Below are 58,732 nucleotides of genomic sequence, written 5' to 3'. Positions count from 1 at the left end.
CATCCTCCTAACTTTCTATTCATCATTCCAGTCACCTATTTCTTTTCTTCTTGCACCTTCTTGTCCATTCCATTTCAAATAAAATTTAATCTACCATTCAACTAAGAAATTATTCAATTAGAAATCATAATAATCATATCACAGTGAAGAGTTAAATTTGGAAGAATTGAGTGCATAGGTTGTGGATGTGTGTCAACATCAACAAGAAGGATGGAAAGAAGATTTTGTAATCTTAAATCTTAATTCAAACTCTTTTCTTGAAGGTAACAATTCCATTAACCTACTTTTGTTTGTTCTTGAAAATTAGGGTTCATACAACCAGTTGAATTGAGAATTTTAGGAAAATGATTATTTTGCCATTAGAGCTTTTCCATTGACGAATTTAGGATTCTTGAATTTATAAGAATTTGGGGTTTTCTTAAAAATGGGTTATTTGTTTAAAGTCAAGCTAGGGTTCATGAAAATGGATAAATTTGTGGATTTTAATTGAGTTGGCTATATTGTAATGCTTTTCTAAAACTCTTGCTTGTAATGGAGCAAAGTAAGAAAATGAAGATTTTGAGTAGTAATATAGTATGACCATATAGAAGTGATTATGATAAGATGCAAATAATGATTTTTGAGTAATATGTGTATGGTCATATTGATGAGATAATGAAATGGTGATTTTCGTATTAAAAATGAGTTATGGCCATGATGTTGTGAAGTAAAATGAGATTTTGAAAGAAGCCAACTTTAGAGAATGATGAGAATGTGAATTATGTAAGAATAAGGTTGGGCATTGAGATGCTAGAAAAGATTGTAATGTATGGCTTGTTAACCATGTGTATGAAGTAATTGAGCTTGATGACCTTATATGTGTAAATTGTGAATTATTGCTAGGTGGAAAGCAACATGATTGTTAGATGGTCATCATGGATTTGGTTGTCGCGAAGGAGGTGAGTACTCTTGCATACGATTATATGTACGTTGGGTCGATTACCATATGATGGTGGATTCCGTGTGTGGTAATCGATTTGGCGTTAGGGCTTAAATTGAGGTCGGGGCCTAAGAACCCCATAGTTGAATTGAGATGAGGCCTAAGAACCTCTTGAGATAAGGCCTAAGAACCTCTTGAATATATTGTTAGCGTATATGGATATATGTTGTTAGCGCAAAGGTGAGTATGCAAGTGATGGTATGACGATGCCATTGGCTACATGTGATAGTTCTTTGTGTGTTTTTGCCCTCCTTCGTGTGTATAAGTGTATGCAATGGTATTCACTAAGCTTTGCTTACTTTTTATTTGTTTACCCTTTTTATAGGTTGTCTTGGAAGTGGAAACAAGATTAGTTCTTGAAGAGTATGGATGATTTGAATTGTGAAATCTTGACTTTTGCGGTAATAATGGTTTGAAGCTAAAACCCTTAGTAGCCCCCTTTGAACTCAATGGCTCTTGGTACAAAGTTTATGTTTTGGAAATGTTTATATGTAAGAATTTCAGTAATATGATGTGTCTTGGGTCATTTGAAACTTGATGTAAACTTTGACTTTGGTTATTTGGCAAAACGAGTAAATGACCCTTTCGTTGTAAATTGTACATTTGATCAAATGAAAGTTTTTGGAATGTTGAGTCATGTGTATTTAACTTATTTTGAAGTTTGTCAAATTGGTTTAAGGTGTGGAAATGATTGGTAAAATTTTGCAAGTCATTTGATGTGTCAAAATTGAGTGTGTTTCTGTCAGACCCAAATATGCGGCGCATATTTTGGTCTATGCGGCGCATTTTTGGAAGTCTGAAGTTTGGGTGCCCTACTGTGACAAAAATGTGGTGCATGTTTTTGTACATGCGGCGCATATTTCATGTCTGATGAAAAATACGGCGCATGTATAAAAACATGCGGCGCATCTTTAAAAAAAATAAAATAAAAACTCTAGGTTTTTCTTAAATCGAGTCGTGTCGTTTCAAAAAGACCAAATCTTCAACAAAAAAAAAACAAAAACAAAAAAAGTGAGTTATTACCTAGATCTTGATTATGCACCACACATACATCCAATCCAAAACAGATCTCGAATATTCCCCATTTTATTGATCAACAACAAGCCTAACTTTCTTTTCTTCCCTTTCATCTTCATCGTCACCGGAAGTATTGACGGCGGTTGTGGTGGTTGATTTAGGATTTCGGCGAATGGATCTAAGATGGTTGTTGTGTTTTCTTTTTTTGGTTCTTAAGATCTATATTTGGTGGTTGGCCTTTTTTTTATTGGTTCTAGCTGCCGCCCTTGGTGGTGATGCTCCGGTGCTTCGTCGAATCTGGATTTTTGCAAAATCATAAACATGATTTTTGCTCCGCTGGTGGGAGAATGAACAAATGTTCCTTGGTTTATAAAAGGGGCTTTATGGTGGGATAAACCAAAAATGATCTAGATTTTGCTATTGACCTCTTTTAATGGTCAGATCAATTCGCTTCATCTTCTCTTTCTTTTCATAAACCCGAGTATAAGCTTCTTTTTTGTAGATATGTTAGTAGTTGAGTTATTAGTTAAAACATCAAGCAAATATATATTTCCGTTTCGCCTTCGAATTTTTTTTTGTTGTTGTTGAAGACCTGGGTTTTTTGTGTAGAGAGAGAACCACACATGAAGAAATGTACATGAGAGAAAAGCAGATATGAAGATAATTGTCAACCATGTACAAATTTTATAAGTTTGTGGGTAATATGTATCAATAAAAAACTATAATGGCCAACCATGTACAAACAGAAAAGTATGTTAGGTATCCCGTGATTAATCCCTAAAAAAACCAAGGCCTTTTAAAACAATTTTCTTTTATTAATATTAAGATATTTACCAATATATATATAACAAGGTCCTAAATTCATTCCTAAACAAATAAGAACCCTTAGATGAATTCCAACTTTAATTTAGAACCATTAGATCAAATTTAATAATTTCATCTTTTATTAATGACAATATTAATACTTATACTTTATATGGTTTGTCAAAGTATATCCTTCTTAATTATTATAATATACTATAAATATAAACAATATATAATAAATAATCTACTAATATATATATAACAAGGTCCTAAATTTATTCCTAAATAAATAGAAACCCTTGGATGAATTTCAACTCTAATTTAGAACCATTAGATCAAATTTAATTATTTCAACTTTTTAAAATGATAATATTAATACTTTCCCTTTACATGATTATAAAAAAAACCCCTTTAAATCATAATCCGTAAATAAATATAATTCCATATGTGGAGGCGTACAGGAACTTTCCATCCATTTATTAACATGTATACCATAAATAATAACTATTAATAATAATAAATATATTTCATAACCTCGCAAACATCTACAACATCTTCCACATTTACTAGTAGCCTCCAATGCCAATTTATGAAAAACAAAAACTATTAGAATAACTAGACATCCTGTGCATTACAATTTACATGCACGACAAAAAAAAATAAAAAATCATAACTAACAATTGAACATAGACTTGAATGCGGGCAATTAATTCTAACATGTCAATTGTTACCATTAGACAGAAAACACATCGTTAAACAATACACCGTTAATCTTAAAACATAAACTTTGATGACGAAATATAAACTTGCGATGTTCTTGGCAGATAAATATAAGAAGCTGAAAAATTTGATTGTGAAAAATTAAAATAGACTAAATTTGTATCACATGAATTGTTTAAAGGTTTAATGATAAAAATAAAAAGTCTTAAAAGGATTTAGTGGTTAAAGTGTGAAAACTAAAATATTACCACCCTAGATAAAGGGAAAAATATAAAACTCAAGAAGTTAAAGTAACGTTTACATAACATGTTAATTTAAACACTAAAAAAAAACCAAAACTCTACTAAGCAAGCAGGGAGGCAGCTGAGCCAGCTGTCTGCCAGCTAACTTCACTATTCACGCGGAAAAAAGTTTTATTAAACATAGGTAAAAGTAAAAAAGTTTTAAAAGGATTTAGTGGTTAAAGTGTGAAGGACTAAAATATTATTATCCAGAATAAAGGGGAAAATAAAAAAAAACTTAAGAAGTTAAAGTAATATCTACACAATACGTTGACTTAAACACTAATTGGAAAAAAAAAATAACAAACTAAACAGGCAGGTAGGCAGCTGAGCTAGCTGCCAGCTAACTTCACTGTTCACGCGAAAAACTTTAAATAGGTTGTAATATAAGACTATAAGACTACCATTAAAATAAAGATAACTCCATATTATATCAACATGTTAAAGATCAGTGAATACAAAATAAGTTATTTCGGTTTTAAAAATTTATCATCAATCTACACAGATGTATGTCTAGAAAACACGACAACGATAGTGGTAACGACGAAGATGTAGTCACCGCGGCAATGGTTGTGAGGTGGTGCAGTGGTGAATGTAAAATTATTGATGTAAGATGAGTTAATATGTTTATTTAATGGGTTGGAAGATCTATGTTGTAAGTTATTTCATTAATGGTATTATAGATATATAGACCAAGAAGATATTTACATTAGTGGAAAAAAAAGAGTAATATGGTCATTTCAAAATCTTAATTATTTAAAGGGGCATGAATAGTTTGTTTTATATAGTAGTATAAAAGTACAGATAAAAAAGAAATAAAATATAATAGCTGCAATAAAACTAACAAATCTAACAATATTTTCTTGAGAACTATATTAATTGTAAAAGTTAGATGAGTTCTAACTTTTAATCACAACCTCAGATCAAAATAATTATGTTATTTCTATATTTATTATTGAAGAAACACAACATTAGTCCATATATTTTGTATAATTTAACGAATTCATGATATATCTATAATCGATGTACGAATATAGTATTTGAGTGATTCCAATTTTGATTGTTAATTATTAGTTTTATTTTAATAATAAGGTTTTCTTTTATTCAATATGTAATTATTAGTAATAAACCTTGTGTATTCAATTAACTAATTAAAGATTATTTTTTAAATAATTAATCAGTATTCGACATCAGGATACCCCTCATTATTTAATAGTGAAACTTTACACGTATACTGGATTATGAGATGAAAACCATAAGCCGATTATATAAGAGTTTTGTAGGTAGTCACGTACAACATTATTACACGCATAAAGTTGTATCAATACGTAATGAATATTAAGAAATCATTTTTATTTATTAAAAAACTTATGATCTGTTTGATGGTGACAGGAGTATCAAAACTGCTCAATTTGGAGAATGTAAATATGAAAATACAACTTCCACTACTCTTTGCAACCATCTTTTTTTCGAATCGAGTGGTTTTCACAATCCTACAACCATCAAACACATGATACGTTCCTCTCTTGGAAACCATATTTAACATATATCAAACTTGAAGCACTTTCAATGACTCATTTAAATATTTCTTGTATTATTCCTCATGAGAATTTTTACATTACATAAAGTAAACTTTTTAAAAAATGCATTTCAAATAATAAATTTATTAGTGTAATTATGATGATGTAATTTATATGAAAAAGTACATTATGCAAAGTTAGCTTGTTTGAAAAGTACATAAAGGGTCTGTTTTACAGGGGTTATTTTTTTGAGTTTATAAAAGAAACTTTTTAAAAATAATAGTTCTGTTTAAATATGTATTTGAGATAAAAAAAAAATTAGCCCCAAAACTTCCTAATGGCTTTGAAAGATTTTTAAAATAAAGGCTCGAGTAAAAAGAATTGAAATAAAAATCTCATCTCCCAGCCTTATTTTTAAGTTCTAGCTCTAATCTTCCAGCCACAATTCTAGCTTGAAGAGTGCCAAAATATTTGTTGAGAAAAAAAAATTACATAATACAAAATGAATATTTTTTTATCCACCTACCTATCAATGGGAGATAACATGTCGTGTTTGACAAAAATTACATAATTCTAGCTTGAATATTTTTTTCGTGTTGTCTGAAGATAACATATCCAATTAATCATCTTAAATTTCACATATCCACCAACCTATCAATGGGAGATAACATGTTGTGTTTGACAATATTCAAATGAAAGGAATGATAAGGGAAGCATGCATGAATTTGGTCAGGTTTGATGGATTCCCCGCGTCGTTATCATGATTCAAGGATTCTCTCTAAACTTCCCAACTGTTTTCACGTTTTCTAAGTTTTTTCACACACCCTCCAAGTGTTTGATAAAAGGCCGCAACCAATTTTTTCACTTCTATTTTTAATTAAACTGATTAATTCCTAGTCTAATCTTTCTCAATGGGCGATGAAGAATGGCATGAGGTTAGAAAGAGGAAATCAAAACAGACACTTCCCATGAGGGATCACACTCAGAATTCGACCATCACGTACTATGTAGCAAATATTCCGGAAGAAGCGATGACAAGAGACTTATGGAGAACCTTCAAAACTCATGGCAGATTGGTGGATGCCTTCATTCCGAAAAAAAGGGATATCTACAAAGGCAGATATGGTTTCATCCGCTTTTTGAATGTCAAGAACATACGGGAATTGGAGAAAAGTTTGGATGGCACAAAGATGGGGAATGTAATATTATCGGTCAATCTTGCTTTATTTGATCGATCTCACAAGCTGCTCAACTATCAAACAAACGTGGAAAATTGAAGACCACTGCAATATACAACCACTCACCATAGTGCATGGAGAAAACAAGGTGTCACCTTCAGTGAAGTGGTTGCTGGTAAGAAAGCAGAAGGCCCGAAAGAGATAAAGTTGAATACTGCTGTGGATAGTTTTCCAGAATGGGGCGAGTTGGCCATCGTAGGTGAAATTGAATCTCTTAGGCTACTAAACAATTTCAGAAGAGAATTATCAGACATGTTGAAAGATACTGGCTTACTCGGAGTCACTTTTAGTTACTTGGGGGGTATGAAAGTCTTAATCAGATTCATGTCATCACATGATGCAACATCGTTTCTAGATAATTGGAAGCACAAGTGGCTGCATTGCTTCTCATCACTTGGCAGATGGAGTCAAGAAGTTGGCAAGTTTAACAGAATAGCATGGCTAAGGGTGGTGGGGATTCCCATCCACATCTGGAAAAAGGAGATCTTCGCAGAGATAGTTCAACCGTATGGTAAAATCATACACTAAGAAACCCCGGACACCAATCCTAGTAATCTCTTCTATAATAGAATTGGGGTATTGGTGGAAACAGGGAGGAGAATCAATGACGAAACCACGGTCGTTTATCATGATATTAAGTTTAAAATATGGATTGTAGAAGATGATCATGACTGGCTTCCAGTTTGGTTACTTGAGTCGGTGGTAATGCCAGAGATGTCTTTGACGGGTATGGACGATACCTCACCAATCGGTAACACTGTAGGTCAGGAGAAGAGTCCACGGAAGAATGTGTCTACAGTAAACGAAGACTTTTTGTTCCCCAACAACTCTCCCCTACGTGCGGATCATTTATCAAATGTAGGATCCACTAATTTGGATGACGAAATTGAAGATGGGGAATTCCGACCACAGTCCAGACAGGGAAAGGGGAACGACCCATAACAGACGACACATTGATGCATGAGGAGATTGCTGATGAGGAAAGGTTGTTGGGGGATGCATATCCCTCTTCGGAGGGCAACATTAATAACACTCCTAAAGACGATATTCTGGTTGCAAACGATCAGACTGAGGATTTTGGGCCTGTTCTAACAGCAGACTCTTGCCCATTGCTTCAATCTGGTCCAAATTCTATTGGACAAAGGAAAAGGGGGAGATGTCTACACAGCCCACCATCTGCTGGATCCACCCAAGGGCCTTCAACTAAAGCTTTTATTGCTCCCACTCCATCCTCATCATTCCCTAATCTTAATATCCCATTATCTTCAGCATCTTCTGAGTTGGCCTCGGCTCAAGTAATTTTGCAGCAAGCTGTATGTGATATACATCAATCAGATATTAATCAAGAGATTGAGGACACAATGCAGTACGGATCCAGGCTTAAGATTAACTTAGAAGGTTTTGTTAATCATGTGGGGTCCCTTGTTGTTGGCGATGGCGATCCCTCCATTCCCCAATGAATTATTTATCCATAAATATTAGGGGGGTCCGGGTGTCGGGAAAACCTGGTTGGATCAGAAGTATTAAGACAAGCCATAATGTTCACTTTTTGGCCATACAGGAGACGAAATTGGATTTAAATTCATGGTTTGATTACTCTTCTCTTTGGGGCAGAACAATTTTTCATTTTGAAAAGGTTCCTTCTTTAGGTATGTCGGGTGGCCTCCTTAGCCTTTGGGATCCTACTGTGTTTCACAGGGCTGGTATGCTCAACTCCCACCACTATTTAATTATTATTGGAGATTTGTTACCACTGGGGGTTCGGATCAATGTGGTTAACGTGCACGCTCCTAACGACCCAGCTAGGCGGTAAGATTTATGGGCACAATTGAGTGACATAAAGTCTTCCTTACCTGAGTTATGGGTTCTTTTGGGAGACTTTAATGATGTGAGAAGTAGAACTGAAAGGATGAATTCAGAATTTGTGCTTACAAATTCCAATCATTTTAACAATTTTTTGTTGTCGGCGGATTTACATGAATATAACATGGGGGGGTCACAAATACACATATATGTCTGATAATGGTGTGAAAATGAGTAAGTTGGACAGATTTTTGGTCTGCTCGGAATTTATTAATAGGTGGCCGACAGCTGCTGTGACAGCCCTATCTAGACACCTATCTGATCACTGCCCCATTCTTCTATGCACGGCTCCAGTTGATTTTGGCCATATCCCATTTAGACTTTTCAATACCTGGCTTGAGTTACCTGGTTTTTTGGAATTCGTCCTCAAGGAATGTAACTAGTTCAAGTTTCGTGGTCCTGCTGATTTGGCAATATGCACGAAGCTTAGATTCCTTAAAAATAAAATTAAAAATTGGGTAGGTGTGGAGAAACGGAAGATGGACTGGATGTACGCGGATAAGCTTAAGGAAATGGCGTCCCTCGAGATCCTAGCAGAATCTAAGGCCCTCTCCCAAGCTGATCGTATCAAGGGTATCAAGGCCTGGGATGCCCAACAGAAATCTCGAGTCAGGTGGGCTACTGAAGGTGACGAGAATTCTAGATATTTTCATAAGGTGATTAATGCTAACACTTCCAATAACCGTATCAATGGTCTCTTGGTGGATGGTATTTGGACTATGGATCCGACATCTATTAAGAATGAGGCAGTACGTTACTTCTCAAATAAGTTTAAAGAGCCTATGATGACCAGACCCACGTTTAGCTGTACAAACCTAGCTCGCCTCTCTGACTCAGACGCCAATCTATTGGTTGCTCCTTTTACCATGGAAGAAATTAAACAAGCCGTTTGGGATTGTGGCAGTGATCGGGCCCCTGGGCCTGATGGGTTTAATTTTAAATTTCTTAAAAGGGCTTGGACGGGTCTACAAGATAGTTTTATGGCTTTATTTTCAGATTTCTTTACCCGTGCAAAGGTGAATCAAGGTTGTGCTGCTTCTTTTATTTCTTTGATCCCGAAAGTCAGGGACCCCTTTTCATTTGGTGAATTCATACCCATAACCTTAATTGGTTGTGTCAACAAGGTTTTGTCAAAAGTATTGGCTAACAGATTAAAAGGCGTAATTGGAGGCCTTATCTCCCCCGAGCAATCAGCGTATCTTGTTGGTCGTAATATTGTGGATGGGCCTTTAATGTTAAACGAGTTGTTAGGTTGGATGAAGAAAAAGAAAGCTAAAGGGTTATTCTTTAAGGTTGACCTAGAGAAAGCTTATGACACACTAAATTGGAATTTTCTCAACTCCATGTTGCTCCAAATGAATTTTCCTCATAAATGGCGACAGTGGGTTATGGCATTGGTTACATCAGCAAGGGCCTCTGTTCTTATTAATGGCTCACCTACTGTTGAATTTCCTTGTTATCGGGGACTCAGGCGAGGAGATCCATTATCGCGATTCCTATTTGTTATCGCTATGGAGGCCTTGTCATGCTTCATGAATCAAGCATGTAGGGTGGGGTTATTCTCAAGGCTGTCTTGTACTCCATCAGACCTTATTCTTTCACATCTGATTTACGCAGATGATGTAATATTCTTGGGTGAATGGTCTATGTTCGATGCAAAAAGCCTCAAACGGTTGTTGAGGTGCTTTTATTTGGTCTCGGGATTACGTGTGAACATGGCGAAGTGCAGTATTTTTGGAGTTGGGGTGCAAGGAAGTGAGGTCCAATCCATGACCGAGTTCTTGGGCTGTAAGGTTGGCACATTCCCTTTCGAGTTCCTCGGCCTTCAAGTGGGCGCTAATACGAATCTCTGCAAAAATTGGAAGCGAGTGGTTGACGTCTTTCAGAATAGGTTATCCACTTGGAAAGCTAAACACTTATCATATGGTGGTCGTATTACATTGCTAAAATCGGTTTTGAACTCAATTCCCACATACTATTTCTCTTTATATCGTGCCCCGGAGGCGGTCATTGAGTCATTGGATCGCATTAGGCGGGTTTTCTTTTGGGGTGGATCTGATGAAAAATCTAAAATAAATTGGGTTGCTTGGAATAAAGTTATTGCCCCGGTTGAATATGGCGGGGTTGGTCTGGGATCTTTAAGAGATGCAAATTTAGCTATGCTTGCAAAGTGGTGGTGGAGGTTCAAAGTTGATATCTCGGGTCTCTAGAGGCAAGTGGTCTGGGCAATCCATAATAGCTCTAGAAACTGGAATTTTATCCCTGTTAAGATGTCAATTGCTAGTCTGTGGAAGCATGTTTTTAAGGCGGTAATAGGTCTGGTTGATTATGGCCTAGACTTTTCAAGGCTACTGAAGGCGCGGGCTGGGAACGGGTCATCGATCAGGTTCTGGTTAGATTGCTGGTGCGGTGACCAGCCTTTGGCTGTTGCGTTTCCGGCCTTGTTTAATCTTGAAGTCTATAAAGGATGTGTGATTTCCAATCGGGTCGTGTAGAGTTCAATGGGCTACACTTGGGCTTGGTTATGGAAGAGAACGCCAGCGTCTATGGAAGAGTGCAACCAACTTCACCAACTCACAACCATGTTTTTTCCTCCCCGCCTCTCGGATGGTCCTGATAAATGGGAATGGACCCTTAATGGGTCAAAGGTTTTCTTAGTGTCTGATATTAAATCACACTTGGCCAACCACAGGTTCTCACATTCTGGGTATGTGTTCAAATGGAATAATTGGGTTCCCCGCAAGGTTAGTATTCTATCATGGAGGGCTGCTCTTGATCGCATTCCTGTACGTATTGCATTAACTAGAAGAAACATTACTGTGGCCTCAATCTTGTGTCCAATATGTGGTTTTGGGGAGGAATCGGTGGATCATATATTCATTGACTGTGGATTTGCCCAATCTATTTGGGCGGCTATATCCCAATGGTGTAATATTCCCCCAATATTTGTGTTTAGTTTCAAAGATTTGTTAGACATCCATGTCTACATGAGGGGCTCGGTTTCACTTAAAAAGGCATTTTATGGGGTTGTTCTAGTAGCTATTTGGTGTATTTGGAGAGCGCGTAACGACGTAGTATTTAATGGAGTGGAATGTTCTTTACAAAGGTGTGTTGGAGAGATTAAAACCAAAAGCTTTTTGTGGATCAAGAACCACTCAAAGGGGAGATTGTCTTGGAACTCTTGGGCATCTTTCAATCCGGATAATATTGGATGATAGTTTGGTTTGTATCGGGTGTTTGTACTTTCTTTACACTGCAATAATTCTTCTCTTTTTTTCCTTTTAGTTAGGGGCTGTAAACTATTGGGGATGTATGTCAGCACTTTGTTGACTTTGGTGAATAAATGAATTTTGATTGATCTTTAAAAAAAAAATGATAACCATTTCTTTACTAGAATGAGTGGTAACGAGAGTTTTTTTGGTGGGTCCTCACAATGTTTCTCCTCTTTGTTTGCAGTTCGTGTTCAAATCTTGGCGTATTCTGATTGAGCTAATTTTACTGAGTACCTTGGTTTGGAGGGTCATTAATTGGGCAGTTTGGGATAGTTGTTACATAATAAGAAGCCAATGTAAGTATGTGATTAGACCAAATGTAATTGAAAACCCACCATGAAGAAAATAGTTTTATTTTGTGGTCGAAATTAAAAAAAACCTACAAGAACCATCCATGATCCATCAACCTAAAAGCCTTTATTTCGTTACTTATTCTACCTTTTAAACCCAATGGGCTAAACTGAAGAAAACCAAAGGCCCAATAAACGAAAACCCTACAAACCTACCTAACCCTAATATATAAAACTCCTTACAACCTCATTTTTACACACACAAACCCATCGCCTCACTCTCCTCTCTCTCACAAAAAAACACACAAAAAAAAAAACTAGGGTTTCTCTCTTTCCAACCATGGCAACTCCACCAGCCGCCAAGACCAACATGGTCCAATGTTTCGGTCGGAAGAAATCCGCCGTGGCCGTCACTCACTGCAAAGCCGGCCGTGGACTAATCAAAGTGAACGGCGCACCAATCGAGCATCTCCAACCAGAAATCCTCAGGACAAAAGCTTATGAACCCATCTTGCTAATTGGTCGGTCAAAGTTTGCAGGCGTTGACATGAGAATCAGGGTCAAAGGTGGTGGTCATACCTCTCAGATTTATGCAATCAGACAAAGCATTTCAAAGGCTTTGGTGGCGTATTATCAGAAATATGTTGATGAAGAACAGAAAAAAGAGATTAAGGATATTTTGGTTAGGTATGACAGGACATTGCTTGTTGCTGATCCTAGAAGATGTGAGCCTAAGAAGTTTGGTGGTCGTGGTGCACGTGCCAGGTTCCAGAAATCTTACCGTTGAAGAATATCATCATCAAGAAATTATGAGAATCTTCTGGGTCTTTATGGGTTTGTTTTGTTTTCTCATGATTTAATGTTTTTATTTTAATGTTGGAATTTGGATTTTTGTTTTAGTGTTGGAGACTATTATTATGGCTATGTTATGTTTTAAGGATGTTTATGGATGTATGGAGCATCAGTTTTTATGGTTTTTGATTGTGTTTTTTGGATTATTTATTTGTGACTGATGATTATTATGTGTTTAACTGTTTAATTAAAGTTAGGATATAAGGTTAAGATTTTTATAACAAATATAAGGTTTGAACTACAGATTATGATTGTTTGTTTTAAAAATGCTGGACAAAATGTTTGTTTATAATAATATAGAATTTAAATGGTGCTTATTATTGTATGCCTAGTAAATTGTGTTAATGTTAATTAGTTTTTGTATAGTTATGATGGATGTGTTACTTTCTATGGTGGTGCAAATATAATACAATATTTGTGTTTTTAGATTTATGCTATGTATGTTATGCTTTTAAGGATGTTTATGGATGTATGGAGCATCTGTTTTTATGGTTTTTTGATTGTGTGTTTTGGATTGTTTAAATGTGTGTTTAGGTAAGTTTAGGTTATAATATAAGATTTATTTCACAAATATAAGGTTTTTGACTAACTGGTTGTTTAGAAATGGCTGAGTTATCTTAATATATTTGTTTTGATGCTTATAAGTCTATGCTTAGTATATTGTGTTAATGTTGATGATTTTCTTAGTTTTACTATAGTTATGTTAGATTTGTTAGTTTTTACAGTGGTACAAATTTGGGGTTTAAGGTTTTAGGTAAAATGATTTTCAACTGAGTGTTAAGAGAACTGTATCATTGTCAATAAGCAAATGTTTTGGAGTACTGTGTTATGCTTTAAACAATTGTTAGCTATATTTGTATTGTGTTTAGGTAAAGTCGGTATTTTGAAACATATTATAATGGTAGAAGTGTCTGCAGAGTTAAGAATGTGATTTTAGTTCATAATTGTTGCTTGCTGGATAAACCTTGTTTGATTTTACATGGAGTGTAGTTATGATATATATTTACAAAGGACTTGGATGGGTTGTCAAGTTTGATTATTTGGTTATTAAGATGGGTTTCTTATTGATACAAGGGTCTGTAAATGATAATTGTTTAGCCGAACTTTTAAGTGTAGTTTACCTTTTAAGTGGTCAATGTTTGTTAAATATCAAGTTATTGTGCACAACTGTTTTGGTTGATCTGCAATGTGTTGAAAGTTTTGATCTTACCAGGAGAATGTCCTACAGTTGAAGGACTAATGTGTCAGGACTCAGGAATATCGATTTATGTAGTAGGAAGGGGGTATTTTGTATTGGTTTAAAATTGATTTTACGCCTAGTTCAATTTTTGATGCAGTAGACGGAATCATTGAAGGTGATTTGTTATTTTTTCCCCTCCTGATTTGGCTATTGGATTTATTTCAAAGGCCAATAGGGTTAGAAGACTCCTGAAGGTTTTTGCTATATGTTTCTTGAAAGTTTTGACTCATGTGTGTAGTATATTAAAACGGCTTTGTTTCTTTTCTGTGTCTTGACGTATCAGATAAAGATCTTTTGAGGTCGTAGGGAGTTTTTTTTTTATAAAATCTGCACATCCTTTTGTTTTGAATAGCATTTCCAAATACTTGTGGTAGTTTTGTTTCATCTTTGGTGCTTGGAATTATTTGCTTAGTATTTTGAGTTGATGATTTGTTCACTCGTAGCGTTGTGCCTCATACCCTCATGTCTAAGGTCTTCTTTGGTTTATTTTGTTGTGATTTCAGTGCTTTTTCAAAGTTCACTTTGCAGTTATAGTATGTTCGCATAACCTGGCAACATGATAGGGCCTCTTTTGGTCGGTTTCTCTATTATATATAGTGCCAGGCTGATGAGGGTTGGTTTAGTGTGCACTAACAGCAGCAGCCCTTTTTGGTTAATCTACGGTGTACGTCTTTCTTGTTTTTAGTCGTTGCTGCTTTTGCTGATTTTGTTCACATACCTGATCTTACAACTACCATAGCTTTCTAGTTGTCCATGAAAGTTATCGTATTGTCTTGATATACATAGTGTCAGGGTTTTCGCTTACAAAGTTGTCGTATGTATTCGGCAGGAGGTAATGTAACAAGGGTTAATGGAAGTGGGTTTGTAAAGGTTCAGGTTAGGACAATCTTATGAATCTGTAGACTAATTGAAATAATCTATTCAACCTAAACTGGTGGATGAACTCTTAGGACTGTTTCTGTCATGTAACCTGGTTAAACCGTGAATATTTTCTAAATAAGTAGATGTGTCCAAATTACTACAGTTTTAAGCTACAAGTTTTTTATGATATATACAACTTAGCAAGATGCCTGTGTCAAATCAAAGATTGGTTATGTATAAGCAATAAACAATTGAGAAGAAAAGATCTGGTAACCATTGTTGACAGGCAGTTTTTATAAACACACAAGAAAGTTTGTTAGACTAGATGAATTTATGGATTAAGGTTTTAGCTATACTAATTGGTATCTTATGATGTTGTTTAAGGTCATAGGCCGTCTGCGACACAAATACGTGAATATGTGACTTCCATAAATTTATGTGAAAGAATATGTGACTTCCATTAATGTATGTGAAAGAAGTAACGCGTTAGGAAGTTGTGAGCATTTGAATAGAGGTACTAGGTCTGGGCCATTGTCGCACCCAGATCTGGTTTTTATTTGGCCGGTTCGACACATATTTTTGCAGTCTAACTCAAAGGTTCGGCGATTACAACTGGGTTTTCTTAGGCAGTCTTGTGTTTTCCTTATTTTTTTTTACATATATTAAGCGTCCTGCATTGCTATTCTGTAATGAGATGGACCACCATCAAACCGAAATCTCTCTCTCTCTATAGAACTATAGGCGTGATTCATTCGAAAAAACCCAATTATTAAATCTAATTGTGGTGGGCTAAATTTACAAATCCTGTCAATGCTGATTCAAAGTAAAAAATCATTTTCCTTCAAGTTATCTCATGGACCAAAATTAAATTTCAAAATTTAAATCCACGAATCAAAGCAAACATATATAATCCTCAAAATCCTAACAACAAACGGTTTCAAATTTCTAATTTCAAATCCTGTCATGTCACTTGTTCCAAGCATCTTTCCTGGTCTAAAAAGCCGAGTTTTTACCCATTTTTCAGACATTTTGAATCCTTTCAAAGATGACTTCCCATTTCCAATACCATCCAATGTCTCAAAACGTCTGCATCGGTGAACACAGGCGTGGATTAGAATGAAAAAACCCGAATCACATGTGCTCAAAAGCAATATCTACGTGGTTTATAAGAAGTGGAGGAGGAAGCTGAAGACAAGATATTGCAGAGTAGTCTCAAACATAAGAACGACATGTGGTATAGAGATGAAAGAAGTAGTGGAAAGTTTACAGAGGTTTAGGCTGCCTGAAAATGAGAAAATGGATCAGGTTAAGGTTTCAATGGAGATTGAAGTGCTTACAGTTATTCAATATATACTAATTTGTTTTATTTTGTTAATCTCTGAACATTTAAATAGAAACTTTGGTACATGGTTTTACGAAATTATTTAACAAAGTTTTTGGACATGAAAATTATACAAGATTGTTTCATGACTTCATGGAAGCCAGATTTGATGGAAGCCATAGACCTAAAGTCCACACATTCCTTCAAAATAGACTTTGCGAAAACCACCTACGCCCAGCTACGTCTGAGCCACAAGTAGTCATCCCCGTGTCTTGATACATTCATGGGTTTGGTCCCTATGCCTGTCTGAGCTCTCCATATATGTCTCAACTCATGCCCTTATATAGTGGTCATGTCCTCATGTTATGTGATTCTTATGTTTAGTAAAAGTACAAACCACTGAATATGAATTCAGATTCTATTACTTTCAGAAAACCTATTTTATTCGAAGATTAGATTAGCTATAACAAAGTTTACAAACAAAAGTCACCAGGCTTACCAACTAGACAAAGAAATACCACTCACAAAACCATCCTACGTTCTATGGAGCAATCGCAAGCACCTTCTTCTTGCTGCTTCCTCTTTTCTTCCTAAACAGAAGCTTCTTTAACAGCTCGGTGCCTTTACCCCGCTTCTTACTAGGTACAATAGCCAACGCCCCCGGTGCAACACGAGACTTGCAGCTGCCAACACGAACAACAACAGGTAGGGGCACCTTTGTTTCCGTGGCAGTTATGATCTCTTTAGTCTTTGGAGAGCCTAGCTGATCCTCCATGTCACCAATGTCCTCTGCCACCATACGGTCACGTAAAGATGAATGCTCACTTGACTTTTTATCGGTTGTCAGCTCTGCTGATTCTGGGGGCGGTGTTAGTGCTTTCAATTGACGGCCAATGCTGAAGATTGTTTCTTGACACTCGGCCAGTTTTGCAGAAGCTGCTGATAATTCAGATTCCTGAAAAAGGGTTTGAACTTATTTGTCTTGATATATATCATCTCTTATACGTAAGGAAAGGAAGAACATCAGTATTTACATGGACAATTCTGCTAAACTGGTGTCATAAGTTATATTTAACAAACGGTTGAAATGAATAAGTTTTTAAAAAAATGCGTCCAATGTGGCTCAAAGCATATTTATAATGATATAAGACTTTCTAAATCATTTTATTCATATAATGTGATCTTTGTGATCTTATTACTAGTTTTTAGCAAAACTCATTATGACTCACAAGCTGACCAGTTTGACAACATTTTCTATCTATAGTTTTAGCCTAAATGTATACTGCAATTGCCCATTTTCAATGTTAAATATAGTTGTTAAGAGATAAAAAGTTGCCTACCGTTTGGAGCAACTTCACCTCTTTCCCGACATCTACATTTGTCACATCTTTATCAGAAACACTGCACATTACATATTCCAAAAGTCAGGTTCGGTAATGGAAATTTGTTAAAATTTGGTAAATCGGAAAGCAAAGAGCAGGTACCTTGCAAGTTGGAGTTGTAAATCGAGACAGGTTGCTTCTAGTTCTTCACAGCAATGACTTCTATCTTCCAGTTCCACTTTGAGAGCTGATACCTTCTGATTCGCTTCATTTATCTGAACTTGAGCAACAGAAAGTTTATGATCAAGTTCCTCATTGATCAACTTCTGGTTCTCAAGTTGGTCCTCTATCGTTATCTTTGACTCTTTTAAGCCTTCCAGTTCGGTTTTCAAGCTCCCGATACTTTTCTCAGTTTCAGGAGATTTCCATGTGATATAGCCACTAACAGGATCAGAATTATGTTGACACTTTAAAGCTATTTTGATTTCATCCAACACTTCATCGAACTTTCGTTTTGAGACATGGGTTTGCTCCAAAATCGTCTTTAAAACACTCTGCAACCAATTAGAGTCTTCATTTGATGGACTGTTGACATCTTCTTGTGCCACCGGAACTATTTCTTTGCCTATCGAATCAAGATTAGTCGCGTCAGCACAAACTATTGCTAGTTTCTCCATTTCAACAAAATCATCCATTAGACTCATATCTGAATCTCCAATTATTGAGCGTCCACTCACACCATTAACGTGCGTGATTTCATCATGTTTGATTTGAACAAATTCCTCTTGCAATAGACGAATTTCATCGTCTTTCTTATGCATATTTTCTTTGAGAATCTTGTTTTCTTCTTCCACTTCACATAAACGATTTATCATGAAAACCATTCGTTTATCATTTGACCCCGCCATCTGCTTTTTCACCATCAACCGAAGTTTCTTACATTCAGCTTCTAATTTCACAGCTCGTTTCATACTTTCTTGGTGCTGCCTATTTGCCACATCAGCACATCGAGTTCTTATCTCAAGTTCTCTTTCAAGAACATGAAATTCGTATTTCAAAATATTGTTTTCCTTTTCAGCAGAATCCAACCTTGAAATCAACTCATTGAACTCCATTGTCGCTTGTGACATCTGATGACTTACATCTTCGATTAGTTCCTCTTTTATCAAAAGTGCCTTAGCGAGTTGAGCATTTTCAACCGTCAAAACCGAGAGCTTTTTCGTGTTTTCCGTGAATTTCTCCTCTAGTCTCTTATGGGCCTTTTTGGCTTCCTCCACAGCTTCACTTACCCGTTGATCTTGTTCTTCTTTTAAAGAGCTCAGTTGCTGGCGATAATCCTTCAATGCGGAATTTAAGTGAATCACTCTCTCATTAGCCTCTAACTTCTGCTGCACTGCTGCGTCTAGTTCTTGAGTTTTCAGAGCCATTTCTTCGACAACCTTATCCCGATCTGTGAAAACAAAAACATTCATGGGTAACAAAACATTTTAAACAAAAAAATCTCACATAACGTTCAAATTAGAGAATAATGATCACCTTCAAGGGTTTTTTCTGCCGTTTTTGTTTGTTCTGCTATGAGGTTATCTTTGGCATTGCACTCGTGTAGGAGAGAAGCGACCTTTTCATGGAGGCTTTTCACAGTCCTCTCCAAAGCTGCTTCTTTATCATACTGAAGCCGCTGTGTTAAATAAATTAAACATTTTCAGTAAAAACTAAAAAGTATTATGTTCAATTCGCTTTTTTATTTCCGCCATTATATACCTGCTTTTGGCTAAATATAATCATATTTCTCGCAAAAATGCAGAAAGAACATCACATTTGTTAAGAATGAGTTTTAAATAAAATGTATCTACCTGCATTTCCATATTTTGTCCAAATTGTTTAGTCTGGTAAGCAAATAGACAGTTCATTTCAACAAAAAGTTATCATTGATTAATACGACAAATATTGTATGACTCGTTAACTTCCCAAATTATCACATTCAACTACACATTGGAGACAAGCATAGCTTGTGAAATAAGGGAAATACAATAATGGACTTTTTTGGACTAAAAGTGCCAAAAGAAAGTACCATTCTCTAAAATTGACAAAACATAATCATTTGCAAGAGTAAGTTGGTTGTATAATGGTTCTTTTACTTTTACATTTCATACTGAAACTACTCATTGTTGCAAACTAGAACGTGTTTACTTTTTATGATCAAGTTCTTGAACTTTTATATGACTAAATATTGAGAATAATTGTTATAGAAGCAAATGTGTTTTGGAATAATTAAGGCTATTGGTAAAAATATAAATGACTAAAACAATAATAGTAGTTGTTACAGTTTTACTTTTATTAGAATTCAACCATAGCAATAATTTTCAGTCAATACAAATAATGTGCAACTATCAATGCTACAACTACAAATAGATACAATAATTCCTTCTTCTTCCTCATCTATTATTTGGATGCACATAAGTCTTTTGTTTTAATAATTGAAGAGGTCCAATTGGGCACAAAATATATTTGTAAACTTGATAGTTCTTTTTTTTGGGGGGATATTACAATTGTCCACAATGGGACTAAAACCATGACATTTTAGTTGATGAGTTACTTGCATCGCCACTCGGACAAAGGGCCTCCCCGCCCATTGGTCTTGTCAGCTTGATCATGTGAAAAACAAGTTGCTCTTTATGGTATTCAACTAATGCTAGTAAAAATGTTGCAATAAGCTAAAAGTAAAAGGAGCACTTAGAATATATACCTCTGTTGCTTCGTGTTCGGCTTCATTGTTTGCATCAAGAGATTTTTGGGAAGATTTTTTCTTCCATGGCCATGGTTTTTGGTCCATGATTTTCTTTAGCTCTGATCACAATAATCCAACACACATTAACTAAATACAAAGAAAAAGTGAAAAAATAAACAAAGCAATCAAGAATTGCTCCACTAAAGTTAAAGGTGCATCTTTACTAAAAACATATGGCAATTTATTAAAAGTGTGGTTTATTCTTTACTCTAATCCCTTAAAATTACCACTGTAGTAATATATAAAACATACAAGTGACCTCACTTAAGGCATATCAACTTTAATATAATACTTATACTATATATTTATACTATATTATATATATATACACACACACAACTACACATTGCCTATAATTGTCAACATAGAATCACTTCTTCTTTTAAAGTTTTATATAATTTAAACCCCTTAATTAAATATTAAAAATCATGTCGACTTACAGGCGGCTTGCAACATTACATCATCTCATCAAGTATTGTTAAAACTTTAAGTTATAAAAAAGTAGCCAAGTTTTGGAGAACATTTTTTGTAAAATGCAAATATATATATTTATATATATGGTGTGTATGTGTGACTGTGTGAGCGAAGGCAAATACACCCATAAAGTAACAACCATGCCCAATATCACTTTTCAAAGTAACAACCGTGCCCAATATCGCTTTTCACGGTATACAGACCGTGAAATGTAAATAGTCTTACCCAACCCAAAGGTAGAGAGACAGACTATTCCAGAAGGACCTCGGTCCTACATGGGTGCGGATCGAACCCGAGAGGGACAAGAGATATTTTATTTGATCCAAATGTAAATTAATTAATTATAATATAATTCGACACACTACTTTTGCATGAGGTCTTTCAGTCTACCATTGCATTGCACTGCACAAAGGTAAGACTCTAGCTACATTCCACCTCGCCCATATCTCGCTCATAAAACTAGCACTGATCACATTTATACAAACACATTTATATTATAAATAGAACGAAACTCACAACCTTTAATTGTCCGGATAGCTTGAAATATATACATTATTAAAAGGTAAATATATAAATCATTATCCATAAAAGAAGAATTAAAGTTACAATGCACTTCACTGCACATAATTAAAGACTCCTTAATTTTTATATCAAAAAAAGTATATTTTCAGACCAAAAACATTACCATAAACATAACCATATGTATGTGTACTTGCTAATAACCTTGGACACCAAAAAAACAAATAAATGTACTAAACAAAAATAGAAGTGAAAGGCTACCTAGCTTACCCTTTATGCTCAGATAATTTTTGTGACTTCAGAATTTCACCCAAAAATTAACAACCATATATGGTACGTATATATAGAAGAAGTTGAAATATTGGTCAAAGAATTGAAATTTCAACAAAAAGGTGAGGGTGTATAGTATGTATATATGCAGAAAAGGAAATGTGATGATTTTGGTTACAAACTGAGATTAGTAAAATGAGACAAACACAACCACCGACAGACGACACACATATATGTATTGATTTTTATTATAGTAAGACTAGTTGTTGTGTAGTGGAGGGGAGTGGGTGATGAAAGTGGTGGATTAATGAGTGTGGTTATAACCAAAGGTGACATAAAAACAGAAAAAAAGGAAAAGAAAAAGCTTAGAGAAACAAAAGTCATCAAATAGTACAGTAAGTGTGACAGAGTACGGTGACTCTGCACATCAAAGTTGTTGGGCACACTTGTTTTAGAGGGGCTCTTATATAGAATGAAAGAAAGAAAAGTGCTGTTTTTTTAGGAGTTTTGAGTTGCACAGTTTATATTTTTAGTGAGTATGACAAAATTTTTAATTTGTTCACATTTCTCACTCATTAAAGTGTGGACAAATGCATAACCGTCTCTGAGAATTTATAAACGCAGGACGAGCCAGAAAAAAGGCCTCCAAGTTGGATGAAATTAAACGAAACGATTTATGTTATATAAACTATTTTTATAAAATCACGAAAAAAGTTATAATATATTTAAAAACATAACAAACGTACTTTTCAAATTATATGACATATGAAAATAAAATAAGAAATAAGATTAAAAAGGATATTTAATAAAATTCATATGCCATTATTTTATAGTGTTAGGAAGATTATTAAGATAATCTTCAAAAAATACATATCATTTTACAAATATATTTAAAAGAACAAAAAAAATATAATACAAGTTAAATACATTCATAAATATTAAGCTGGATAAACTTATACATTGGACACATCAAATCAAAAGATATAATAGTATAATACTCTCATTTTATATTGTTACTTTATTGAAGAGTACTATAGGTCTACAAGGATATTAGAGTAGTTTGTGGGTTGCGGTTACAATCCAAAATTGAAAAATATAATTTTATTTATCCGTAAAAGATATGTAAGTGCCTTTTTTTTTTAATGTAAGTTAAACTATATAGTTTAATTTTTGGTTAATTGTTAGGATTTGTATTGAGCTAAGTTGATTACATATATATTTTATATATATTTAAAAAACGGTCCCCTAAAAAATCAGGCCTCGACACGTCGTTCACCTTGTCCCCCAACACCGGCCATGGAGAAATGCAACATTATTTGTAGTGTTAAGATGTAGGCAGACCTTACCTTTATCTAAGTAGAGAGACTGCTTTCATTTTCTACCTAAATGGTAGGAAAGACCCTCTAATATTTGCATGAGATAAGGATTGAACCCATGACCTATGTTTACAGAGGCATACAATAATGTTATATATAATGTAAAACTAAAACTGTTTATTACATAGGTACTTGTAATTTTCTTGGGTCCATCAGGCCTTTATTTTCTTAGTCATTTCCTATATATATATATATATACTTTCCTAGCCATTTCCTATTTGTATATTATGTCCTTAATTTTCTATGCTGTTTAATATGCTCAATATGGCTGCTTTGTATATGTATGGTCGAACTGGCGCTAAGGTATTGTTAGGTCGCGTGTTTGCTACTCTCCCCTACTCTCAGGGTAGCCAGGCTAACAGATGGGTATTTCTTTTTTATGATGTTCTCGGCCGACAGGTATGTATCTAAACACTTTACACTTTCCGACTTTTACTTATTTGTGACTGGAGGTCCTTATGGAAGCAGTCTCTCTACCTGTGGGTAGAGGCATTGATTGTCTACAGCTCCCCTCCCCCATACCCCGCACATGGATTGGGTCCTGTTGTTGTTGTGTTGTAAATGAAAGCATAAAAGAAAATAGATACGCTATTTACAAGTGTTTATAATAATTTTTTATAAAATGCGCCTATCTAAATCTTAGTGTCGTCTCATAGATTTTAAAGGCCCTGCATTACATTATTTATAAGGACCTTTATCCATATCATTTATGTATTCTCTGATTTTATAGAATAAAAAAAATACCATTTATAATTAGCAATTCTAAACAGAAACACAATATCACATTATAATCGTTGGGTATTATAATATGAATATTTAATACTAGCAAATGAAAATTGAACTTTTAGGCCCTTAAACAAACTAGGCCATGTTTGTTTGAACATGTTGAACACCCTCAAATCCAGCCCTGCTAAATCTAATTATACTTTATCAAATAAAAACTGAAATAAATATTGGTTTAATGGTATGCTCTTGACGAACTGAAGACGAACTGTCCATGAATCCTTCAGCAAGAAATTCGTTTGTAAAGTTAAATAAACGAATAAAAGTTAGAAAATATATTAGTTTAGTTAAAAGATATGCGTAAACATAGCACATGTTTATTCATTTAATTAAGTTCGTGAATACCTGAAAGATTTATTTGTGAATATTCGTTCTTTTATATTTGTTTGCAAATGTATTACTGTATTTTATTAAGTGGGTTAAGACGTTAAGTATGCGTGTGTTTAAATTGGGTTAGTTAGTGTATACCTTCACCATTGAAATGTCATATAGGAGTACTAAGTACCTGATATTTTCTTAGTTGTTAAAAGATATACTCCGTAAAATTTAAGATCGCTCGTTTCTAGCTATCTACTATACCAGTATACCCTGTGATTTGATGAAACTTGGTCAAATTTTCTCGATAAAAAATATGCCGTACATAACAACAAATACATATTGAATATAAAAATGATTAAATTCTGCATCCGTTTCATGAATTTCACGTTACCATTAACTATTACTGATGTTTTATTTATTACGACAACACAATAAGTGCTCTTCTTTTTTCTATGTAGTTTGTATACCAAATGACTTTTACGCATTGACATGGCAATCAACATTCTGTAAGAGTTATGTTCTAACAATAAAAATACTATCGTGACACTGTGACAGTATTAAGATGTGGATTATAAAAAGAAATTAGTGAATGAAATGTGTTTTAAGATTGAGATTTATAAGAAGATTAGGTTAAGTATATGATAATAGAATAAACTCAGCTTGAATAATAATTAATATGCCTAATTAATTTGTCTAAAAGTAGACTAAAAAATAAAATAATAATACATTGATAAATAGTAAAATTAAGATAACAAATTAAAAACTCATAATATATATGTCAAATATTCGAAACATTGAACATATTGAAAATGATAAATCCTTCTAATATATCCACTTGTTAACACATGTAATCTATTAATTCTTTTTTATAATCTCACCCCTTAATTTTTCACATGTCATGATCCTATTAATTAGAATGATTTTTACGCTAAACAATTCAGAGGATTGATCTGATCATTACTCGGAACATATCTTTATGCCTATTGTTTATGTCTATCATTCATTTTTCATCAAGTTTTATGGATAAAACGGGTTAAGAAAGTAATAGTGGTAGTAACGACAAAAAGGGAAAATAAAAAGGAAAAGAAAAAGGAGAGGGGAGGGGACAATCATGGCAGCTACGTGTCAGTGGTCATCATGGAACGTTAAACAATTTAGTATGACCGTATTCTCACTACAAACAATCATATTGCATTTGATATTGTATTTATTTATATTTTTAATGGGTGTGTATAAATTAAAAATTTTGTTATTTTTTTTTGTGTAAAAATATATAAAATTAAAATTGTGTAAAAGTTTCTTTAGAACTAAAAATTCATACTTTTTAATGTGAACTTTCATAATTATTTTGTAAAACCTCATTTGTCCACGACAACTAAAAAGTTAACGTGAACATACTATTTATATACATTTTTACACACTAAAAAATTTTTCACACTAAAAAATTTCTTTACTACCGCTTTTCCCTTTTAAATATAGTTTATAGATACTTAAATTTCAAAACTTTAATTGTAATTATTTTCTTAATTATAGTTTTATATTCTAATTATTGATATATTACATTACAAATTGTTTATTTGTTAGTATAAATATAAATTTTAGATAAATTTCTTTACATTTTAGGGTATCCGATATATCTTATTTATTGTTTATTGGGGGTCGGCCGATAATAAACCGATAACCAATATTTACAACGTTGAAAAAATAATGAAAGACATCAGTTTCATAATTATTTTTTACTAACATGCAATGAAGACGTTACAATAATTTTTAATGAAAAGCTTTCCATGAAACAACATTTCTTTATGTCCAAATCGACTATATGCATCAAATGAGCTTTCGTAAGTTGAAAGTTTAAAACGGTCAAAAAGTATATAAAGGAAAAGGAAAGAATAAAGTTAATATTACTCATATTAGAGGTGAACCTACAAAGACTAATGATACAGAGTACATAACTTTTTTAGTATATAATCAATTTAACAAGTTTTAACACATGTTAAATTTTATTATTTTCATATGGATTTTATTAATTTAGTTTTTATTTCTAATCTTTTTTTTTTTGAACCTTTATTTCTAATCTTAACTTTTGGTTAGCCAATAGCCTGTTGGTGATCTAGATTAGCCTTTAGAAAAAAAAAAAAAAACCTAAAGCCGGTAAAAATGTTTTGGGTAAACTCTGCATGCTTGCTCTTCTTCTTCTAGCTTGAGCCTTTAATTTACCCGTAAATAAAATAACCACATCTTATTACCACATAATAATTTTCATTATTCATCTTTATGGAAATGAATATTTGCCCCTAACCAATAGCAACTAAGTATCATTTATTTCTTCTGTATGAGCTTGTCAAACTCCTTGTTCAAGATTGTTAATTCTAGCTCGGTTTGTCTGTATATCGGCGAATTGTAATGCAATTCGTTAATACGTTCAAGAAACCAAGGCTTCTGTATGACCTTCTCATTGTCCTTTAAGGTTTTTAGCATCCGTGATTCTGAATCCTTCTCATTGCAACTTGTAAAACATTCTTTTGCAAGATCACGGTAGGAAATTTTTCCATGTTTCAACCAATAACTTTTTCTCACGGAAGATTGGCTTCCCAACAGAGGTGACTCAACAGTAGTACGAGACTAGGCGATCGCTTTAGGCCCCCAAATTTTCAAGGCCTCAATATTCTGTATATTAGAATTAATGTTTGGATTTAGGACTAAGTATCATTATACAATTTACATTGCAGTAACGCCTTTTTAGTTTTTGTATCAACATCTTTTTTATTACTAGTAGTTGAATAACAAAAGTCAAACTACTTTTTTTGTTACTTTAATTTATATCCTAATGGATTAGGCCTTCAAAATTGATTTCGTTTGAGGCCTCTACAAACCTTGAGCCGCCACTGCTTCCCAATTAAAATCTCTGCGAATACGACTTCAAAAACCAGAGAGATTAATTGGTCTGTAGTAGCAAGGTTTCTTTGCTCTGTAGCAGAAAGGGTTTTAAAAAAAATGGTATTTGTTCAGATGTATGCTTGCGATTGCCTTGCCAAACTACAACTGACGAAAGCTTTACTTGCTATTCATTGGTTTGTTAGCATTATTATTTTTGAAAAGAATGTGATATAGGCTCGGTATATAAAAATATGTTTGCTTTGGTTTATCCGTCTATTCAAACAAGTCGACTATTTTTCTCTTGTGTAAATCGATTCTATTTTAAATTCAACGAGGCAAATTAAACACAGATATTTATATGTACAACCAAAGATACAGTATCTGGTTTATTAATCTTTGATCAAATATCAAGTTCTGGGCAAACCATCCTTCTAAGTTCTAACCATTATATTAGATCCTTACTTTGTTTTAAAATTTATGACTTATCTAACAATTATACTTTTAAATTTTATTTGTAGTTATCATCTGATAGTCAAAAATATATGACAAAATCTTGTTCACTTAGAACTTAATCACATGACATTATTACGTGGTAATTATGAGAGTGATCTTTTCAACATGGTAATATGGTATATCAAAGGGGAAAAAAAATACATAAATACTCGTAATTTGATCTTTTCATGATGGGTTCTGTTATTAATTACAGTATTTTTTTTCTATCGAGTTAAAATCAACTTTACACTACATATATTGTTTGGAAAATAATATATTTTTTTGAAAAATTAGCTTGATAATCTTCTTAACTATATTATCTTAGACATTTATTAGGAAAAAAAATTAAAAGATAATTAGTGGTTTACACTTGTTAGAAAAATTAATAGACTATTTTTTAAAAAAATATATCATTTCCTCAACTGATTTGGGATAATGACACTAAAATATACAAATGGTTATGTATCCATTGCATGTAAGGGGGAGAGGAGTCATGACTCATGACTCCCAATTTCCCATTCCTCCTAAATTTCATTAATCAAATATTTCCAACTCAATTTTCCTTTTCAACTCTTCCAACCATCCCTCCCAAATATTTTTAATGGCATTCATGACTTTCTCATTTCTCCTAAAAATTTTTTTCTTTTTCATTTAATTTAATCAAACATTAAATAAAAACTTAAAAATTCATTAAAATTAAAACTAAACATTACATAAACATAAATTAAAAAGTACATAAATTTAAATTTTAAATTTCTAAAATGAAGACAACTAAATCAAACTCGCGACTGATGGTGGCTGCATCGCTGGATCGTCAAGGAATGATAAGTCTAAAGCCGATACATGCGCCGTGAGATCGTATCGGAGCCGATGATGCACGTTCTCGTCCATTATCTCCCGGTTTGCTTCCGGGTTATAGACTCTTGGCACCGGTGGATTCATAATATGAACCGGTGATATCGCCCGCCCGTTGTCTTTAATGATCATGTTGTGTAGTATAGTACATGCAGCGATGACTTTTTTGATCTTCTCCTTTGTCCATAGCCGGAGGGGACGGTCCAAGATCTTCCATTTTCCCTTGAGAACACCAAACGCTCGCTCAACATCCTTTCTTGCAGCCTCTTGTAGTCTTTTAACAAACGCAGCCCACCTAGGATAGATTCCATCGGTAAGGTAGTAACCGCGCTTGTAATCATGTCCATTTACGCTAAATGAACTGTCTGGCGCGGATCCATTATGCTCGTTTTGAAACAACGGCGACTGCTGCAAAACATTGACATCGTTGTTCGATCCAGCGGGACCGAAAAACGAATGCCAAATCCACAAGTCATAAGAAGCAACACATTCAATCATAATAGTAGGTACCTTGTGATCACCCCTCGTGTATTGCCCCTTTAAGTGTCTAGGGCACATCCTCCATTCGATGTGTGTACAATCAAGACTACCAAGCATTCCTGGAATGTGGTGTCTTTCTTCATGAGCTTGTGTGATGAGAGCAATGTCATGAGATGTCGGCCTACGTAAGAACTCCTTTTGATACAAATTGACGACCGCATCACAAAAGTACTCCATGGTCTCGCGTCCCGTTCTAGCAGCCATACATAAATACTCGTCATACGCGTATGAAGGTTCACCCGTAGACAGTTGCTTGATCGCCGATGTGCACTTTTGAAGAGCGCTGCAACTTTTTTTACCCCGTGCGTCGTACCCCTCTTGAAAGTAGCTAAAGTTAGCTTCAATATCACCAACAATCTTCAAAAACAACCTTTTGCTCATGGAAAATGATGACGAAAAAATGGTTCGTCAAACTTTGAGTCTTCAACGAAGTAGTTACGCATTAGTATCGCGTGAGCTTCTTCCCGGTCTCGATCAATATACCTACGAGTGTCGGTAGAAGTGCCGGTATCTTCAAGCTCGGCGTACACTTGGTTAAAAAACTGAAAAGTACTCCCCGTAGACGAATCGTCTAACTTCGGTGGAACACAAAATGAAGAAGATGAGGAAGAGGAATCCATTTTTTAGTAATGTGGTGTTTTTTTTTTGTGGAAGTGTGAAGATATGTTTTTGTTTGGTGTTTTTTTTGGTTAAAAAAGAAGAGTATTTATAGATAAATAGGTAGGGGAATTTTTTTTTTTTAATTAACTTCAAACGGTCATTTTAAGGTGGACCCCACCCCTCATACGCTCCTCCCAACGGTCGAAATTGAGCATCCCTCGCAGGGCTTTAATGTTGCTCCACTCCATGCCGCTGCCATGCCGTGGGGATGGCGCCGGTGTTCCCTCGGCGGCATGGCATGCCGTTACCCATGCCGTCCACCACTCCCTTCCCCTTAATGGACTTTTAATTCTTGATATTAAATACATCCGACCAATCAAACCAACACTATGATAACTTATATATACATTAAATAATCAGGAATTGAAAATTTATTATATACAATAAATAACCGAATAGATCATTACACAAATACAATTATTTGCTCATAATTGGTTTTGTTTTGATATACCAATATCCCTATTGTTTTTAACTAGGAGATTTGGCCGCCCTTTTAGGCGGTGGTTGTTTACAAGTTACAAAAGTTTTGGTAAAATGACAGATGCAAGTAGATAGTTTATATCAAATAACACTGATATTAACTGAGACGGTATATTACAAAGGTAAGAGAGAAGTAGTTAAATACATTAGCCATAAGGTAGTAGTTATATACATTAGCTATTAGGCATTCAGTTACAAAACATGCAGTAGTTTTCCATGACATATTTACATGGTTTGGCATGGATTTTACATATAGTAGTCATATACATCAGCCGTTAGGCGTTTAGTTACAAAACATGTAGTAGTTTTCCATGACATATTTATATGGTTCAGCATGGATTTTACACAAAAAAGGTTTCAAAAGTTGCTGCTTTTGTTGGCTGTTACGTCTGGTCTTCGTGTTTGAAGCTTTATTGACTTTGTTTCGATCTTTTTGAGTTTCCGGTAGTGGCACATGCAAAGCAGCGTATGGATTGTTGTAAGAATGTTTGTCTACAACTATATAAAGTGTGATAGGTTGTTTACCTTCTGATTCGAAATCTAATCTTTTGCTTGCTATCGAGCTTATTTTGCGTGTTTCGGGTGTTGCGGGAGCAGGAGTGAGCTTTGTTGATGAAGTTGTAGGTGTGGGTGTTCGATTTGGAGCGTTTTCCATGTTAGTTACATTGTGGACAGTAGCTTTTAGCTTTCCAGATCTTGCCTCTCGATATGCTTGAATGTGAAAAGTCATTGATCTTCCTTTTATCGACCTAATCTCTGTTGGTATTGCTTAGTCGGGCCTGCATGCTGAGTCTATTCTTAGCTGGGGGCAGTCAATTCCAATATTGCGGTTGTTGGGCTTTCGTTGATGTTCGCGTGAATTTCTCCAGTGTTGTCCTCACGTATTGCAGAGAGTTGATACCTGCGAGGATATTGGTTAGGTTTTGTTTGTTTGCGTTGGCAACATAGAGAATATACTATATAAAAATATCTCTTACATGTATATAGGTCTTTCATATACGCCGCCTGTTGTGCACAACCAATTTTCCCCATAGTTGAAAATTTCATGCGAACATGTTGGACAAACAGATCGAAACCATTCTACAGTAGATGTGATCTGCTGAACTCTGGCTTTGCATAGGAATGTAATGCCCTGAATGTTATGAGTTAATATTTAGTGAGAAGAAAATTTTTTTATTGTAAGTTTACATTAATATTGTGAAAGAAAATAAGTTTTTGGTTACTTGTAGATCTGATGGCGGCTTTCCTAGTATTTCAGATATAGTAGTTGTTTGCTGCTCCTGCCTAATGCCTTCAAAATCGTCACAGTGTAATCTATTTCGAGAAACAATGTTACTGCTACATAATTTAACTAATGATGAAGAGGTAAAGCATTTAATGAAATTGAAAGATGAAGAAGATCAGCCCAAGTGTCATTGATACGCTAGCTTTAGTTGAGTATGAATGTTTTGTATGATCCGATATAGCAAAAAAGTGTAAGTTTTCTCAACTTGGATGATTAAAAAGGAAAATACTTTACAGAATAACTTTTTGTGACAAATTTGATGTGTCAGAACTTATGTAAACGAGAGAGATGGATTTCACCTGTTCAGAAAGTGCTCGGTCTCGGCAGTTTGGGGGTTGAGAAACACGAACGTGTTGCCAGTTGATTGTAGCGCCGACCTTCCTGCATTAAGTTAAAAATTCCCAGTTGGTATGTACAAATATGTTGGTACTATAATTTATTTTTTGTTGTTTATTGTTTATATTATCTGTGGTAGCTTACTTGAGTAGCTGCTGACTTTCATTGAAGTAACTGCTATGATCACTGGTCCTGTTGCCTTTTCTATAGACTTTCTGTCAAACCTATTTTTAGTTGTCGCAATTTCGTTCCAGAGTGTAACTTGAATTGGCTCATCACTGCATTGGTGACAGTTTTAGTGTATGTAACGTGAAATATAGAGTGACTTTCATTGTGTTGGTACCTGATATCTATGATATTGAAAGTAACGAAAGGGCTCCCGTCCCTTTTAGTTTTGTCTTCTATAATTCCTTGTAGTCTTCTGTTATAATCTGTTTCATGTTTTATAGAGTTTATTATGATATGTTTTGATAGTTATTGAAAACGGTAGTGTAAATTGATAAACTGAAAGTAGTAAATAGATTAATCTGTATAATTTTTCACCTGTTATTTCATCTTCACTATCGCAAATGTCTCTGAGTTTTTGATAGGTGCCAAAGTTGAAATAGTGGTGTGGTATCTTCGGAAGGTCTTCTAACGGAGTTATCAATGTTGTAAACCCAATTCTCATGTTTGTTTCATGTGGTAAGGCGTTGATGTATTTGACTGGCTTTGCACATGCGTACCTATCAATCTCAAAGTAGTTGCCTACTTCGATAAGTGATTCGACATGTTTTTGATCTTTTTTGCCCCATGCTATTGCTTGTATTCCAACTCCCTGAATATGTATCAAGAATAGTTAGCATATATCATATTTACAAAACGGGTTGAACGGAAGTATAAGATAGCTTTTTTTGAAACATGATATACGTTTTATTGAGGATGATGCTTACAGATCTGTCGACAAAGACATAGCTAGTGACGTTTGTGTGGAAACGTGGATTCCATCTTCTTAAGGCTCTGACGCATCCAACCCTAGCCATGATCCTAGATTTGAGTGATGCCAAGCTTTCATCTTCCATTGTAAGGTAGTTGCTAATGACATTATGAAATCATTGACATGAGATAGGTAAAAAAAGTGGCAGTGAATAGCACATGAGTATGGCATTTTTACCTTCTTATGGAATATGTAACATAATAATAATTACACATGCGAACAGATGTACAAAGTAAAATGACTAACACATAAGATTGTATGTTTTTTCTAAATGCCATGCACATAATCAGAATATAAACGTAGCAAATAAGTTTATCTACCTGTTTACTTTCAATGTCATGCAGATAATCAGAATATACTATGTTTAAAGTTGTGTTTGGTTTTTCATATTGTTCATGTTCTATTAACACTTTTAGACCTTTGTGTGACGTCGTTCTAGAGACTGCAACATATAGTTGGCCATGTCCGAACACTGGTTGACGTAAATAAATTCCTATTCTGGTCAACGATTGGCCCTGACTCTTATTAATGGTCATCGCATAGCAATAATGGAAACTGTTGTCGTTTAAAGACACAAGGTAATTCTTTGCTATTGTAGACAAATGTTATTCTAGCTATATATACTCTACGATTAATATAAGTTCCGGTGATTATATGGGCTTCTATTACGGTAGGTAATAATTGTGATATTAACAATCTAGTACCATTACACAAACCGTTTTTCTGATCAATGTTGCGCAACAACATCACAGGAGTGTTTTTTTTCAACATGAGAGAATGGTGTGGTATTCTTGGGAACTTCAGCAAGTTAAGGTAATCTACTAGATACATAAGATCTGTAACACCGCTGTTTTTTGAGTGCAGAATCATAGAGTCGGTGCTGAGATATGTTCGGAGTATACCAGGAGATTTATTCAATATCAGTTCATTGATTTCATCAACTGTATCATTTCTTGGACAAATGATGGCTCGGTTGGATATGTTAATAGCGGTTGGGGACTGAAGTATTTCTTTGGAATATACAAAGTCTATTAGATCAGATAGCACTGACTTAGAAGGTTGGATGGCAAGTCGATCAGGGATAGTGACAATTTTTGCATCAGAACACTGTTCTTGCAATTTGCCAATTTTTGCATCACCAATATTAAGCAACCATTCGGAAAACCATGACGTGTCTTCAACAGAATTAGAAAGGCGCATGTTTTGGGTGAGCGTAAATACTTTGAAAAATCTCCATTGATAAGACCTGGTAATGCAGGAAGCTATAATCTCGTTTTTTGATGCTTTTGGTTTTATCGGCAATGTTTGTCTAAAATCGCCCCCTATCAAGATCGATTTTCCACCAAAAGGTATTTTACTGTTATTTGTAATATCTCTGAGAGCTTTATCCAACGATTCAAAACATCAATGATCATTCATTGGTGCCTCGTCCCAAATGATCAGATAAGTTTCCAACAGAAGCTTTGAAAGTTGAGTGTTTTTTTTATATGGCAGGTGGATTGCTCGGTTAGATCTAGAGGTATTTTGAATCTTGAGTGTGCTGTTCTGCCTCCTGGTAGCAGCAACGCTGCAATTCCAGAAGCCGCTACGGCTAACACGACTTTTCCTCTAGATCTTAGAGCATAAATAATTGTTCTCCAAAGGAATGTTTTGCCCGTGCCACCGTGCCCATATATAAATAGAAGTACCTGTAAAGATCTATCAAGGTTGGCCAAAACATGGTTGTAGATGTGCAACTGTTCTGAATTAAGTGCAGAGTAAAGAGTTGTGTGTTCGATAGTCAGTGCGTCTCTGTCATATGTTTTCTCTTCTAGAAGAAGACGATTCGTCAAAACTGCAAGTATTGACTCGTTTGGTAGAGGTAGTCCAAAGTCAGATAGAGATTGTGGTTGAGGCCTAGACTTTAGCAATACTTCCAACTCATACAAAATGTACTCACGTATATCAGAGCTTGTACTCGTAGAAGTAGATAAAGATGGAATATGATATAGCTGATAAGTAATGTCGTCACCCATCTTTTGCCAATGCGCTGCCCATAGAGCTAGAGGGTTCGAGATTTCACAAAATACCAACATATGTATGAACAAAGATCTAAGTTCAGAAGAAGTTGCCCAATGAGATGCCTTTGAAAGTGTTTGTGACCATTCTTGATCATCTCAGATAAGGCCGAGTTTTTCACATGCTAAACGGTAGGTGGTATATGTGACGCCTGAGACAGTCCGTATATCTTCAAATGAAGTGCATCCAACTTGGTGAGTTAAAAGTAACCTCAAGTAAAAGAGCTCACCACAGGTTGGGTGAACATACACCAACCTGCTAACGGCAGAAGGTCTACGTCTGGCCCTGCGTATCCAACTTTTGCTGTTTGCATGCCAGGTGTATTCAGATGGGTATTCTGTGTACTTTAAATGTAATCCGCTTTGTTCAGCTGGAGTATTGCAAGCCACTTCACTTTGGTTATTTGCTAGCCATTCGGTTAATGTAGTGCGTGTGATAGCTCGATTGCTGATAACGGTAAAAAGCTTTTGCGAAGCTCTAAAAGTTACATTTTGCTTTCTCTCGAGGTGTACAACAAGTATTTGAACTGCTGGGTTTCTATGATGTATAAGAAAGTTGAGAATGCGCCATGCTACTTCATGAGGACAAATGAAACGACCATCAACAAAATTATCGATTTCGTTGACAACTGTGGAAGACTGTTCAGAATTTTCTGAGGATTTAGAGGCTGTCTGCTTACTAACTTGGAACTTTATAAGATCGACGCCTTTGGAGATATACTTGAACAAATATTTAATTAGCATGCTCCACCCACAATACTCCACGTTAATGTGTGCGTCGAAATGTCTACAGAGATCGCTATTGTAAGGAACAACAAAACCGTTGTCGAGGGGAACACCGCCTTTCATAAAATGCTCATCAGTGTGGCGTCTTTTGTAATGAACATAACCATAAGAACCGAATCTTGTAACATCTTCATAAGGTTTTGGAAAACACTTTGAGCAACGACCTTCAAACATACATCCAGCATTCAATTTAACTAGACCGCAAGGTCCATGCAACATACTCTCTGTTACAATTCTGTAGAGAATCGGATCTGCAACTTTATCAGGTAACTCTGCGGAGATATAATTATCTAAAGATGTTGCCTCTTGAATCGTATGCTCTGATGACACCTACAAAAGTATGTGACAATGTGGGAGTCCTCATTTTTGGAATTCTATAGTGTAAACCTCAGCACAAAACAATTTTAATTTAAGTAATGGAGATATAATAATGCAACAACAATAATATAAGAAAATGAAATGGTTAAGAGCATAAGAACCTGCTGTAACAGCTCCAAATAGTTGCGAGTCTTTTATATATTTTATGAAAGACTCCACTTTTAACTGGAAGACGCGAACAATAATATCCGGCCTATCTTGAGGCTGTGCACCTGTTTTTAAGAGTTCACGGGCAATCTCGGGCCATTTGACATTACATGTAAATGTAATAAAATATTATGGATTATTATGAACTCTACAAATGGCCAACGCGTCTTAGTAATGTTGATACATAAACCGAGGACCACCAGTAAAAGATGCAGGAAGAATAACGCGTTTTCCGACATGGCGGCCTTCAACCTCCCCAGCAGACAAAGCATCATATAATCCTTCCAAAAATTCAGACTGGAGGTCGTTTTGGTTGTAACAAAAATATTCCAATCTATTGTGTTCTATAGAAACATAGCAATCAACCAAGTATTGTTGAAACAACCTACCAGCATGCAACAAATGTGTATATTGCTCTGACCTTTCATGGATTTGGAATTTGTAAAACATGTTCATCGTTAAGGTGCGATCAGAGCTATCTGAGGTAGCAGCTAAACGGAGTGCAGGTGACCAGCCACGTTCATCGTGTGGAAACAGAAGTGGGTACTGTAAAGGCATATACGCCGGATGTAGTTTACTAACTCGCTGAGGTGTATCGTCCTTGGTACGCACAACGATGTCAAACTCTTCTGATGCGGAACCATCGTCACAAACTATTGCACCTAAAGTTCTAGCCTCTGGAAGACCATAGTTCTTAAGCCTGTGACAGTCACGTAGTCTGATAACAAAATCAGGGATATCTGGCATGGAACAGTAATCTTTAGCACTTTTAAACAAACGAACGTATTCGTTAGATAAATTCAATGTGGAAGCCAAAGTAGAAACAACATCAGGGTGGAGTGGCTGGCGTGAGGTATTAGAAAAACAACTAAGACGGTTTGCAACCTCGTTCTCAGAATCAAAGATAATTTGCAGGAATCTAGGACGTTCACCAGGAGGTGGACAAATAGAACCAAGCCAATGAGAGATCTGGCCTGTAATTTTGAAGACATAAGGTCTAGTGCCTTGGTTGACTGAATCATCAACTTTAGCACCAAATGATGTCATTGAAAACATTGAATTGTATGCACGGATGTTGTTCATAAAATGTGTTTCCTGGAAAAGCCGGCGCAATGTATCTGGTGGGTCGACTGGGAAATCAATGATGACAGCTCCGCGCTTGCAACATGTCGTATATCTAGGTCGTTGCCCTAATGGCACGGACATCACACGCTCATCAAACCAGAATAAAGCACTACAGAATTCACAAACATAGGTACAGTCTCCAATATCCATATATTCAGGAGCACGAAGAACCTATTGATTGGATTCTGGTTGGAAATCGAAGTTGTTACCTCCATTCGCTGGCAAAGTTTGGTGAGTAAATGCCTGAAGGTGGAAATTTTTATTCACCATAGCCACATGTCTACATGCCTGACGATGCGACTGCTGACCAGGATAAGCCATATTTGTAGAAGTAGATGGCATATTACTTTGTTTCAAAGATTGACGGGACCGTTTTTTGTTACATCGGCGCTAGTTGCATAACTGTAATTGAAACAGCAATATGTGTATCTCTAATAGAAACAAAAGCTAATAACTTCTTCAAATATTCAACTACTTAAACACATAACAAAATCCGAAAGCTTTAATAAAGACAGTGAGTACTATAATGAAGCATTTTAGCATGAATGATAGATAGAGGAACAACAAATATGAACAATAATATGTAGAGAAATAATATGCATTTCTAATTTAAACGTTGAAGCTATGACTTACAGAGAGATACGCAAAGACGTATTTGTAGTAACGGAAGAAACTATTAGCAGAAAGGCGACCTATTTCATCAATAGAATTAGCATATCAACAATTTTTACCAAAAAGAAGGGAACTAAAACATAATGAAACCAAGCAGGTTACTTATATTTCAGTTGATAGTAAACCCAAATAAAAGACCTACTATTTAATGGGAATGGCAAACCGCTGTTTATTTTCAAACATTGAAACTACATCTAATTGTCTTCCCATATGTTTGAATAAAGGTTTTCATCAGTTAGCCTCCGAGTTTCAAAGTAAAACCTTAAAAATAAGTACACTAAATTTTTAATTCAATCTCTTTCAAGAATCCAAAAATAGACCAACAGATGGTACATATTTAAATACCACTATTATCAATCTTATATGATTTAAATTTGACAGCTTCAAATACATGTTATATACTCAATAATTTGAAAACCAAAAAAACACTAATAACAAAATCAACAAACAAAAGAAAACGATAAAAAAATTAGTAACTAATAAATAGAAGTAATCAATGGCAAGTGAGAATTCAGTTGTTGTGCGAATCAACAAACATCAAAATTTCATAAGATAAAAAAATTACCTAATATTACTGTTTGAGATGAGATAATAGATATAATTCGGGTGATATTGTTTTTTTTTGTGTGTGTAAGAATTCAGTGTAAGATCAAAAGAGATAAAAGGATGAAAAAATAGGTAGACAGGTGGCGTAATTGTGGTGAATAGGCATATGACATCAACCAAGCAGATGCACGTGGCAGTGCAACCATAAGACAATAACCTCTAAAAGACAAAAACAAAAAACTAAAAGACGTGAAAGTATAACTTGAACGTGCAATCAATGCTGTTACAGGACAAGCAAAAACCAACCAAGCAAAGCTACTTTGTTGTTTTTAAGTTGGCAGACATTGTATTAGTAGTGCTTATGAACAAGCACGCTCAATGTTACTAATAAAATTAACAAGTTTTATATGAAAGTCAATAAACTATGAGAATTTAGTCAAAGTATGGTAGAGTAGTTAGAAAAGTCAGAAAAACGCCCGCTTCAAACCGTGAAGCAAACATACTTTTCGCCTTTTCTTTCCCGGGGCGGTTTGAATTACCCGCTGGAATCGGATCTCACTTTCCCATTCACATTCACATTCACATTCACAATCACAATAGTAGTAGTGTACACCTTCTTCACGATTCCCTCATTCAACTACATTACATACACTTCAACCCCACACACTTTTCACACACTCGTATATATACTCCAACAATGTAATTCCCTCTCTCTCACACACTCACATATACATACACATATACGTACAAATATACACGCAAATTTCCGTTATGAACTCCATCATGTTACCGGCAACCTGTACTTCCGGTACCCTAATTGATCGCCGGTTACCGTTTACATCTCCACAAGCTACCAGCTCTCACCGGCGGCCAGTTTCGTCTCTACGGTTTCCCGATCCCGATCATAGCCGTTTGCCAGCTGTTCGTTCCGTTTCTGCTCATACTGCTAATAATTTCACAACCGTAAGTATGTATGTATATATATATATATATTGTGTGTATATGTATTGTATAATTGTATATTTTTGTATTATTGTAATGATGAGCTTTAGATTTTAGATCTGAAATAAAATTGAAATTTAAACATGTAGTTGCTTTTATTTAATGGTTGATTATTAGAACTAGGAAATTGTTTATTATTTCGAGCGCGGTTTCGGTTAATTTGAAGCCTTGAGAATTAAGTGCATATTATATGTTGTTAGTCTAAACTGGACTTATATTTAAAAGGTGAAGACTAATTAATTATTGATATTAGAATACTGAATACTATGTTATGTCATTAGAATATTAAGATGAGAATTTAGAGTTAGATTCTATATGCATACTTTAATATATTAATTATAAAGTAGGAATAATCTATGTCAGGAGAATATAATCATGTGCCGAATAAGTGGTGGCGAGAGACTGAGTGAGAGAGTATGGAATTCTGTCCAGATTGATTTAAGTCGAAAAATATTTAGGGTAATAAGCTCTCTTAGGTATGCAAAAATTATTGAAACCCGAATTGTATGTATCATACAGCAGATAAAGCGTCTGTTTACCTAGTATTTGAGTAACCTTACATTTAGACTAACCGAAGTGAGGCTTCCTCACAAGAAGGCGACTTTCGCCATGTGGTATCCCGTCAGAAAAGAGGATGCCCCTCAAAATTCTGTAGTGAGGCAACTCTCACAAGAGGGCGACTTCCGCAAGTGGCATTATATAATGGTTAGAAGAAAAGGGAAAAAGTGGGGTAGAGAGAGAGAGAGAGATGTGTGTGAAAAGTGGGGAAGAGAGTCTCTCGACTGATATTGGACGGGTGCCCTTTTTTTTGAACGAAGTCGCCCTTCTGGGCAATGTGTGGGGCAACTAGGCGTGAGCCAGGTTAGGAGACGCCTCACTCTGGTTAGTCTTATTGACCTTCTGTTCATGTAACATTTAGGTTCTACTTAATGAGATCCTTGTCTGAGTCTAGTGACCAACTTTATTCTAAACCAGCAAATGTATGCAGAAGTGTAGCAGGACCTAACACGGAAGATAAGTAATTTGTAGCATGTGTTCCATTTTTACCTTCTGTCCTGCTTTCGGGCAACATTCTAATATGAATGTGGTGCCCAAAAAGCTGACAATACCCAGGTCGCGAACAGAACAATAATCATTGGCAATTTGACAGTTACTTATCCATTAATAGTTTGTGTGCATGTGTGTGTTGAGGAATAGTTTAGTCTAAAATAGATAGCTCGAATCATAACCACTATTGAACATTGTTTGGGTGATTTTAGTAGTTAACTTGTTCTGTGTGTCCCTTGTTGTCAATCTTTCTCTTATTTAGTATGTAAAATTGCAGTCAAGTGATGGAACATACACAGTTGCTGATTTTATGACCAAAAAGGCAAACTTACTTGTAGTCGAAGCATCAACAACGGTTGACAAGGGTATGTGTGATTTTTAAAGTTTTGCTTCCCTGAATTTACATATCAGGTTTTACAACTTGATGCATTTTGCTGTGTATCAACAGCATTAGAGATTCTTGTGGAGAAAAGAATTACAGGATTTCCGGTGGTTGACGGTGATTGGAATTTGGTATATTTTCCGTTGGCATAGTTGTCTTTTTGTAGCTTGATTATATGCAGCCATTGTTTTATAAAAGAACTTGCCTGTTTCATCTCTTTTTCTTCATTTCCTGCAGGTTGGTGTTGTTTCAGATTATGACTTGTTAGCACTTGATTCAATTTCAGGTATATTTTGCTATTTCCTAACCTTAGTGGTACTTGTGCTATATTACTACAAGGTGATACCTCCATTAGATATTGCATCTTTGATTCAGGTGTATTGAATTCATTAACATTATGCCAAGAATATTCATATATTATCATCTTAATATGAGACAGTAAGAGGAGGCATTGTTATGAACTGGTATTCTACTCGGCCTTTAGACGTTTATTTTTATTAGCACCTGACTGAAACTTGAAGACTTGAAGTTGAATACTTGAATGTGAGCTTTTGTGTTAGGATAAGCCGTTCACAAATTTATGTGGTTAGAAAAGAAGTTACACTGTCAAAAAAGAGTAGTATGCTAATAATAGGTAATGTATAGATCGCTAGCCTATACTAAATGATGATGTTGCTTCCTTCTGTATCTGCAATCCTTTTATCAAAATATCAAGACACTGAGGTCATGGTTAAACTTATGCAACTGCAAGCAACCTCCCTGCTTGCTTCAGTGTTTTGATTGTATATGTCAGACCTCCCAGAGCTCTAGAATTGCAGGACATGAGCTCTTACTGACTTTTTTATTTGACTGTGTTGCTCGGTTGTGACAAGTTGTTACAACTACCAATAAGCCTATGGAGCTATGAAGGACTAGATGGGAACTGTAAAATCTAAACTAGCAAACAAATGGAAATCAGCATGCAAGCCATCTAAAATTCCAATTACCAGGAGTTTGTAATATATAGACCTTTGGGAACTAATTCTTATTATGAAGAGTAGGCTTTTGTCCTTGTTCACCCAACTGTACACCAACCTGACAAGAGACTGCAGTCAGGTGAGTGGACAAGTAAGATTGTCTAGATTCTAGAATGTATATTTTGTAGAACAAATTACCATGCATTATTTTTTAAGGATGTTAGAGAATCTTTTAGCATTCTGCCTAATGTTCAAGGATCCTTGCTTAACTTCTCAAAAACTGCAAACATATTAATTTCCCCTTTTTTATTTCACACATTAAAGTAGAATCCATGAAGGTCCAGTGATCATTTCATGTATTTGCCTTCCTTTTATCTTTTGTATCTGTATATTGAAATGTCCACTCGCTGCAGTTTACGAAGCTTTTGAAGTGTAACTTCTAAGTTCTATCCTATCTTTTTCTCATACTTTGATGTTTGATTCCTAGTATGCTTTTCGGTTTTCAGGTGGTAATCATAGTGACACCGTTCTGTTTCCTGATGTTGATAGTACCTGGAAAGTACGTCAAAATCTCCTTTATCTTGCAAATTTATATTACTATGCAGTTGATATTCTTATCCTTGGTAACTTGGTTGGCACTTGGCAGCTAGTTTCTATGACTTTTTTCTTTTCTTTTCCAAATATGAATGAAGCTTTACTCTGCAATCTTTAAAGTGAAAACAATAAGATTAAAATGAAACGGTTCTTTGATCAGTATGAACATAATGGAATGCATTATGTGCATTCTTTGATTACTGATTGTTTGATCCGAATTTATTCTTTTTGTATTATTATCATTTGCATAAGGGATCTACCAAAGCACTCTATTTTACTAGTGTCTTTAAGTTGTGACCTTCTTTAGTTATATGACACTGTTCTGTTATTTATTCATATTACAGACGTTCAATGAGATACAAAAACTTCTTGGTAAAACTGATGGGAAAGTTGTGGGAGACTTGATGACACCTTCTCCGCTTGTTGTTCAAGAAACCACAAACCTTGAAGAAGCAGTGAGGTATTGCAGATTCACTCTTCTTTCGTTATCAATTTAATTAAAAAAAATGTACTCCCTTTTTCTTGTATATGTATATCTATAACTAAATGGTCCAAAATAACTAATTGCTCAAACCTCTTGATTGTAAACTACAAGCAAGGGTATAACAGTGTTTTGAAAGTTAGAATGTTTCTTACTATTCATCTTTTATAATATCAGGTTGTTGCTTGAAACAAAATATCGTCGGCTTCCAGTAGTTGATGTTGATGGCAAGCTGGTAAGGATACTTCCGCTATCACTTTGCTCTTTTCGAGATTTCATTACTGAAAACATGCTTATTGTACGAGTTGCTAAAGAGCCTCTTGTCTCGCGTATTTAAATACAGGTTGGACTTATTACAAGGGGTGATGTTGTTAGAGCCGCTCTTAAGATTAAACATGCTATAAAAAAGATGCAATTATCGCAAGACTGAAATGTCAAAAATCATTTAAAGGTTACTCATGGTAAGCCTATGAAGTCAATGCTTCGTATTCCGCTACTAATTTATCTTTCTTTTCCTTAATACTCACACATCGAAACTTACTTGAGAGGGGAATCATATATAATAGAACACTATCAGATTCTTGCTGCTGTAAAACCGGGTAGCCATTTTGCGGTATTCGAGTGGGATATCAGAAACATGAGGTATTCTGATGGATTGTAAATATAGAGCTTTTCCAGATACATTTATTTCTGTTGTACTGCAACTTAATAGCACAGTATTTATAAGATGTCAAATAGAGTTGCAGAGATATTTGAGTAATATGTGTTGGTTAACTTGTACGGAACCAAACAAACACACACATACCGATGAAACCTACATAGGGTACAAAATAGCTCTATAAAAAGCTGAGTTAGGTACGAGTTCTTATCTATATGTTTTAAGCTCGTAATTGATAGTGAATTTCTAATAGTTTGACCCGATTGAACCTTGAGTTAAGTTAGGCTTCTAGTCATACGATACCTGTTCAGCTGACTTGTATAACTTTAGTATTAAAAAACACTTAATGACTGTCGGGTTTGATAAGCCACTAACGAACCATCTTCCTTTCAGCTTATAGAGTTGTAGTTGCGGTTGTGGCTTTGACGACAGTAAGATGGGGAATGCTTTACTGTAAATATATGATTTTGAGGATATAAAATACATGTTGGACAAATTTGTTTGTTCAAGGCAAGTCTGAATCCTTAATTAATGCTAGTACTACAGCAATGCCTGTATCGAGCAACAAATATAAGAACCCATACGACGCTTATCACATGTCATAAAACCAAACCAACTATATTGACTAAAAATTGATAGACAATTGTACACCAAAAACAGGTTGGGCATACTGCAATGCTATCTTTTATATATCATTTTTTGTCGGTCATTTCATTGTATTTATTGTCATGTGATGTTCTTCCGGTTAATTGCCATTCAGTAGACATGGCCATATTAATGTATTTGTGGCTTTAAGCAGCTTTATCTCCTTTTAGATGTTCATAAGCTCACAAAACAATCTCATAATACCCAGCAATCTTATGTTTTACCAAATTTTCTATATGCAGTTATTCGATATGCATTAAATTGTTTGCGTCTTGTGTATATGTACTATATATATTAACTCCTTTCACAAAGAATCAAGAATAGGGCCATGGTGGGTTTTTTTCAGAGAGGTGAGGATGCAATTCAGGGGCGTATTGTAGCGGATTCAAAACTAATATTAGCAAATTTGTATACAAATCATGTTTCCATAATTACATTAAAAATATACATAAACTCGGATAGTTGATCCTTTCTGCGGGGTCAGTCAACTCCACTTGGTGTAAGCTAGTTTCGTCCCATCCTTGGCAATGATATAGGCCTAAAGAAAACTACGAGTCCTTTGGCATATATGATTATTGAATTGGATGCATATGAAGAAACCTGAATCAGTAACTTAGAGGGTTCGTAACCCACCTTTCATCATTTTTTTCACCACTCATTTTTAACCAATTACAGCATGTCACCTCAATTCCACCACTCACTCACCATTCATCCAAATTTCATTGGCATCTGACCACTCACTTCACCACTCATTTTACAATTTTCATTTTATTTAAACATTAAATTTCATTAAACTAAAAATATTCAAATACATAAACAATACATAAATAATTCTTGGAATTAAAACAAATAAAAAAAACATACTAGATATACGACTACTCCTCATCATCGTTTGGTTGGAGGTGTGGTAAGTTTAGACCCGCTAGATGCTTTGTCAGATCATACCGGAGACGGAAATGTGTCTCCTCGTCCTGTATCTCCGGTAAGGCGTCCCGATGACTACTTGGGCGGACAACTGGATCTCCTATATGAACTGGGCAAATCGCACGACCATTATCTTGAATGATCATGTTGTGCAGAATCACACACGCATACACCAAGTTCCTTATTGTTCATAGTGACCGTTGTCGAAACGGTCGATCAATGATATGCCATTTTCCTTTGAGAACACCAAATGCCCGTTCAATATCTTTGCGAGCCACCTCTTGTGCCGTTTTGAACATTTTTTCTTTCTCGTCTGTCGGGTATTTGTACGCTTTAACAAACGTAGACCATGTAAGATATATGCCATCGACTAGATAGTAGCCACGTCTATAAGTACGCCCATTTACACTGAATGGAACGTAAGGAGCAGTGCCCATATGCTCGGGGAGGAACAAGGGAGATTGTTGCAGCACATTGATGTCGTTTAAAGCACCCGGAGGACCAAAAAAGGCGTGCCAAATCCATGAATCTTGAGACGCCGTTGCTTCCAACATAATAGTGGGGTATTCATGATCACCCCTTTTGTATTGACCCCTCCACTCCATTGGACACATCTTCCAAACAAGATGTGTACAATCCAGACTACCGATCATTCCAGGCAAGTGATGCCTTTCTTCGTGTGCTTCAAACAAACGATGGAGATCATGTGTTGTTGGTTTACGCAGATATTCGGTCTTGTAAGTGTCAACGATAGCGTCACAAAAAATTTGAAGACATTCACGTGATGTTCTCCCGGCCATCTCTAAATACTCGTCGTATTCATCAGGAGGATTACCGATTGCAAGTTGTCGGATGACAGATGTGCACTTCTGTATCGGTGTAAAACTCTTGGCCAACTGGGCATCATACGAGTCCTGAAAATACGCTTATCTCGACTCAAGATCTTGCACGATCTTTAGAAAAAGTCTTTTAGGCATACGATACTTATCTTCAAAAAAATCATCGTCGTATTTCGGTTCTTCACAAAAGTAGTCGCGGTGCAACCTTTCAGAAGCAGTCCAACGGTTACGGTTCACGACTTTACCTTTCGCACGTGAACGGGCCGTGGAACTTTCGGCTTCTTCTGACTCAATGGCATTCGCAAACACCTCTAAACTACTATCGTCGGACCATTCGAACGGTTCGTCGATGATTGTGGTGGAACCAATATGTTTTTGCATTTTTTTAGTGTGTGTATGTTTGAGTTGTAGTGTGTTTTTTGAAAGAGAAAGTGAATGTGGTATGTGTGTTTTGTAGTTGTAGTGTGTGTGTGTGTTTTGTGTTTTGTGTTTTGTTTTGTGAGTTGTGAGTATATATAAACTAAAAAACAAAAAAAACAAAAAAAACAAAAAAAAAACTGCAAGTTAACGTTGTGGTCAAAATAGCCGTTGGAACCCACCTCGATTTTGTGTGCCGCGCAAGTTCACCCGAGTGGTCTGACCACGCACTTCGACCCCACGACGCGTGGGTTGATGGTGGCGGTGTTCCGTGGTGGCGCCGCGATGACCACGCGCCCATGATCCACCCGTTGCCAACGCCCTTACTACCTTGCATGGAAAGACTACTTCAAGGATTTTATACCAGTTTCGCCATAAAATGATAAGCATTTAAAGAGTTTGTTACTAAGACATTATGGTTAAAATAACGATCTAAACTGCTAGATTAAAAAGACGATTCATATCTGATGTGAAATACTCAGGGTTAGACTGAATCAACTCACAAAACACAAACACAGCGGAATTTAAAACTATTTGTAGGATTTTCTGGATTTTATAACAAAACACACCCAAGCTGACTATAAGAATAAATAGTACATCAACTATAAAACTGTGAAAGTCGACTGAAATAAGAACAACGAGATAAAATAAACAAAGATAGATAAGAATCTAATACTTGACTCGTAAAGGACTGAGCCACCAGAATCAAATACAAGAAACATTCCAAAACCACCACTATATTTGATAAAGGCTAAGCCACCACAAATATAAATAAAAGTAATGAAGATTTAAGATCTCACCACAATAATATATAAAGGCAAAGCCACCAAGATCCCTGGACCATTTCAAACCATCAAGATCAAAGATCCATAAAGGTAAAGAATATTTTAAAATGAATAGAATTAAGCTCTATCAAACTTTTTCATAAACACCCTCTAAGTTTTACAATAAAAGGCAACCCTTATTTATAGATGAAATACAAGAGACAAGAAAATATTTTACCCTAGACAACTAGTACAAGGTTGTTATAAATCAACCAACAGAAATAGAGAACATAATCTGCAGCTGTAGGGTAGTGGTGGTTCTCTTTCTAGTCCCCACTTGTCTTCTTCTTCTTCTTCTCTCACGATCAGGTGTTCTTATCCTTATTAAGAACCATCTAGAAAAGTCACACACATGTGCTAATCACATGACTTGAGCTGGTTATTGAAAGCATCAAAACAGATAAGTGTTTGAGATTCTAAGCTGATTCAGTTCCAAGTTGACTCTGCCAAAGCTGACCTAGACTGGACGTCCCAAGCTGACCTAGATCGAATGAACTCACAAGGTGATTTTCAAACTTCCCCCATATTTCAGTCCTCCCATTTAAGTAAGGTGAATCATAGGGGGCAGATACGTTCACCAATCATTTTCTCAAAGTGTGCCATCGAGAGAAACATTTTCATGGCCTAACCTGAGTCCAAACTGACTCGGTCTGAGCTGAGTTCAGGACAACTCAGGGGCAATTTCGCATCACTATTGCTGATGATGTGATCACGCTCTAATAATTAGTTCTCACTCCGTGATAGTAAACAACTTAGTTAACAAAAAGGATAATTCGATATCTTAAAAGTCATGATGCTAATAATTTAAAACATAATGATTTTTTAAGAGACTATATATTATACTTTATTCTAAAAAGGAAAAAAAGAGTTAGAATAGTATATTTAACAAAACTAGCTTATAACTAGATCCTGTTATTGAAAATAATTGCTGAAGCTTTTCTTAGTACAACGTATATGAAAAAATCTTTTTGTATAAGAACAAATAGTTATAAAGCTTGTAGCTTTTGAACATAAAAAATGTAAAAAAGCCAAACTTTTATTTTTAAAAGATGAAATATAATTTACCTAGATGATATTCAGGTAATTTATTCTCATAAGTTCGGCTTACTTTCTAAAAACTACTTCAAAGTTAAGGATTTAAGAACTTATAAAGAAAACCTCAAACGATTAAAATTTTTGATAATCAAACGAGAAGATTATCAGAAGTTCATAAGCTCGAACTTATACGCTATGTAAGTTGTATGTCAAACATGTCCCGAGTGGAATGACAAGTTTCCTCCATTCTTTTCGAATTTCGATTATATCTATCATCATCTTGATATATACTATAGAAAAAATGTTTATGAGAAAAACACCATCATTTTTAAAAAATAAATATGCTGTAAATCATCAATCTGATAATTATCCAACCTAATTATTTCTCCATTGACTTTCAAATATCCTTTCAGAAGAAATATAGAAATAACTTTTGATAATTATGTCAATTTTTACCAACCATCTTTTCTTGAAGTTAAATAACATTGCTAATTATTTGTTGTATTGTTGTCTTATCCAACAATATTCAAACATGCGTCCATAACTTTTACGTTAAAATTAAGCTTAATGACACCTAATATAAAGACAATGATTAACTATAATGGGGTTAAAGTGGAGAACAAACATACAATCAGTTAAGCAACTTTACATATGATTGAATATTTTGAATCTGATAAATGATACATGCATAATAACCTACTGCTCCAGATAGCATTTGACTATTTGAGCTGACATTATTTAAGTTTAAAGATAAAACCGTAAAACTACCCAGTAAGAAGCATTTTAATGGTAAGTTTCTTCTAGAGAATTTTGGTTATGGGTACCACAAGAAAGGAGAATCCATGACCTCTATATGCAAACTGACCCGAACCAATTTGAACCCACTTTTGGGTCAAATGTGGACCGGTTTTTACTGGCGCTATTTTGCCAAAAACCGAACCCGGCCCGATTTAAATCCGGTTTCTACACGTCCGAAAGCTCAAACTGCTTTCAAGCCGGGTATTCAAAAATCCGTAGAGTTTTGGTCAAACCTGGATTTAGTCATTTTACAGTTATCATTGGTCGATTGAAATATAATATAGTATAACTCGAACTGAAGGATATGTGAATGTTGCATTAAATTTTTGACTTTTTCTAACACGTGCTCACAAGGCACATGTTTAGTAATATCAAAATAAAATCGATATTTCTTAATATATAAAAACTTTTATATTAAATTGGTAAATTTCACATATTATTAATGCATATTAGATATATTAATCGTTATTTATTGAAGTTTTTAATTTATTTAATGTTTTTACACATATACCTTATGAAGTTATGGGCACATATTAGAAAATACTAAACTTATATAATTCCAAGGGGTTTGCCTCTTTAAAAATCCCGAGTTCAAATTAAAAAATACTTAAATATAATCTCAAGTCTCAACTACAATTATTTTCGTAATAGATAGTTTCTTTAGGTAGAAACAGAACAACAAATAATTTGGAATCAAATAACGTATTTTCTTTTGAATTAGAGAAATCACTTTTGTCTCCCACTCAAGAATCCACTTTTGTGACCTTTCTCAAAACCAATTACTAAAGATTCTTCATTATTTGTAATAAAAAGTTTCTCACTTTTATTAGTAGACCGTATAAAGAAGATTATCATTTCATTTAACAGCTTCTATATGTAGTTTTATTAATAGAACATATAAATTAACATACGCATTGATGTATAACTTGTAGGTCTCAAAATGAAAGATATACGAGTATATAAATAACACTTCATTCAATGATTTTAACTTTTTAGATACAAAATATGGAACACATTGAGAAGAACAATAGTGATCTAACAAGAAGATAAGGCCCCCTTTCATCCCCACTTTTTAACTTTTATATTGTCACTGTACTCTTATACCACAGCCTCAATCTTTTCCAAAACAATTGCATGTTTAAGTTTATATTTATAACATCTTTTTACACTTCATGTTTATTTTAAAGGTAAGTCAATTCATATACAAACATGTGATTTAATTTTGCAATACTTAATTTAATTGCATACAACTATCTACACTGCGAAAAGTCTTATAAGTCCATACTCGGTGATACTTGTGAATAATATTGAAACATGTCCATCTTTGTCGATCTTTTGCTATTTGTCTTTGTTTAAATATATGTTTGTAGCATGAATGGATAGTGATATGTGATGATATGAAAAGTCTAACATGTTTGTATATTTATAGATAAATTTAAAAAGAATTTTAAAGGTTTAAAGTAGGGGTGAGTATGGTGCGGTTTTTAGTTAAAACTAAACACCAAACAATTATTGTGGGTTTTTAAAATTTCAAACCATTTGTAAATGGTTTATAATGGTTTGATTTTTCGGTTTCTCATATTGGTTTTTGGTTTTTTGTGGTTTTTGGTTTGATTTTGCTTACCCCTGTATGTGATACTGGAGGTTGGGGAAGCAACACTAAAAAAGGGTAAACCTCGTTGATAATGAACAAGTCTACTTTGTTGATATTGAGAAGGGTATACAATATATATATATATGTGTGTGTGTGTGTGTGTGTGTGTGTATGAAAGGCTAAGGTACATTATCTTGAGCAATATGAAAGTAAATGAACAGGCTCATTATATATGTATAAAGGCTAAGGTACACTATTTTGATATATATATATATATATATATAATTAAGATTAAAATTTAATTTAATTTTATTGATAATATATAATGTGGTTCGATTTGATTTTTTTGGTTTGTTTTTTATATGCAACCAAAATCCAAACCATTAATTTGGTTTTTCTAAATATAAAAACCATAAAATAGGTTTTTCATTATGTGGTGGTTTTGTGGTTTGGTTTTTTTCGGTTTTTTATGATTTTATGGTTTATGGTTTAGTTTTACTCACCCCTAGTTTAAGGATATGTTGTGGCAATGTGGCAAATGACGTGGTGGTTAAAGAACGTCTAATTAAGCTTATGCAATCCATGTCATAAGTGAAATTTTTATGCTTTACCGAAAAACGTGAAGAATTCTAAAAACATATAGGTGCAAAGAAGAGAGAATTGTAAGTTTTTATCAAAACATATGAATAATTCTCGTTAGGTTTTATTAAAACAGATGAAGAATTCACGAGAAGATGAAGTGTAGCCTGAATTTACTAGAATGTAGTCAAAAGTAACATTAATTTTTGAAAGTTCATTGGTTATATAAGTCGGTTAAAAAATAGGTGATAACATAATGTATAACCCAAAAAATACGTTGATATTTTAGAAGAACTGTCATATTTTAGACCTTCAGTGATTATTATAAGGACAGTGACAAATATGCCTGAATGCTTAACTCATGTTTAGTTATCCACCAATAATATTATATCACTTCATCATATGTCTATTCCATACCTAGTCATGTCTAAATCATTACAAACATACAACTTTTATACCTCACAATCCCTCATTATTTTACTCTAATCATATACATTATTTTACTTATTTCCTTTCAACATTTTCTTTCTCTGCTCCAAAACTAGCCGACAATCCATGCCAAATTCTCATGCCTATACCTGCCTTCTCATTAGCGATGATCGATAAAACTAACAGATTCATCCCCAACCCTAATAATCTTTCTAATATCTTAACTTAATGTCAAACGTAATTCATTAATTGTCTTGCATAATTTCATCCTTCAATTAAACCACATATGTGATTATCATATTGTTGGCAAAAAAAAAAAATAAGAGTAAATAAAAAAGTTTAATCATTTTTCAACATTTAAACTTATAATTTTTGACCATATACTGTATATCATTTTTGTAATATTTATGAGTGAAAACTTCTAAATTTTTTTGAATTATGATGACTAGGAAAAACTTTGAAATTGAAAATCAATTCAAAAAACATTTCACTTCTCCTTTCACCCGTCAATCTCACTCTCGGCCCTACTACCACCTCTTCACTATCACTACAAATAATAAATACGAGTAATAATAATCCCATCGTGATTTGAGCCCTCATTCTGTCACCTTAAATTCCATTTCTCTCTCTCTCACACACACACACTCTCAAAACACACACCATGAAACCCGCCACCAAATTTATCCTACTTCACAAACACTCCGCCGCCGCCGCCATCATCCCCACCACCACCATCTCCGCCGCCACCACCCACAACCACCGTCTCTACCTCTTCACTTTCCTCGCCCTCCTGTCCTTCGCCGCCACCTTCTCTCTCTTCACTCTCCCTTACACCACCACCACCACCCCCACCGCCGTCACTACCACCACAAACCACCGTCTCCCAAACCCCATTTTCGAAACCCTCATCCATTACGCCACCTTAACCCAAAACACCACAAACCCATCTCGACTTACCCCACCGGAACTCACCGCCGTCGCCGCCGTCCTCCGCCGTTGCCCCACCCCTTGTAATTTCCTCGTTTTTGGTCTCACCCATGAAACCCTACTCTGGCATTCTTTAAATCTCAACGGCCGTACAACTTTTGTTGTCGAAAGCGCTTACGAAATCCTTAAACTTGAAGAAAAACATCCTTGGATCGAAGCGTACGATGTTACGTACACAACGAAAGTTAAAAATTCAAACCAATTGATCCGTTACGCGAAAACGGAGCTCCGAAATGAATGTAGGCCCGTACAGAATTTACTGTTTTCAGAATGTAAATTAGCAATTAATGATTTACCAAACTTTGTGTACAACGACGTCGTTTGGGATGTTATATTAATTGATGGGCCACGTGGGTACTTTCCAAATGCACCCGGGAGACTGTCGGCTATTTTTACTGCTGGGGTTTTAGCCAGAAGTAAAAAAGATGGGTCACGTGACACGCACGTGTTTGTTCATGAGATGGATAGGGAGGTTGAGAGAGTTGGGAGTGGTGAGTTTTTGTGTAGTGAGAATTTGGTTGAGAAAGTTGGTTTGTTGGGGCATTTTGTCATCGGGAAAAATGGTGGCGGCGGCGGCGGGTTTTGCCGGGAGGCGGTGGCGGAGGTGTCGTCGGTCAGGTTATAATGAAATAACCGAAACGGATACCAGAGAGGTGTGTTGAAATGACCATCATACCCAAAGGGGTGGATGTTTATTACTTTGGTAAATGTGGGGTAAAAGTGTAAAACAGTAAAAGTAATTGGTAGTTTTCTTTTTTGTGAATATGAAAGTCATTTTATATATTTGGAGATAAAGTTCTCGTAATATGAATTTAAATTTTGATTTTGCATATAGTTTTTGGATTGTAGATTATTTTAGAAATTTTGATCCAGTTTTTTGAAAAACTATGTATTTAATTTTTGAAAAATGATCTGTACTGCAGACTTTACGTAAGCTTAGTATTTTCATTTACAAATTAAACATTTGAATTTGATAAACATACATAAGCCCTCTTGAATTTTACATAACATCTCCTTCAATTTTATATAATCTCCCTGTTTAACCTAAGATAAATACTGCATGCTTCACCTAATATTTCGCCTTTAATTTTTTCCATACGAACAACAAAATGCGTTGCCTTGCAAAACGTTTAAAAGCTACTCTCTATAATCTTGACATCACTACATTATAGTGAAAAAAAAGTACTTTCCTGTTAATAACCGTTGGCTTCTAAATCTCATTATCATCATATCATGTACCACTCGTATGAATCTTCATTGAAGGTGTTCTGATGGATGAAATTTGTACAAGACTACAAACTACAAGTCTTTTTAAATACGATTTTATATCGAGGACGACAACAAACAAATTAATAATCTTACAGTATGTGACACGTGATCTCATATTTATGCACGTCTCAGTCTACATATTTACTAATAAAATATCGTTATTTCTTACTAATAATATTTTAAAGAGGCTAACAAGGCACACTTAATTGCTAGCTGTTATTAAAGAACACTTAGAGTGAAAATAAGACAAGATTTTGGAATGGTCATTAGCTTGATGGTGACAATCTCGCAACTCGGTTTAGAAGGTTATATGCCTTGGCATCATCTAAAGAATGTGTCATGATTGATATTTTTTTATGACATGACATGAAAATCCGAATGACATCGAGATATTTGTGATGACATGGATAAGCAATAACTTTTGGTATTGAATAATTTATTTAATCAGTAAGACTTAATGAGCAATACAATAAGTGTTGTGAAATTATCAAGGTCAAAAAAACAAATATTAATAAACTGAAATTGAATATTTTAATTTGTTAACTATTAATTAAAAATAATATTTTAAATATATATATATATATATATACGTATAAAAATATATTTACTGACGTATTACGCGTGACAATAATCTAGTTTACTAATAAAATATCGTTATTTCTTACTCAATAAAATGATTATTACAACAACTTAACAACTCGAAACATTGTAGGAGAAATGCATAGTTTCAACTTCTTTTCGAAATTTTATTATGTCTAAATCGATACAATCTTTAACATCGATTTCAATCCAAATATTAAAATTTTTTAAATTTTATTCCTTAAGTTACTTTCAATTTGAAAAGATCTTCATCCATAAGACTGAGAGGAGTGGTGATAAATGGAGAGCGGGGTGACTTGCGTCATGTGACATGTAGGGTAGGAAGAGTTGACCCTTCAAAAAAAGGTGAAAATGAGGGAATTTTAGAGAATAAAACGACTTACGCCATGTGGCATGGGGGAGTGATGGGTTCTTTGTTTTGATTGGTGGAGTGAGTTTTTTGTTTTGAATTTTGGGTTGGTCAAACGTAATTGAGCGAACTTGAGGGTTTGCTTAGCAAGAGGTTAAGTTGAGGAGGGTGGTGTTGGGGGGCGAAATAGGGGGAAATGAGCATGTTCGCCACTTTTTGGCTCTCACTCAGCTTAGTCTAAGCAAGGTAGTTCATGAAATCTTAACTTTTGACTTTTAAAATTTTATTATTGATTAAACTAGTGACTAAGAAGGTTGTTATAACACAAAACAAAAATAAAGCATCGTAAACGGTCTCCTTGTATACAAAAACTCAAAGCAAAGATTTTACTAGCTAATAGATAGTTTATCGATTTATCCATATAGTATTTAATGCAAGGTGAATGTTGGTGTTTTATAATTAAAACTTAAAAGAGCTTTGTCTTACACGAGGGCTTAAAAGCCCGTGCTACGCACGTCGAGTTTTAAACTCGTTATTCGCATGCATTTTGTTGCTGGTTTTTTATATATGTAATGAAAGTTACAATTTACTGATTATAACAAAAGCATTAAGAACGACATAAAATCATGCCAGGATACTACATCGAGCCATGTAGCATCTTTACCCTTTGTTATGCTTGCTGCTATTGTATATTTGAGTTTGTGACGCTGTTGAAGATGTCATATGATTTACTTCTCATAATATGGTATGCAAAAAGGCTTTTCCACAGTAAATTGTTCGAAATTTCTACCAAAATGATATCTAATTTGAAAATGTAATTAGCATATATGCCCAATATGGGAATCGTGGTTGGAGAGACTGCATGTCAGAGCATGACATTGACATGGTTTTAATTATGAACATGTAAGTTATATGACACCGTTTAGTGGGTGTAAAAACAACAAATTTACATAATAATATCATATGGATGAGAATTATCTATACGACCGACCATGAGATTGCCTTAGACCATATTATTTATGAATGTCTTTAAAAGATATAATTGATAAATTGAGTCGAGATATGCTGGTAGTAGACATCAAAAATAAGAATCATTTGGGTAGCAAATAAGTATCTATAGTCATAGACGGCTATGATGTAGGTTATAACAGACTATGGATATTGCCAGAGTGGGATGTTGTATAAAAGTATAAAACTTAGCTATATTAAAAACACCTTCGTTCATCGTGAGGACCCACACTGTCACCTGCACCATCGGCAGCTAAATCCTCGAAACCCGACTCTTCAACACAGCTGAAACCACACATCATGAATCACATGTTATCGCACAATCTTATAGCACATAACATAGACTGCAAAAACATTTTAATATTTGAATACACACGACATAATATAAATTATGTACGTACACGCACAAACAAACCAACACACACAACTTACATGCAGCTTGGGGCTAGAATCTGTTGTTGGGGTATCAAGGGATGAAACCTGCTTCAACACACTCCAGGAGGACGCATTGCCGGTGGCGACATTCTCAAGTGGATTGACCACTTGCAAAGCATCACCGTTTATTGCAGGCGCAAAAACCTTCACGGCATTGAAACTTCCGTACTCACCACAATGGTAATAAGTATGACTCTTGATCTTAAAGATGTGTTTGGTGCCAATCAGGACTTCCAAAGCAAGCAGCAGTATGGGCGCATCTGGTGAGGTGTCCTGTGAACTGTGAAACCAATACATGACATTAAACAAAAACCCATGTCAATCATTAACCCTATGTCCCTACTCCCTATGCCCACCGTATATATATCTTTTGTTGCTCCCCAACCACAGATTTGGCAGACCTCATGACGCTTACCTGACGCACACAACTGGGAAAAACAAAACGCATGAGTGAAGCAAGGAACACCCTTACTTTGACGCTTACAATACAAATAAAATAAAATAAAATATAAAACAAATGTTTGTTATTTATGAAAAACACATAGGAGCCTTTCAACCCAGTAAACCTTCCTTTACAAACTAAATTTGATTATCCAAGTTCTTTTTTCACCAAAGAAAATCACATCAAGTTGATTTCAAGTTCCTTCATAAACCAAATCTACTTATTTGTGTTACAAATATGATTGTTGCATCCATCTCCATAACCACCAAGTTCCCGCACCTGATATAACTGTGTTTAATGGATACTATAACAAAGAGGAGATGTGCTTCTACATGCTTCATACGGCACATAATACCGTTGAGTATACTATAAGGATTCGATAGTTCATCTTTACCCCACAATGTCAAAATGCACATCGGAAATAAGTTTAAAACAATAGGATACACACAACAACATTAAAGTTACTTACGTATTCAGGAAGAAAATCAAATTTGTGGTTCTGTGCTCTCCAAATCCATAGTTACAAAACTTACCCATGGATCTCACCTATTATTATCATGTAATGGATAAGAATCTGCAAAAGATCACCCACCAACAACACAGCCGGTCCCACAAGATTTCACATTTTTCACCCAAAAAAATAAGATTGTACCTAAAATACAAAGAGAAGATTTAGTTATATTATACCTGCAACAGTTTTAGCCCAATTCAAAGCACGTGCACGTGGAGCAACATCATCAATAATATGAAAAAAAATTCGTGACAAACCTCAACATATTATCACATAGTTTATGCATGAGTAAACTAACTTACAATATATCTGCTCAAAAGTAGAATTTTAACTAAACAGACCCAATGGTTCGTATTAACCCTATTTCTCTTCTTTTGTGGTGCATTCACAACAACCAGCAAATTAGAACACAATTTAATAATCATTCTTTTAACGAAAATGTAATATCAAATACATATAAATACTACTGCAAATCTTAAAACAACAAATAAAAGTTAGTACTCCCTCCGTCTCAATTTAAATGTCATAGTTTGACATTTTTGGTCTTTCATGGTTAACTTTGACCGTATAGAATTCTATTTGTGTTATGTAATACTTGATGTAATATATAAGAATCGATTAAGTTTTCAATGTATTTTATAATGATATAACTTTCGTCACGTATTATAAAACACAAACAATAATATTAATGGTCAAAGTTACGATAGAAAGACTTTGACAGTCAAACGTGGACATTTAAATTGGGACGGAGGGAGTACTAAACTTACCAAGCTCGAGATCTTCCTTGCTCACGTTGACCTTGAGATGCAATTCCAACTGAAGTTTGTCTACCTACAATAATAAGAAATATAATCGTTTCTTTAGATAGATAAGCTTTTTCAACAAAATTGCCTCTTTAGATCAAGACGGAAAATGAAGAAAACGTAGATGATCAAAAATATGTACCCATTTTAGTTTTTATCAAAATTATGCAAATCTCGTTACCCATTACCCATATTTCTTAAAGATTATCTTATTATATATGATGCTCTAACCCAAGAAACCATGTTTCCATGACATTATATCCTCATACTCTAATTAAATAATATGTTTTTTACATTTGTGAGTATTCATGTATATCCCATAAAGGCAAATCTTGTAGCTTGGGTTGTACCTTAGCATGAATGAATTCTTGTAGCTAATCTTAAAGAAACTGCCAAGAAGGCATTGAAACATAAGGATGAACCGAAGCATAACATATAATGTAGTTAATAGCGTGCTATAGCGGTGCTATAGCGCTTAGCGGCCTTCAAGTAAAATAGCGGTTCTGCTATTAGCGGCGCTATTTTACCATATCGGCGCTGTAGCGGTCCAAAGAGTGGTAAAATAGCGGTGCTAACAGGTCTCAATTCCGTCACATTTATCACATTTGACCTATTTAAGTTAGTGTGTTAACAATTTAAAAGAAATAGCTCCTGGTCTAGATTATGACGGAAAGGATTCTATTTTTGAAGTCATGTTGGACACACTTACGGGGTCAGAAAGTTTGTTAAGTTGATCCAACCTGATCTTCACCAAGATCTTACCCAATTTGACCTTTCAAGTCATTGTTTTGAAAACTTAAA

At 34.8% G+C, this 58,732-nt stretch overlaps 10 protein-coding genes across 10 annotated transcripts; 4 read left to right on the top strand and 6 right to left on the bottom strand.

Annotated features, from left to right (window-relative positions):
• Positions 1-10,923: 10,923 nt before the first annotated feature.
• On the top strand, positions 10,924-11,637 carry LOC122601455. The gene has a single exon (XM_043774213.1). It carries the CDS (start codon positions 10,924-10,926, stop codon positions 11,635-11,637), a length of 714 nt encoding a protein of 237 aa, XP_043630148.1.
• A 607-nt stretch (positions 11,638-12,244) lies between these two features.
• LOC122599618 (40S ribosomal protein S16-like) lies at positions 12,245-12,960 on the top strand. The gene has a single exon (XM_043772153.1). It carries the CDS (start codon positions 12,325-12,327, stop codon positions 12,769-12,771), a length of 447 nt encoding a protein of 148 aa, XP_043628088.1. The 5' UTR covers positions 12,245-12,324; the 3' UTR covers positions 12,772-12,960.
• A 3,719-nt stretch (positions 12,961-16,679) lies between these two features.
• LOC122600134 (filament-like plant protein 4) lies at positions 16,680-22,024 on the bottom strand. Its single transcript, XM_043772799.1, has 6 exons — positions 21,632-22,024; positions 20,327-20,427; positions 19,117-19,258; positions 17,743-19,030; positions 17,599-17,659; positions 16,680-17,213 (listed from the first exon to the last, which is right to left on the bottom strand). The coding sequence occupies exons 2-6, from the start codon at positions 20,411-20,413 to the stop codon at positions 16,800-16,802; spliced, it is 1,992 nt and encodes a 663-aa protein (XP_043628734.1). The 5' UTR covers positions 20,414-20,427; positions 21,632-22,024; the 3' UTR covers positions 16,680-16,799.
• Positions 22,025-28,251: 6,227 nt separating this feature from the next.
• On the bottom strand, positions 28,252-29,256 carry LOC122601454 (protein ANTAGONIST OF LIKE HETEROCHROMATIN PROTEIN 1-like). Its single transcript, XM_043774212.1, has one exon. It carries the CDS (start codon positions 29,254-29,256, stop codon positions 28,252-28,254), a length of 1,005 nt encoding a protein of 334 aa, XP_043630147.1.
• Positions 29,257-30,257: 1,001 nt separating this feature from the next.
• LOC122602302 lies at positions 30,258-32,843 on the bottom strand. The gene is made up of 8 exons (XM_043775004.1): positions 32,569-32,843; positions 32,180-32,453; positions 31,980-32,067; positions 31,781-31,914; positions 31,600-31,681; positions 31,239-31,329; positions 30,993-31,147; positions 30,258-30,916 (listed from the first exon to the last, which is right to left on the bottom strand). Exons 1-8 carry the CDS (start codon positions 32,695-32,697, stop codon positions 30,814-30,816), a joined length of 1,056 nt encoding a protein of 351 aa, XP_043630939.1. The 5' UTR covers positions 32,698-32,843; the 3' UTR covers positions 30,258-30,813.
• A 294-nt stretch (positions 32,844-33,137) lies between these two features.
• Positions 33,138-33,812, bottom strand: LOC122601453. Its single transcript, XM_043774210.1, has one exon. It carries the CDS (start codon positions 33,810-33,812, stop codon positions 33,138-33,140), a length of 675 nt encoding a protein of 224 aa, XP_043630145.1.
• Positions 33,813-34,051: 239 nt separating this feature from the next.
• On the bottom strand, positions 34,052-34,627 carry LOC122601452. The gene has a single exon (XM_043774209.1). The coding sequence runs from the start codon at positions 34,625-34,627 to the stop codon at positions 34,052-34,054; it is 576 nt and encodes a 191-aa protein (XP_043630144.1).
• Positions 34,628-38,905: 4,278 nt separating this feature from the next.
• LOC122600399 (CBS domain-containing protein CBSX1, chloroplastic-like) lies at positions 38,906-44,233 on the top strand. The gene is made up of 9 exons (XM_043773108.1): positions 38,906-39,286; positions 40,650-40,737; positions 40,821-40,885; positions 40,992-41,040; positions 42,217-42,269; positions 42,649-42,764; positions 42,963-43,020; positions 43,129-43,246; positions 43,837-44,233. Exons 1-8 carry the CDS (start codon positions 39,095-39,097, stop codon positions 43,213-43,215), a joined length of 708 nt encoding a protein of 235 aa, XP_043629043.1. The 5' UTR covers positions 38,906-39,094; the 3' UTR covers positions 43,216-43,246; positions 43,837-44,233.
• A 967-nt stretch (positions 44,234-45,200) lies between these two features.
• On the bottom strand, positions 45,201-45,812 carry LOC122601451. The gene has a single exon (XM_043774208.1). It carries the CDS (start codon positions 45,810-45,812, stop codon positions 45,201-45,203), a length of 612 nt encoding a protein of 203 aa, XP_043630143.1.
• Positions 45,813-52,126: 6,314 nt separating this feature from the next.
• Positions 52,127-53,346, top strand: LOC122600541 (protein IRX15-LIKE-like). The gene has a single exon (XM_043773270.1). It carries the CDS (start codon positions 52,189-52,191, stop codon positions 53,137-53,139), a length of 951 nt encoding a protein of 316 aa, XP_043629205.1. The 5' UTR covers positions 52,127-52,188; the 3' UTR covers positions 53,140-53,346.
• The last annotated feature ends 5,386 nt before the right edge of the window (positions 53,347-58,732 follow it).

This window comes from Erigeron canadensis, chromosome 5 (assembly GCF_010389155.1).
Source record: "Erigeron canadensis isolate Cc75 chromosome 5, C_canadensis_v1, whole genome shotgun sequence".
Taxonomy (NCBI): domain Eukaryota; kingdom Viridiplantae; phylum Streptophyta; class Magnoliopsida; order Asterales; family Asteraceae; genus Erigeron; species Erigeron canadensis.
Note: the sequence above shows the minus strand (reverse complement) of the source record. Positions and strands in the feature narration are given on the sequence as shown.

Excerpts from the sequence above, each read along its gene's own strand:
- LOC122601454 (XM_043774212.1), bottom strand. The coding sequence starts at position 29,256 with ATGAGCAAAAGGTTGTTTTTGAAGATTGTTGGTGATATTGAAGCTAAC.
- LOC122599618 (XM_043772153.1), top strand. The coding sequence starts at position 12,325 with ATGGCAACTCCACCAGCCGCCAAGACCAACATGGTCCAATGTTTCGGT.
- LOC122600399 (XM_043773108.1), top strand. The coding sequence starts at position 39,095 with ATGAACTCCATCATGTTACCGGCAACCTGTACTTCCGGTACCCTAATT. Across the intron at positions 40,738-40,820 it reads ATCAACAACGGTTGACAAGG|CATTAGAGATTCTTGTGGAG; the intron begins GTATGTGTGATT and ends GTGTATCAACAG. Across the intron at positions 42,765-42,962 it reads AACCTTGAAGAAGCAGTGAG|GTTGTTGCTTGAAACAAAAT; the intron begins GTATTGCAGATT and ends TTATAATATCAG.
- LOC122601453 (XM_043774210.1), bottom strand. The coding sequence starts at position 33,812 with ATGCGCCTTTCTAATTCTGTTGAAGACACGTCATGGTTTTCCGAATGG.
- LOC122602302 (XM_043775004.1), bottom strand. The coding sequence starts at position 32,697 with ATGGAAGATGAAAGCTTGGCATCACTCAAATCTAGGATCATGGCTAGG. Across the intron at positions 32,454-32,568 it reads ATGTCTTTGTCGACAGATCT|GGAGTTGGAATACAAGCAAT; the intron begins GTAAGCATCATC and ends ATACATATTCAG. Across the intron at positions 32,068-32,179 it reads TAGTGAAGATGAAATAACAG|ATTATAACAGAAGACTACAA; the intron begins GTGAAAAATTAT and ends AACATGAAACAG.
- LOC122601451 (XM_043774208.1), bottom strand. The coding sequence starts at position 45,812 with ATGGCCGGGAGAACATCACGTGAATGTCTTCAAATTTTTTGTGACGCT.
- LOC122601452 (XM_043774209.1), bottom strand. The coding sequence starts at position 34,627 with ATGGGTGACGACATTACTTATCAGCTATATCATATTCCATCTTTATCT.
- LOC122601455 (XM_043774213.1), top strand. The coding sequence starts at position 10,924 with ATGGGCTACACTTGGGCTTGGTTATGGAAGAGAACGCCAGCGTCTATG.
- LOC122600134 (XM_043772799.1), bottom strand. The coding sequence starts at position 20,413 with ATGGACCAAAAACCATGGCCATGGAAGAAAAAATCTTCCCAAAAATCT. Across the intron at positions 19,259-20,326 it reads CCGAACACGAAGCAACAGAG|CGGCTTCAGTATGATAAAGA; the intron begins GTATATATTCTA and ends TATTTAACACAG. Across the intron at positions 19,031-19,116 it reads GGCAGAAAAAACCCTTGAAG|ATCGGGATAAGGTTGTCGAA; the intron begins GTGATCATTATT and ends TTGTTTTCACAG.
- LOC122600541 (XM_043773270.1), top strand. The coding sequence starts at position 52,189 with ATGAAACCCGCCACCAAATTTATCCTACTTCACAAACACTCCGCCGCC.